Here is a 72,089-nt window from a genome sequence, read left to right on the forward strand (position 1 = left end):
GCCGCAGGAACTAGAAGTAAAGGTACAGGAGGAGAGGGAAGGCTGGAGCCCTAGCAATTCTTTAGAAGCTTGGCTCAGAAGCCGAGAGTAAGGTGATAAAAAGAAGGGGATGGAAAAGGATGGAAAACATTTGGACACTTCTATAGGAATGAACAGTGAGAAAAAGAGGGGGCATTAGTGACAGGCAAGGGGGTGACAGATGGATGGAAGTCCTGAAGGAAGGAGGAAGGACTAACACCAAAGGCCGCCAAACGGCTATTCCCCAGCACATGGTGCAGGGATGATCGATAAATAGAATGAATGAATGAATGAATAATGAACAAACGAACAAATGGACAGAAAGGTGAAGAGGCTGGCTTTGAGAAAGGCTGACTTTCCTAGTCAGTCAGAGAAGGACAGATATCATATGTTTTCACTCCTATGTCGATCTTGAGAAACTTAGCAGAAGACCATGGGGGAAGGAAAAGGGGGAAAAAAATAGTTACAAACAGAGAGGGAAGGAGGCAAACCATAAGAGACTCTTAAATATAGAGAACAAACTGAGGGTTGGTGGGGGGTGGGGGAGAGGGGAAAGTGGGTGATGGGCATTGAGAAGGGCACTTGTTGGGATGAGCACTGGGTGTTGTATGTAAGCAATGAACCACGGGAATCTATCCCAAAAACCAAGAGCACACTTTACACACTGTATGTTGGCCAATTTGACAATAAATTATATTTTAAAAAGAAAAAAAAAAGAGAAAGGCTGACTTTCCTAGCTGGAAAGAAAGCAGAATGAGTGCAGATATAAATAAATCGCTACAGATTGTGACTAGTATTACAGCAAATGCTTTCATTTTGAATGAACACTTACCTCAGAAGCTATTTGGGGGCACCTCGGTGGCTCAGTCAGTTAAGCGACCGACTCTTGATTTCGGCTCAGGTCATGATCTCATGGTTTGTGGGTTCGAGCCCCGTGTTAGGCTCTGCACTGACAATGCACAGCCTGCTTGGAATTCTCCCCCTCTCTCTCTCTCTCTCTCTACTCCTCCCCCACCTCTCTCTCTCTCTCTCTCTCTCTCTCTCAAAATAAATAAATAAACATTAAAAAAAGAAGCTACTTGGAGATGAAGAATGTGGAGAGATTGAGGCACTTGTTACAGAGGGACCCCAAAATGAGACTCCCCAGGTTTTCCAGGCAGCCGTCCCTTAGCTGTCATGGATGCCACTGAGTAAACAGAAGGTGCAGTGGTGTGGGCAACCTGGCCTTTGAGTCAGGAAGACGGTTTTTAATCCTGTTTAAACTTAATACTTATTGATTTGGGGAAATCAACTAACCTCTCTGTACCTGAGTTTGTTCTTTGGGGAATGGTGCTAACAGTTATCCCTTACTCATGAGATCTTGTAAGAATGAGTATAACGTGTTTAGCACAATTCCTGTCACAGAAATGCTCAAAATTTGAAGGTATTGTCATTATCATCGCTTGTGTTGTTGATGATGCTGTTTTGCAGCAAAGAAGCAAGCCCTCTGTGTCTAAATATTTCATTTAGCAGAAACCTGAGAATCCTTTGTAAAATGATTGCCCTGAGTATGCATGCACAGTGTACCATCAGCAAATTGCCAAGCCAGCCAGTGACTTCTGGAAACCACTAACTACACATAAAGTAGTCCAAGACTTGACCCACAGTAAGGAGAGGCAAAAGGCCCCAAAGCCGGGCTCCACACCCATGGCAGCTGATCTGGTGAGCCAGACACATATGCAAATGACAAAACCAGACGAGGTCATCAATCAGTGTGGGTATGGGGCGACAGACGGTGCAGGATATTCCATTCTCCCAGACAGCACCTGCCCATACGGGGGACTGAGATGGAGCAGCCAGGAACAGAGTGCTGGAGGGGTCCTGAGCCAGAGTCCTGGGAGAGTAGGGGAGAACAAGGTTTGGTGCACAAGCCAGACGGCAGGAGCAGGACTGCAGGGGAATCTGAGTCGAGAGTCAGGGCGGAAGCTGAAGGGGAACTGATTGCAAGCAAAGCAGGGGAAGCCAGATGACTACAGAAAGCCACGTTCAAGGTCTTGAGCTTGCCCCTGCAGGTGTTCATGCATGTGAGATAAAGGTCAGGACAGATTCCAGGGGCCACTCGCTGCACACAGAAACCCCACACTTAGCATCTCGACTCTATTCAATTTTCTTCTGCTAACTCATTTTTGTTCTTTCTCATTATTAGTAACTTCCTGATATTTGTTTAAGTTTATAAGTTGAAGTCCTCTGGAGAAGCAGTCAGGGCACGAATGCATATACTGCAGTCATTTTAATTCTGTTGTGACGTATCTTTGTAAACTTTAAAACTTTAAAACTTTAAAACTACTTTAAAACCCTCCACTAACAAGTGGGAGCACACATAATTAAGTACCATATTTTTTTTAAGTTTGTAACTATGCAGGGTTTTCCATTTATTTTACACTTGCCACCTTTTCTTCATCTAATTCATTCTTATCTTCTCGTGTCTCGCATCTCTCTTTCGATCTGTTCTGATCAAAGTCGGTAGCTGGGGTCAGAGCGTGTTCTCTGTACGCTTCCCCAGTATTTTGGTGGGGGGATGAGGTGGGGTGTTATTAAATAAGTAAACAAACAAATAAGTGAATGTGGCCTGTTTCTATACTAACAATAGGTACCATTTACAGAGCACCTGCTGTTCACTAGGTACCTCGCCAAGTACTTGTCATTTCACGTAACTCTCCTGATGACTAAATTGGGTGGACTTCATCATCCCCACATGACTGATGGGGAAACTGAAGGTGGAAGTAGTTACATGGGTCCCTCAGCTAGTAAGTGATCAGAATCCAGGATTACCAGAGTAATCCCCACCAAGTTTTGGCTTTTTCCTCTAACATGCAAAATACGTACCTGTGTGCACACAGACACCCTATAGAATACCAAATCGTAGAAAGCACCAGAATGTGACAGCAATTGTAACCGGTTGCTCTGACGTCTCCAGGGAAGTCCCCATGTTCAAAGTCTCCCTCCTGGAACTCAGGCATGGGGAAAATGGCTTTCTGCTGCTCTGTGGTCCATATCAAGGCCATTTCCCAGCTAAGAGCCACCAATTCACTGAATTGCATATCTCTTGAGAATTCACGGATGGAAACGATGACTGCCCACAGAGTCCTCAAACATGCTGCGTGCCTCAGAAAGGGGTGGCACACACCTCAGTCCTTCGAGGTTTCAGACTCATGAAAACTAAGCCACCCTGGGAAAATAAACTTGTTTATAGCCTTTCCTGGTAATGCTTGTTTTTCTCAAAACTGGCTCTAGGTTTGCATATATGGATCATTTTCCTTCATCGTGACCTTGAAAGCTGGCTGAAACTATCAGCGAGCAGAACCTACTTTCATTCCTATGGACAGAACAGAGAGGGATGGAGCTCTGTTGTGAAGATACTATGTTCTTCTCTGGCCTACTGCTTAGAATCCCACCACCCATGATTCTTTCAGGGAAGGAGGTCTCAGCCTTTGGGATCTTTATGAGGCCTCTCTGAAAATCAAGATGCCCTTGGAAGGACAGAAGGTTAGGCTAAATGGGATTCATCCCCCCCACCCGCCGCCAATTCTTTCTATCCTAATTTTTACCTTTGACTAATCCCCTATGAGAAAGGGGTAAATCAGAGGGTTGGGAAATGTGCCAAGTGATAAGGTAAGGAGGAGCTGGAGAAGACAGTCTGTATCCAGAGCCAGCCCTGCCTACTGCCTTCCTCTTCAAGCCCACATGCGGTAGTGACAACGAGGCCATGATCTGCTGAGCATCCACCATGAGGGTCTTGACTTAGAGATCCAAAGATTCCTTTGTTCATAGAATCAACTGTTTTCCTTCACTCATTGGACAAATATCACTGAGGACCTATTACCCACTCTTTAAAAACCTACAGTCTAATGGAGAAAGAGACACTTACATAAACACTTTATAATACAATGGAAGTAAATACAGTAAGATATAGATAAATGATAGATGGTGGATGGGAGGGAGGAAGAAATCTATTTAGGAGCATTAAGTTTAGTTGTCTTATTTTTAAGGAGGAGGTAATTCTTGAGCTGATTCATAAAGGATAAACAGGAGTGAACTAGTAAGATGATGAGAGAGAAAGCTTTCCAGAGAGAGAGAGAGAGAGAGAGAGAGAGAGAGAAGTGTAAGTAAAGACATGGAAAATCAGTACTGTGTGTGTGTGTGTGTGTGTGTGTGTGTGTGTGTGTGTAAACATCACTTTTAGTGGGAAGGTGAAGCAGAAATGGCAGACCTGAGCCAGCTCTCAGAGGTCATGTGAGTAGAGTTATGGAGTCAGAACTTCATCCTTGGACAATGGGTACAAGTGATGGATTGATAGCGATAGCAACACTAACAAAGAGAGGAAAGTCAATGTGGGCTATGAGAAGGGAGATGAGATGCCTGAGTCTTAGTGGTAAAGATAGGAGATGTCAACAATTACTCAAAGAATCTGGATAAATTGTGGCCAGACCACAAACTTTCTTCAATACAAAGAAAATCCAACTCATTTTCTCAACTCCCCATTAAATGTGTAGGTAAGCAAAAGTCTCTCCATTTTTTACTATGATATTGACCGAAATTCTGATCCCTATATCTGCAGGTAATAAGTATTCACACCCTATAGAAAAGGAAAGTAAAAGTCAATAAACAATAGCCAGATGGTTCAGAGGGATTGCCTGCGGCACATGACTAATGAACAACTGAGTCATGACTAGAACCCAAATCTTCCAGCAAGTCCAGTGTCCTGTATGGTGGAGTACCTAGCCTCAGCTGTGACACAGCATAAAATGTTCTCCTTTATTTCACTCTCCAATGTATTCTGACTTAGAGAAATCTCTCCTGATCCAAAAAGACTTCTACACCCACCCACCCTAGCTCCCCATGACTTTGCCTTCCAAGAGGCCCTTTATATTTGCCGTCCAGACTATGTGATACCTGTATATTAGTCTGATATTATTTTATGACTGTTGTTCATAACCACACATGGAAATTCTAGATTCTTGGAAGTACAGAGACCTATTGGGAGACAATTCATGTTCACAAGATGAGACGAAACACAAGAGACCCATGAAACGCCTTCATTCTGGTCTACTTTTTCAAGGATATTTGTAGAGCAAACAGCCTTGAAAGATAGAGTGTTTCCAGATATTGCTGTCCATAACAAAAGGGCAGATGGTTTACTGTTCAATATAATAAAGGTAAAATCAGCTTCCAGAGTGAAGGACAGACATGCTTACTTCCCGTTATGAAAGATTAGCGTTCCCTCAGCTCAGGTGTCCACTTCAGGCCCACTTTGCATCACCCTATGGAGACAGGCTCAGGGAGCAGATATAAATGCTGATATGCTAGTTATTTCCATTGCTGTGACTGATGAACTGCTCTTTGTCTCTGGCCCAGGAATCATGTGTCCTCTAACTTGTTACTATGCAAGCAGGGTAAATTTCAGACCCTTCGCAGTTCTCAACATGATCATGTGGAACAATTCTCCAGTCTTCTCCTGGATACCCAAGAGAATCTTCATCACAGAGCAGGGCCTCAACAATAACAGCAACACCAAGAAATCAGAAGCAAACAATTCTCAGTGCTCAAATTTGGAAGTCATACTATTGTATGTGTTTAAACCCAGCCACTTGAGATCGTCGAAATCTTGTCAATTGAATTTCTAAATAACCATTAGTCATGGGACTTAAATTAGTATTGAGTCAGTGTATTATAGTCACTGACAGCATGAATTCTGAGGTCAAACCAGGTGCCTGGATTCAAATCCTAGCTCCCTAATTACTAGCTGTGTGACTTTGGACAAGAAATAACCCCTCTGTTTTTTACTTTTCTCAATGGTAAAGTGAGGATGAGAGCAGCACCCTACCTCATGGGGTTGTTGTAAAGATTAAGTGGGTGAATTCATATAAAGCATCAATGCCAAGCACATGTGTAATATTATTATTGTACAGCTGCCATTCCAAATACAGCAGCATATTTCAATGGCATCTAAATTACTTTTAAAACTCCGGCTTTATTAGATCCACTGATTGCACACAATTTCCTGAGATAGGCTGAAACATTTAACCATCAGAAATGAAGGACACACTGGTACAGCTCTATTGTAGAAGTCGGATGCTCAGTGAGGGATAGAAACCTTTGCCAAACCTTTTATCGACCATGGTGATGACTGTCAGCACTCAAATACCGCATTCATGAAAGTTATTTTGGGTCCATGTTGTTTTTAGAATCCCCCATTGTTTGAAGGCAATATTGGATCACGAATGTCAAGTCTGTAGCTGTCTAAAGACACTCCCAAGGCTCAGGTGTCTCCTGCCTCATGATGCACATGATCATCAGAGAAAGATGAAAAGGTCTGTACCAGCAATCAGTGAGGGATGGAAGAGGCTGCTCTTGACCTCAGAGCAGCACTGGCATTTAATACCACACTGATGAACCACTATGAGTTTATTCAGGCAAAGCATGAGGTGGAGAACAAGGAGATTGTACCTCTGAATCATCTGGTTTACTGTTCACACTATTCAGATTCACTAAATAAATACCAAGGCTTCAGTTCATCTTATATAATGAAACCTTAGCCAAGAGTGCCATATTAGGGAACAGAAAGAGGAAAAAACTAATGTTTATTGAGCACCTACTATGTGTCCTTAATGTGCATTATCTCAACCCTTTTGGGCTGTAATAGCCCCCTTTGAATAGTTGAGAAAATAGGGGTTTCAGAGAGGTTAAGTAACCTGACCATGATCAAAGAGAAGTAGATGGTGAAGACAACCCCTGAACCAAGCTCTATACCCCAAGACCTATGCTCTTTTCCTGCCCTGTCTTGGGCACCATAGCCCCAGATGCCCATTCTACCACACCATGAGTTTCTTGTGAAAAAGAGAGTTGTGTCCTTATCACCCACATACATATATCTCAAAGTGAAATCTTTAATAATTTTTTTGTTGAACAAATGAAATTGGACATCCAGCAAAATCATAATAAATAATTTGGATTCTAGAGGGAAATTACCAAGGATAAGTGCTCAGAGATCCTTTTCTATCATGCTGGGAAGCTGCCATAAATATAAGGGGCTTCATGGACTTGTGTAGAGTCCACAAAGTCCCTTACAGACAAGCATCAAGAGCCATAGGGCCTTCTGATCAGGAGGGAGGGCAATCATACTGGAGGAACCAAAAATACACAAAAGAAGGTTCTATTTGAAGTCCCATTATGTATACACCATGCAATACCTTCGGTTTGACATGGACTCCCAGTGCTAGTTGATAACTCTTGCTATGAAGCCTGGAATGAAGTCTGATCAGGCCTACACTGATCACCTGAGCTCATGGACTTCAACAGCCTGAAATGTCCAGGTGTCTCCCTGCAGGGCTTGGAGCAGGTGGGGCTGAACCAGCTGGCTGGTGTTTGGGGTTGCCCTAAGAGGCTGGCTGGGATAGACATTAAACATGGTCTGAAATGAGGAGACACATCAACTGAGGGTATGAGGGCAAACTGGAGTAAACAACAGAGAAATCGTTTGCCGAGTCCCAAGGGCAGATGGTGAACAAAAGTGAAAGCTGAGAATCGGGAGCCAGATCATACCCAGATCAACTGGAAGTTGGAGGGAGCAGGGAAGACGGCCTGGGTCCCTGGCTTCTAGCACCATGGAGGGCTGGCCACTCACTTCTGTGGCCCGGCGAGGCGGTCGGTCTCACCCAGAGGTAAAGGATATAGCAAACATGAACCTTTCTTGCCTCCATCTCCAACAAAGCCAACCTATCCCCTTGAGAGCCTAGAAAGGATTCAAAAGTGCTGACCTCTACAGACCCGCCAGCAGCTGGGACAAGACTTGTCTGAGATGGCTCTGAACACTCTCTATGGCTAGGCAGCAGGAGAGATCAAAGCGGGACCTGACAGTGCTAACCTCCTACAGCTCACCTTCCATGCGACACGATGCACCGGACACCATGACTCTTCCTTGGCTTCTGGAATCTGCTAGGATTGGCCCAGGGATGAATGAGCCAAGTGTCTGACCCAAAGCCTTACACTCTGTTCAGTGCAGGATTAGAAGTGCACGTGCTAGAGTCTTCACCATTTATGGAGAGAATCCCTCACGGCAACAGATTTGCTGACAGAATTTATGAATCCATCATTAGCTGTTCAGAACCGATGCGGTTATTTCTTGCCAGCAGTCAGGAATGAATGCATGTGCTGTGCATACTGACAAACATCGTTTACAGTTTATAAATACCATAGCACGTGCTCCCTACTCCAATGGGAACAGATCCGGTTTGCCTGCTGCAGACAAGGCACAATTTCATCGGGTAATTGCTACTGGAAAAGGGGCCCTGTGTGTGCTTCATACATCTGGCCTTACAGCACCATGGAGCTTTTCCATAAAATGTATATTCACGTTGGTACTTGGCAGGATTCATTTAGGAAGAAAGCTGTGTTCAAATAAAGCTACACAGCGCTTCAGGAACCAAATGTTCTGTTCATTGATTTTCTTTTAATGATGCAGTAAAACTCATCATAGACACAAGAGTGGTTGCTTCTTCTCTTTGTCTTTCCTATCAGGGAAAGAGGGCCTCACGATAGCTTCTTCCTATGAAGTGTTACTAGAACACGTGTGAAGCATTTTTACATCCTCACAGCCATGATCTTGCTGTTCTCTTTTCACACATTGAGACCCCGAGGCTTAGAAAAGTCAGGTGGCTTCCCCAAGCCCATCAACAGATCTGGAATGCAAACAAAGGTATTCCGACTCCGGGACCAGTGCTGTTTCCTATCTTCAAACCTATTGCATCTCAGTGATGTTTTCTGTTTTCAGGAGACGTTTACAATCCACTTAAAAGTTGCTCCAACATGAAGTGCGATTCTTCTATTTTAGATGTATATTTCTTACTTTTGAATTAGCTTCATGTCTTTTCACACAATAATACTTCATAAATTACCTTTCTCCTGACACTCGTAAATGTCTTCACATCAAATTCTATCTAATCTCATTAGTGTACTACAATCAGACAGAAACCTACTTGCTCCTACACGAGTGCCACCTGAGATAAGCCTAAAGGAGTCTTGCATCACGATTACATACGGAAGACCATTTGTGGGGTGCGTGCTGTATGCCAGGCACTGCACCAGACACTTTATAGAGAGACAGCCAATTTAATCCTTGCACTATCTGCGTAAGAAGGTCGGTATCAACCCCAAATACAGATGAGAAAACTGAGGGTCAGAGAGAATAAAGAGCTTGTCTGTGATCACAGACAAAGCTAGGATTAGAACTCAAGTTTGTTTGATGCCAAAACCCATGTTCTTAGGCACTCTTCCTTTTTCCCAACCAACGTGATGCATTTGTATTAGCACGCCATTACAATCAAGGCTTCTTAGTAGCTGTGTGACCTTGGTGAAGAAAGATGAATATTGACCCCTGCAGATATCCAGGTCCTAAACCCTGGAACCTGTGAATGTCACCTTATATGGCAAAAGGAACTTTGTAGATTTGATAAAATTGGGGATCTTGACCTGGGGACATTACCCTGGATCTTAAATGTAATCACAAGTGTCTTTAGAGGGAGGCAGAGAGAAGTGTGACACAGAAGAGAAGGAGGCAATGTGACCACGGGTGCAGGGACAGGAATGATGTGTCTACAAGCCGAGAAATGTAGGCAGAGGCTGGACGAAGCATGGGACGTACTCTACCCCCCCGGAGCCTCCAGAAGTGCAGAGCCCTCACAGCACCTTATTTCAGCCCCTGAAACTCAGTTCAATCTCCTGGCCTCCAGAACTACGAGGCAATAAATCTCTGTTGTTCTAAGCCACTAGGAGTTTGTGATACTAGCTCAGTAGCCATAGGAAACTAATACTCAAGAACGTCATTTAAACCCTCTACTAAAACACCAACCTCACTTGGATGTTGGTCAACTTGGGTAACACCTAATAAATATCTTCCTTGTTTTTCTGGGGAAAACAAAAAGCAAATACATTTCTCAAAATTGGGATTCTTTACAGCAGGAGAAGAGAGTACAGAATGGAAATTGATAGGTTTGAGGAACACAGACATTCCTTGTTCCGGGGCAGTTAGCAACCGCTTCTACCTTCGGCGAGTGTGAAGCAAAGACAAATGAATTTTTAAGCACTTTTGGTAACTGTTCGCTTAAATGTAAACTGTAAGGTGTGTTCTCTCAGCCTCCAGAGATCTTTAAAAACTGAGGAAACAGTAATCTGTCTCACTAATTTGAGGGTCTCAGCAGAAATCATTTCCATTACTCCTTGAGGCTCCCTGCTTCCCTGTGATGCTTTAACACATCATTTGTGGAATTCTTTTACCTGAACCAGGTGTTCCGAAATGCCAAGTAACTGGAGCCTAGCAATTATGCAACGCCTTCTGATACCGGATATTAGATACTATTAAGAAATTGTTGGGGCGTCTGGGTGGCTCAGTCAGTTAAGCGTCTGACTTCAGCTCAGGTCATGATCTCGTGGGTTCTCGAGCCCCACATCGGGTTCTGTGCTGACAGCTCAGAGCCTGGAGCCTGCTTCGGGTTCTGTCTCCTGCTCTCTCTGTCCCTCCCCCACTCACACTCTCTCTCTCTCAAAAATAAACATTAGAAAAAAATATTATAGAAGAAATTGTTAATTTGGGGCCACATGGCTGACTGTTGGTAGAGCATGTGACTCTTGATCTCAGGGTTGTAATTTCAAAACCCATGTTGGGCATAGAGTTTACTGTAAAAAAAAAAAAAAAACAAACAAACTTGGGGCTCAGTCGTTTAAGCTTCCCACTTTGGCTCAGGTCATGATCTCACAGCTCGTGTCAGCTGTGCTGACAGCTCAGAGCCTGGAGCCTGCTTCAGATTCTGTGTCTCCCTCGCTCTCTGCCCCTCCCCCACTCATGCTCCGTCTCTCTCAAAAATAAACATTAAAAAAAAAACTCAAGAAAAAGAAATTGTTAATCTTTAGTTTAATTAATGGCATTGCATTTGTGTTTAGAAGGAGTATTTTTTTTAAAGATACTTACTGGAACACTTCTAGATTAAATGATATGCCTGACATTTGCTTGCAAAATACACTGGAGAGGAAATGAGTTGAGCAAGAGAGGAAATGAGCGTCTAATGAGATGATAATGTTCACATATGGTAGGTACATGTAGTTCCATGATGCTATGCTCGTAACTTTTGTACATGTTTGAAATTTTTCTAATAAAATGTAGGTAGGGAAGGAGGCAGGGAGGGAGCAATGCATTGTGGTTGTGGTCCTGTCTGGATCTAGTCTCTCTCTATGCCTCGAGCTGCACGGCCTCCGGTGAGTCACTCCTCTTTCTCATCTGTTAAGTGGTGAGGGGGGCCAGATGACCTCCCAGGTGCCTCTGAGCTATCACACTCCTGGCTTTAAGCAGGGCTTAGCCCTCCTGTGTGCCTTCTTTCTCAGCTCACCCCTCCATTCCCCTGTGCTCCTAAATGCTTTGGCATTCTTCCCGAGAAGGGCAAACTGTCAGATGCCAAAACGACCAAAGGTTAAGCCACTAGGTGATTTTCAAGCAAATCAAGTTCATGGATCTACCGATGTTCAAGAGAACTTTTACCCACATCACCCTCCAGCAATTTCAGGGGACTTTACTCCTCATCACCAGATAAAGTGAAAGAAATGGTTCTGCAAATGTCTTTAATAACCTAAATTACAAAAAATTTATGTTTATTTCTTTCTGACACAGAGAGAGACAGAGCATGAATGGGGGAGGGGCAGAGAGAGAGGGAGACACAGAATCAGAAGCAGGCTCCAGGCTCCAAGCTGTCAGCACAGAGCCCAACGCAGGGCTCGAACTCACAAACCGTGAGATCATGACCTGAGCTGAAGTCAGTCGCTCAACCGACTGAGCCACCCAGGTGCCCCTGTAACCTAAATTTTAGAGCAAGCCAATTCCCTGTGTCCTCAACAAGAAGATCTCATTGGTTAGGACTCCACTGACAAAGAATAAGACCAATTCATTGGCAGGTTAAAATCTGATTTTGCTATGTAAATTTCGAATGTAAACAAAGTTAGAGGGGAACTAGCCAGTTTGCAGAAACAAAGTAGATTACATAAATGTCAGCGACAGAAAGGATTCTGGTGATTATTACACTTAAATCCAACCGAAGAAAAGAAGCTCAGAGAAGGGCTGGCTGCTGAGCCTCCTGATCACACAGCTCGTTAGCCCTGGTGCTGACACCCAATCCCCAAGCTTCCTGATGCCCACTTCTTCCTTAAAGCAGACATGCAGAGACAACCAGTCACAAATTTGCCTAAGAACATGAGAAATACCTTTTTGCTGACATAAGGCAAACCCCCAATATCGCATTGAATCACATGGAAGCTGCTGTTATTCTAGACTTTTAAAAATTGATAGAATAATGACAATGTCATATGGTGCAAATCATCCTTTTCTGAATGCTAGAAAATGTTTTTCCAATATTAACCAGGGCACATAAACCCCAAGACAATGCACAGCATTGTGCCCTGCTCTAGATGGGGATGATACCAATTGGCCCCCAAATTCTAAGTTAAATATAAAACCAACACAAGGGGATGAGCTCAGGCATATACAAAAGCAACTGTGACTAACATAGGCATGGTTAAACTTCCACAGGAAAAAAAAGGGGTGGGGAGACCGTCACATCTAAAGGTGGAAGATCCTTTAACTAAAGAAGGGTGGTGGTTGCCAGAGTGGGGAAAGAGAGGCCCCAAAGGCAGAGATTAGCACCGTCTGCAGCTGGGACCCATCCAGTGGCAGTGAAGGTTCTATCTTTAAAACTGAACCAAACTCACCAGGATCTCAGACTACAGTTCCCAAACAGCTCAGGTATGACCTCCTCCAGGAAGCCCTCTCTCTCTCACACACATACACACACGTACACATACATGTCAGCTGTAGCCCAAAGTCTCCCTGAGGGCAAGGACCATATCTCTGTCTTTTATTCCCAGTGCCCGCCCTGAGGACCTGTCCCAGGAAGCACTCAGGGAATGCCAAGTGTTAGCCTGGGCAAGCTGAGACAGTAAAACAAATCTGAGGACATGGAAGAAGAGGTCACAGGGTAGGGACAAGGATTTTGAAAGAACTAAAAGACCAAACTCTCTCAAAGTGGCCTGGTCCCACTCAAAGGGACCCCAATGCCCAGGACTGATCACACCACAACAGGCAGTGCCAGAGGTAGGTCGATCGGGTTGACTGGCTTCCTCCTCCACCCCTCAGTCCCCACTCACAGGCCAGCAAACCTGTGCAGTGGGCGTTTAGCGGCTGGCTCAACCCTTAGGCAAGAAGGAACCCGCCATGTCACCACGTGGGATGAACAACAGGTGACCTGCACAGACTGTGGGAAAGCTAAGAGAGGCATACACCCAAAAAGGCACTGCAGCTTTGTGTCACTAGAGGCCCAGTGACCCGGCAGGGATCCGGTTGACTGAAGAGCGGGGCGGGGACTGAGGTGAGAAGGTTCCAGGGCAGAGGCTTCCAGCCAGTGAGCCCAGAGGGAGGCCTGCTACCACCACTCGCAGGCACACGCTGCTGAGCGCCCTGGCAAGCCACCATCAGGGAATTAATTCGAGTTATAGGCAGAAACAACTCCTGTTCTGCTCCAACCAGAAAAGCTCAGGTAGAAGGTACAGGATTCTAGCTCTCCTTCAATACCCACCCGCTGAGAGACATTCCTGAACTCTTGTGCCTGCCACTCGTGCCCAGGAAGCACCCTCACAGTCTGCCTTTGCTTCAAGGGAATTCTAGAAAACTCTTCTCTGTAAACAAATGTGCCTGCTTTGTGGGTCAGGAGAGGACAGGTACATAGCCAGCATTTTCCCCTTTCGACTCACATCCTGGAAAGATCAGAGTCCGACAGTTGGTTGCTCTTTGTCTGTTCAGATGAACTCTGCCCTGATGTGTCCTTAAATCTACTCCCCAACACAGTGGAGCCGGAGGCAGTGTGATGTAGTGTTCAAAGCACAGCCTCTGGAATCTGGATCCTGGGGTCCTCGGCACGACTCCATCATTCGCTGTGTGCACTGGCACTTTTCTTGCAAGCCTCAGTTTCCTCATCTTAAAATGCAGACGGGAACAAACCCTTGCCGATAGTGATGTTGTAAGCAATCAGTGAGATGATTATGTAAGGTGGGGCACTTACATAGCAGCCAATTATCATTATTGCTGGTACTATTATTACTATTACTATTGTTGCTCGTATTACTATTATTACTAGTACTATGATTACTAGTAGTATTGTTGTTACTATTACTATTACTATTACTATTACTATTACTATTACTATTACTATTACTATTACTATACAAGCAGTCTTCAGCTACTTCACTACTAATTGGGAAATCTTTAATCAAACTGGATCCCAAATTCTATTGCTATGCTTCAAAACTATATTTATGCCAACATCAAAAAGGCGTTTGGGGGAAAAGAAAGATTTTCAAATGGGCAGGGGATGACACACATGAATGAATAAACCTCCAGATTTAAAAGTGACTGTAAACTCTGTTCAGTTATATCCGTCTCAGAAGTCACGGAAACGTTAAGAGGAGAGATGAGTCAGAGTTATCTTCATCAGATAACCCACAGGCAATGTCCTTCTTTCAATGAAATGCGTCTACAGACATAGGAAGTAGGGTAATAAATCCAGGCGGCTTTTCCATTCAGAAAGATCTCAGGGAAAGGACTCGGTCTGACGGCATGAGTTAGAGTCACATACACCTCCAAAATTAAGATTTTTCACTACATTCTCTCCACATGGGATGGAATTGTTCTGGAAATGAGTATGTATGTCTTCTTTCATCATGAGGGGCTTTTACATAAGATGCAGACATTACTGTCTCGAAGGCTATTTTTAAGTGGTGGCTTATTTTATAGCTCCTGGCGTAGCTTTTCCCAGTGATTACAGTTTCACTCCTCTGGCCATAGTGAATCATATCTGTGTGTTTGAACACCATTTCTCCTTCCTTCCACTCATGGAGTCTATCTCTGCCTGTGAATGTGGAGATTTACTCTGCTCTGCATACTTTTCAGGTGATGAGGTTTTATCTGGACAGGAGAAATTATAAAACACAAAATACACACTAGAAACATATCTGTAAGGGCACATGCTTCATTCACATATGGCAACTTGAGTATGACCCAAACCTGTACACGTGTAATCAACATACCCTGGACGGCATGGTTTCATCACGGACATGATCCTTCTGCCTACCGCCCACCACCACCAGTCTACTGAACAGAAGAACTAGCCCATGGTAGATGTGCATCCAAAATTCAGAAACTAACAGAAAGGACTCTTGATGCTCCAAAAAGAGCAGTTCCCTTCCAGACCAAGTTTGAACATCCTGAAATATACTTACTTGACGTAAAAACGTACAACCAAGACATTCTCCACACTGAATTAGGCAAGTTTATTAGGCTCCTAATTTCCATGTCTAGAACGTGAACATGGATTTACATGCATTGTCTCATTTTGTGGATCTTACATGCATGGAGTCTTCAGTCAGCCGGGCCTCTGGTTCTATTTGTCAGTAATGTACAGTTAGCTCAATGTGAGTAGATGACAAACACAGAATGATACATAAGCCGTAGCAATAAATCCCACCCAGTCCCATTTACCTTTTTTTTTTCCAAAATCATATCACAACTCTCTCTTGTAAAAAATAAATTTCAGAACAAGGCATTTAATTCACTTTACTGAGAAAAATAAAGAAGATTCTATCATTTTGGAGCAATGAATGTCCAACTATGGCTGAAAGGTACACCCTGAGAATTAAATTATTTTAACGAACCCATTGAGGTTTATAAAGCTGTGTTAACCTAACGTCAGGAAGGGACACAAGATACAGGCACAAATGTCCCTGCTCATTTTGCTGTGCAATTCTCCAAGGACGCTGTGTTATAAACATCCTCATTGTCTTCAATGCTTGAAGCATCTGTAGAATCGGGATCGCTCACCACAATTCCCACAGAAGACAGACTGGTAATGAAGGCGTGCATCCGCTGGGCATAAATGTCCCTAATGTTAAAGTAAGGTAGCTCGTGACACTTCTCTGGTGGGTCCTCACTGCACTGGTCCACATCAATGTCCTTCTGCTTCTGGTAGTACTTGGAAAACTTGTTGAAGATAATGGTGATAGGGAGGGCCACCACCAAGATGCCACAGATGATGCACGTGCTGGCGATAAGCTTCCCAGCCAAGGTGACTGGGTGCGTGTCTCCATAGCCCACAGTGGTCATGCTGATGGTGGCCCACCACCAGCAGATGGGGATGCTGGTGAGGCTGGATGTCTGCTCGTCTTTCTCCACAGAGTAGATAAGCACAGAAAAGATGGAAATGCCCACAGAGAGAAAGAGAAGCAGGAGCCCAACTTCATGATAGCTGTGTCTCAGGGTGGCACCTAGAGACCGAAGTCCTACTGAGTGCCGGGCAAGCTTGAGGATTCGGAAAATCCTCATAAGCCTGAGGATCTGGACCACCTTGCCCATGTTTTCAATGTCCTCACTCTCTTCCTCCTTGGTGTCTACAGCCAAGGTGGCATAGAAGGGGATAATGGAGACGAAGTCAATTATGTTCAGAGGGTTTTTCCAGAATTTCTTTTGACAGGGAGCAGCAACCAGCCGGATGGCAAGCTCGCCAGTGAACCAAGCAATGCACGCGATCTCCACACCTTCCAGCACAGGGTCATCCACCTCTCCGTCCTCGTTCTGGAACTCTGACATGCTGTGCACACACATGGCCACAATGGAGGCCAGCACCACGCTCAAGGACGAGATGGCAATGAGCTTGGCAGACAGGCAGTAGGCTGGGTTTTCCATTCGAATCCAGATCTTCTTCCGGAGCTGACCAAATCGCAGCTTGTCAAACTTCTCCAGCTCCTTCTCAAACAGGGACGACTCTTCAAAGGAGGTGTCGGTACTCACGTCATTGCTCTTCTGGTCCCAGTCCTTCTCGTGGTTATCCTCCTTGCGTTCCTGGTAGCGATTACTGCAGCAGGAATCGATGAAGAGCTCGTTGATGCCCCAGTACTCGATCTCCTGGCAGAATGAGAATACGCACAGCTCCTCCATGACATGCAGCTTCCCCGTGTAATAAAAATTCAAAACGTATCTGAACAAGGAGGGGTTCCGATCAAAGTAGTACTCCTTATCGGCCACACTGTAGTCATCGCACAGCTCCAGGATGGCCTCTTCCGAGTGGCAGGTGAGCAGTTTTCCGAGTCTGGTGTGAGGAAACCGCAGGAGGGTGCTTTGGTCGACGGACTGCTTAAAGCCCCCCACGTTCAAGTTGACAAGTTCCTCGTCTTGTCCAGGGCGATGGAAAAACTCACCAAACACCATGGTGGATACAGGAGGCAGGGAGCTGGATGGGAAGGGAGATGAGGAAGTTCACGCTGCACCTGGAAGGAGCACAAGACGGCATTAGCGCTGCCCCGTTGTGCCTTGCCAAGCTTATTTTTAATCTGCCCTTTCCAGGATGATGGGCTACGTGAAGAGCAAAGCAGGAAATGGAATAAGAAGGAAAAAGCATTATGCATTTTAACCGGAAGAAAATGAACACAAAACAGATTGTTCTCCAAAAACTGGGGTTGATGGATCCATTTTTTAGGAAAAAGAAGACTGCCATCTAAGTTTGATGAACCTTTGTTCCTAGTTCTTTATTTTTTTTAAGCATACAAAATTTACCTCCAGGCCCCCAAAAAGCAACGCCTTGTGGATCACTTACACAATACAAGCATCCCCAGTCTCAACCACGAGGCTCCCGCATTTGGCAATGCTCAGTTCAAACGTGACAGGCTGGTTGCTGCCTGACTTGTAGCTCACCTCTCCCTGTGGCCAGGTCTCAGTCATGCACCCTCACAAACAGTTCTCTTCTCTGCTCTGACCCTCGCCCCCAACCCACACGTGACTGGGGGCTCAGCTCAGCTCTTATAAAAGATGTAGCTTTCCCCTTCTGCTCCCATGTTTCACTCCTTTAAGAGAAAGCCCCATTCCTACATTTGGATGTGGACAATCAAGAGCATATAATTATCTCCCTGTCCTTAAGTACCCTACATCTTAAAGATATAGTTACACTTCATGGGATAGTGTTTCAGGTACATCCACAGAGAAGACAGTGACTTGGGGAAACCTCTATAAGTTAATTGCACTATCAGTTTCCTCATACAAACACTCTCCTCTCTCTCCTGCTCCCTCCCCTCACAGACAGTTCCCCACACACTCCCAATTGCCCCATAGACACCCAGTCTATACTGGCCCAGCACATCTAGTTCTGACACTAATTAGGATGTACCAGATCCATTTCTCAGGGAGAAAGTAATAGCTTTGACTATCACCCAATACAATGATACTTCCTCAGAGCAAATGGTGCAGAAAAAAGAAAGGTAGGAGACTATCATATACTAAATTCCTACAGGGTACTATTAGATGCTTCGATAGACACAATGCCATTTAATCCTGCCAACACTTTACAGAATGTGTACAGAAAAATGGATGCTCAGAGAGGTTGAGTCAAAGATCACAGTATAGGTAAATGGTAGAGCCAGAATTTAAACCCAGGTTGGATTAATGCAAATCCATGCTACTCCCACTATATATACCCTCTCTTCCATCCACTTTCTTCCTTATTATAATCCAATAATGCAATGTGGGAAATGCTATAACAGAAATGAGTCAAGCATCTTTGGGCTTATTGAGAAAAGAGCAATGACCCTTGTCATTGGTTACATTTGGCTCAAACATTAACAGTTCAAGCAGAGTTGACCAAACAAGGGGAATGGGCATTCCCAACAGTGGGCACCAAGGGTTGGGCATAAGCAAGATTGGGAAGAATCTTGTATATCAGTCTACAGAGTCTGGACTTTACCTGTAAGCAAGACCACTAAACAATCTTTGTTTATTATTTATTTTTTATTTTTTTAATGTTTATCTATTTTGAGGCAGAGAAAGTCAGAGAGAGACAGAGAAAGACAGAGAATATCCCAAGCAGGTTCTGCACTGTCAGCACAGAGCCCAGTGCAGGGCTCGAACCCACAAACCATGATTTCATGACCTGACCTGAAATCAAGAGTCAGACACTTAACCGACTGAGCCATCCAGGTGCCCCTAAACAATCTTAATCAATGACTGGACACAGCTGTCTTTGCCAACGGTGACTTAGAAAGACCCCACTGACAGTGGAGCAGGGGTCTGCTTGGGGTGAAAGTTCAGGGCCAAAGAGACAGGGCTACAACAGAACAGGTGAGAGGAAGGGAGAAGACCCCAACTCACATAGTGGTGGTGTGTGTAAAGAGGAAGTGACAAAAATCAAGGAAAGTTTATAATGTCAAATCAGCAGTAATTGGTGATTAATTTGAAAGAAAAAAAAAGGACAGGAAATTAGAAAAGCAAAAAGAGAATGTGTTTTCTACTCTGCAGTAAGTGGGTGATACGGGGACACTACTAGAGGAGGCAAAAAGATCAGGAAGGAATTTCTTGCCCCTTGTGTTTACGAAAAGCCAAGGCTGTGGGTGAGACAAGAGACTCCTCCTTTGAAAAGGATGCACCAGAGAACACAGCCTTAAAGTCCAGCCTTCTGCCATCCAGCCCAGGAGGAAGCCTACAGTCATAAAGTAGGCATGGGCATCCGCTCTCGAGACACTAACCGAATGTGCTCCCATGAGTGTGTTCCCATGAAACCAGAGACCGCAGCATAGCTTGACATGCCATTTAATAGATTTGCTGACCTCTTCAAAATACTTGGGTTTTTTCTGCCTCTGCTTTCTATTTTTAGTTAGATATCTTCTTTGAAGGGCCTAAATCAGAGCTCCTGGCTTGGTCCAAATATTTATGGAACTTCAGATGTCTAACAGCAGGCTTGTGCTCATGGCAAGTATAGTAGTAAAACGTTCCAAGGACCTAGTTTTAGCTAAGCTGGCACTAAGACTTTAATGGACATTTTCTTCGGGTGGCTTATTTTTCATCTCTTTGGCTATTCTGGAAAGCCCCAGCAATAGAATGCCAGGGTCTGCCTTCATGACACACGTGCATAAGCCGGTCTCAGGGGTGTGTCATCCACTTCCCGATCATTCCGCGGGCACTTTTCTACAGGACCCTGTTATCACCCTTGATGCCAGTCTTCCCATCCTGTTCTCCTCGCTTTGCATTCGCTCTGTGCTGGTGAAAGAGAGCCCTTCGTGAGGCCCACTCATGCCTCAAAGTCTGATCATTAAACCAACACACATCATAAAAGAAGGGGCTCCTGTTGGGGGCTTTCGAGACAGAGGAAAAGGGAAGCATCTCCAGATCAGGTCCAATGCTTGAGCTCAGAGGGCAACCTAAGATGTCCCAGGACACAGAGGCCAGAGGACAGGGTTGTTTTCCTTGGCTGTGTCCATCCCACAGCAGCCAACAGGGGGCAGGGAAGAAAGAGTTCTCACCTTACCTTCTGTAGCTAGGCTCCCTGGCATGCAGACAGTCCCTTGCCAATCACAAACATCCCTTCTGTCATTTGTCCCTCACTACTACTCTGGGATTTTGCCAATGAGGAGGCAGGATCAGAAGAGATAAGTAGGCATAATGCAGCTATTAAGGGTTAGAACAGAGGCACAAGCTGGGGTTCCTTACACCAATTCCAGGGCTTTCTACAGCACTCTGCCTCACACATCTAAAGCAACATAAAGAAAGGCAGATACTGAACATCATTATTTCCAAGTTTCCTATTTCAGATCAGCATCTATTTAACAGCCATTCATTTACTCCTACCCAGAACACATTCACCAGATCAAAGGTATATTTACACATATCTATGTACATTTATGATTAATATAAATTATACATTTCTAATTTATTTATAGATGTAAATGTATACATTTATTTATAGATGTAAACATATATACATTTATCTGTATTTATAAATACATAAACTTTAAATACATTAAAGCATTTTCTTTATGCATGTCCATGTGATCTATAATCCAAAAATTGGCCTGCATCCTCTATTAATGAGTCTGTGGGGAAGTGGGTGAGGAGGGGTGGGCGATGCAAAATGAAGGGGAACCCTTTTGGAGGAGAATTTGACAAGATGTAGCAAAACTGTACAGGCATTTACCCTTTGCCCCAGCAATCTCTCTTCTAGAAATCTCTCCCAAAGAGAAACAGACAAAAATTAAAAACACGTGCATAACTGGAAACAATCCAAACAGCCATCAATAGAAGATTGGCCAAATAAACTACGGTCTCTCTCCCTCTCCTCTCTCTCTCTGTCTCTCTCTCTCTGTCTCTCTCTCTCTTTGTCTCTCTCTCTCTCTCTCTCTCTCTCTCTCTCTCTCTCTCTCTATATATATATATATATATATATATATATATGCAATGGAGTGATTTCTAGGATATATTATTTAAGTAAAGGGAAAATATGTGTGTGTACGTACATATACATGCATATACACATACATACGAACACACACACACGCATGTACACACATGCTTATGTAAAGAAAAAGAAATAGCAAAAGGATAAACCAAAAATGAAAAAAGTGCCTCCCTATATGGGGAGAGAGGGAACAGGATATAGGGCACAGTGTTGGAAGCTGGACTTGGAACTGTGTAAATATTTTACATAATTATGAAACAAAATTAAATTTAAAAAAGACAATCCTTAAAAATTTAACTTTACTGTATATCAAGTTGGTCAGTAACTTCAGAGAGATAAATTATTCCAAGTTTTTTTTTCATTTGTTTATTTACTTTTGAGAAAACGCAAGCAGGGGAGAGGCAGAAAGAGGGGGGCAGAGGATCCAAAGCAGGCTCTGCGCTGAGAGGCGGACAGCAGAGAGCCTAATGTGGGGCTCAAAATCATGAACTGCGAGATCACGACCTGAGCCAGGTCAGACCTTCAACCAACTGAGCCACCCAGGTGCCCCTCGAGGTTTTCTAAATTTAATTTAATTTCAATAATCTGACTGTACATCCATAGTAGTATACACCATAGGACAAATATAGTATAGAAATCTTAAAATATTTTTAGTATTCATGTTGGTATAATTATTCTGAAATTTTATGTATATACACATAGGTTAAAGCAAGTAAATTATTATGTTAATATCATTATCCCCCAAGATTTTGAGGGCAAAATAAAAGAAATATAAATATAAAATCAAAGAAATGAAATAAAAACCCAATGATCCTAAATCTGAACTAGAAATATCATTATGGACTGATAATTTAATTTTTCTTAAAAGAAAATCTTATTTGCACTGAAAAAACCTACAACAGAATGACTATCTCCAGTGGATGCTCTGAAGCATCACTTATATTTCCCCTTTAGAATTAAAACACTCATTCTCACACTTGCTCGAAGTGTTAATAGCTAAAGGGCTCTCAGTTAAGTCCCTCTTTGGGAATCACCCTCAGCCAAAGAGAGCTGCCTTGCCCAAGGTCACACTCTTTCCCCAGGCAAGTTCACATCCAGTGGCTTATGTATGGGGAAGCTACAACGACCCAGCACCTTTTTCTCAAGGTGGGCACCCGAGTTCCAGAGTTCCCATAGGATCAGCTAAGATTTCTGTCACAACTTCATCCCAGTTCAACGCCTCTCCTTGCCCAACCCTACTTCCTTCAATTCCCACTAGTATTTGTCCCAAGGGAACGTCCCAACAAACTTTCTGCACATAAATTTCTGTCTTAGTCTATTTCCCTGGGAACCCAACTGAAGACACCAAGTCAAGAGCAATGAACATCTCGAGTTTGTGCAGATTGAGGCATCAAAATACAATTTCTCACTAAAATAACAAGGGCTTCTTGGAGAAATAGCCAATCCCAGGTCTGGGGTAAGAAATACACAAAATAAGCCTGGACTATCTTGTTACATTAGAAAGCAAGGAACAGAAGGACAAGGGAAGGGAAGGACAAGGGAATATTCAAAGGGACTCAGGACCAACTGGAGACTCACACTGGCCAAAGATTTGTGCATCAAAAAGAAAAAAATCTCCAATAGACTGAAACACATCAAGTACGTTAAAATCCCCGAGTTCATAATAATATTTTTTAAGAAAGAAAGAAAGAATACATTGGTCACCTTTGAAGGGTACTAAAGTACCAACTCGTTACTCTGGAATGTGAGACAAAAAAGAAAATCAAACATTTATCTTGTTTTCCTGCATGAATTATACCTTAGGAGAACGATATAGTAGTTAAAGAGGGAATTTTTCCTTATAAAAATATTCCAACAATTCAAAAACAATTGTAACAGAAACAATTAAAATAGTACACTAGAAAATGTTTATTTAGATTGAAAAACACAGTTTGAAAGTAAAAGCATGAAAACAGTAACCAAAAGAAAGCAGGAGTGGCTATACTGATAACCACACAAAATTTAAGACAAAAATTGTTACCAAAGACAAAGAGCATTATATAAAAATAAAACAGTCAATTGATCAAGAAAACATAAAAATGACAAATATGGATGTACCCGGCAATAGAGCCCAAAAATACTATCTCTATTTGTAGATGACATGATTATGTCATATAGAAAATCTTACAGAATACACACAAAAAATGTATTAGAACTAATAAATAAATTCAGCAATGTTGCAGAATATGAAGTCAATATACAAAAATCCATTGTATTTCTGTACACTAGCAATAAGTAAACAGAAATATGAAATTTAAAAAACAGTTCCATTTATAGTAGCATCACAAAGTTATTATTTAGCAATAAATTTAACAAAAGTGGTACAAATTTGTGCCCAAACTACAAAATATTGTTGAAAGAAATTAAACAAAAATAAATGTACAGACATCCCCATATAGCAGTACTCCCCAAATTAATCTATAGATTGAACACAATTGCCATCAAAATATTAGCTGCCTTTTCTTTTCAGAAATTGACAGACAAGCTGATTCTAAAATTCATATGGAAGTGCAAGAAACCCAGAATAGTCAAACAATCTTGAAAAAGAAGAACAAAGTCAGGAAACTCATACTTCATGATTTCAAAAATTGCTACAAAGCTACAGTAATCAAGACAGGGTAGAATTGGCATAGGATAGAGAGGGAGATCAACAGAGCAGAATTAAGAATCCAGAAATACATCCATATCTACTGTCAACTGATTTTCAACAAGGATGTCAAGAGAATTCAATGGGGAAAGAACAGACTTTTCAATAATTGGCACTGGGACAATTGGACAGCCACATGCAAAAGAATAAAATTGGATGCCTACCTCACACCATATACAAAAGTTAATGAATCAGTGGATCAGAAACCTAAATATAGGTGCCAAAACTATAAAACGCTCATAAGAAAATACAAGCATAAATCTTTGTGAGCTTGGATTAAAGTGACTTCTTAGCTATGACACCAAAAGCATAATAAGAGGAAAAATAGGTAAAGTGACTTCAAAAGTAAAAATTTTGTGTTTCAAAGGACACTATCAAGTCAAAGGACAAGAATCAAGAAAATGAAAAGACAACCCACATGATGTGAAAAAATATTCACAAATAAATTATCAATAACGATCTAGTATCCAGAATAAAGAGCTCTTACAACTCAATAATAAAAAGCCATATAACTTACTTTCAAATGGGCAAAGGATTTCTTCAATAGACATTTCTCTGAAGATATACAAATAGCCAAAATGTCCATGAAGAGACGGAAAATCATTCGTCATTAGTGAAATGCCAATTAAAAACACGAGATAACACTTGACACTACTAGGATGGCTAAAATAAAAAAGTAATAATAATACAAGCATTTTAGCATAATGCAAGTGTTAATGAGGATGTGGAGAAACTGGAACCCTCATGCATTACCAGGGGTAATGTAAAATGTGCAGCCATTTTGGAAAAGAGTTTAGCCCATTTCTGAAAAAGTTAAACATAGAATTACCATATGATCCAACAATTCCACTCCTAAGTATATTTATAAAGGAACTGAAAACATATGTACAAACAAAACATATACACTAATGCTCATAGCAGCATTATTGATAATAGCCAAAGAGGGAAAACTACCCAAAAGTCCATATCCATTAATTGATGAATGGATAAACAAAATGGTCTATCCATTCAATGGAATATTATTTGGCCATAAAAAGGAATGAATTACTGATACTACAACATATTTTGCTGTAGATAATAATGTTTTGAAAACATTATTCTAATGAAAGAAGCCAGACCAAAACAGGCTACATATTGTACGATTCCATTTATATGAAATATCCAGAGTAAGCAAACCCATAGAGACAGAAAGCAAATTAGTGGTTGCCAGGGGCTGGGAGGAAGAGAGATACGGTGTGAGTGCTAATAGGTATGTGTTTCTTTTGGGGGTGATAAAAATGTTCTGGAATTAGATGACTGTACAACCTTATGAATATACTAAGAACACCCCAATTATGTATTTTAAAAAGGTAAGTTGTATCGTAAATGAAGTATATCTCAATAAAACTGTTCTTTAAAATAGGGTTCCATCTAATGGAGAAGGAATGATAGAATTAAAATCTCCCTATTTCACAAGGTCATCATGAAATGACAGTTCTGGGTTGCTAACACCCAAATAAAAAGCTGGTGGGGAACTTTACCACAGCTACATCAGAATGGCAATACCTGAGCTCACTGATCAAGCCCGAAGTAACAGAAAGAAACAAGACACAATGTGCCTCATGATGGAAGTACATACACAATTCTGCAGTATTTCAACAACAGCAACAACAACAAATCAGGCCTGAATTTTATTGAGAGTCTAGATCTGCCACTTGAAATCACATGGAGATTTCAGGGGAACATGTGCGGTGAGTGACACAGCGAAATCTAGACTGTGGGAAACTGTACAGACAAATGGCACAGACCAGATAAGCGACATATCAAACAGATCCAATGTGTGGGCTTTGTATGACTCCCGATTTTAACAGGCCAAATGCTTAAAAAAATATGAAAAACAGGGACGTTTGAGTACCAACTAGATACGTGATCATATAAAAGAATGATTGTTAATTTCTCAATGTGCTGATGGTATTGTAAGTATGCTTTTCAAAAGAACCCTTATCTTTTGAAAGTATGTATTACAATTTTATGGATAAAATTATACATTTGAGATTCATTTCAAAATAATCCATGGGGAGTGACAGAGTCGAGAGGGGTGGGGGGTGGGGGAGGTGTATTTTACTCATACAAGATATGGCCATGGATTGATCATTGCTGCAGTTGTGTGAAGGGTACAGGAGTTCAATGTAGTATTCTCCCTATTTTGGTACATGTTAAAATTCTCCATCAAAAATGTTTCAAGAAAAATTTACCACGCACCTTTTTGGGCCATGTACTGTGTAGTAAGTGCTTTCATACACACTATTGGTTACCCTTGAATTCCCAGCAACTCATGCAGTACCCGGGCACTAGGAGGGAATGAGGAAGTGTCATGGAATGAATGAAGAACCTCCTTGAATTCTCTAACAGTCCTTAGTGGTAGATCTTATATCCCACGTTGCAAATAGGGACACCTGAGATGCAGAGTTTGGTCAACATTATCCAGCTTTTGTGTGGCAGACTCTTTCCACTATGCCTCAGACATGAGTATTTAAATTTAAGTGGGAGGCAGGAGGGACTGGCTGACTTTTAAATTCACAGAGTTTTTTATCATCCTCCTTAAAGAATGCTATACTCCTTACTGGGGGATTTGGTATAAGCATACCGAGGACACATGGAGTCTCCAATCAGGCACATCTGGGAGCACAAAAGGCATTTGGCAGCAAAGTTGAAAAATCAACTGCTATTTTTGTCCTCTTTCTCAAGAAGATCATTGGCTTCTGTATCGCTCCCCCTGCCTACTACTAACCCAAGCTACTCATGGTGAGAACATTATCTACTGTATTTGGCTACCTTGTGCCTCTCGGTGTTTACAGGATGGAAAAGAAAGAAAAAGATGTCAAAAATCCAAGATATCCACTGAAGCTTACAAGAAAACCTGCATTGATCTTCTCTCCAAGTGGCACCCTGTAAAAGGCTTTTCAAAGCCATTAACCTCTTACTCACCTCTTCTTAGTCCACTTCCCTCTTTTTTTGCTTTATGCTCTCAAACTCACTTAAAAAATACTCTCAGAACAGAGTCTTTTCAAGGCTGACAAATACACATGCACACAAGTGCATGAGTGGCTTTGATAATGCTCTTGCTTTGCTCGGAAAAATAACAAAAGCATAACAAACACAAGTCGGTATTTTTATGGGGCAGAACAACTTTTTTCAATCAATCCCACAAAAGTAAAGAAAAACCTAGATTCCTTCTGCCCTCCCACTTGTCCAAAATCTATGTTAAATCCTCCTATCAAATTAAAGCAAATAGGGCATTTTTCAGAATTAATACTGCCATCTTTTTGGAACATTCTTTTAAGAGCTGCATTTTATCCCATTAAATATAAAAGAAAAATCACTAATTTTAAAAAAAAATTTTTTTTTTTATCTTGAGAGAGAGAGAGAGCAGGGGAGGGGCAGAGAGCGAGGAAAAGAATCCCAAGCAGGCTCCGAACTTTCAGCGCAGAGCCCAATGTGGGGCTTGAACTCACGTACCACGAGATCATGACCTGAGCCAAAATCAAGAGTCGGATGCTTGAAAGACTGAGCCACCCAGAAGCCCTAAAAATCACTAATGTTTTTTAAAAGGTTAGGTCCTGCTAACTCATATTTCTGCCCATGGCATGTGAGAATATTCCAAATAAAACCAAGCAGATGTAAACAGAATTAGAAACCTAAAGTCAATCCACACCCATGAATGGAGGTATCCTCCCCAGGCACCTTCGCTGACCTTCGCTGATCTTCTCTTCCAGCAAGCTCCCTGTGTACTGGTGTGGGTAACATGTAAGGAAAAGAACATCGGTAATAGATAATGGGCCAGAGAAGATAAGAGGGCATGGTCAAATGTCAGTGGCATTGCATAGCCCACCCTATGTGGATTTGGGAATGGAAATGCTAGGGTTCCTTGCTTTAGGCCCTCGTGACTCAGTGTTGTTAGAACCAGTAAAATAGTGCAATTCTGAAAAACAAATAGCTACTTCTGAGACATCTAGAAGGTCATGCCCAGAGCCAGTGTATAGAATACATGAAATTTCAAAGAGCTTTCTGGAAGCGAGGCAGCTCCCTCCACCTGGAACAGTCCTCTTAGAACTGTATTCATTCCATCTGGACCTCTAGTTAGTGTGGCTGCTCCTCTCCAGGGATCCTGTAACTCATACAGCTCATCTCCAAGCAGAGGCTGCTCAGAAGACTGAGTGATTTAGTGAGACAAGTGGCCAGAAATCTGTCCTATTTGTAAAAAGCGAAGAATCACAGATGAAAGATTTTCAACGTGGACTAGGAAAAATGTGGACGGACAACAAGACAGGAGCCTATCAACAGTCACGTTATGTGGAGGAACCCACACACTAGTGGTTATACTGGTGAAGTTCTGGAGTCCAGGGGGGTAGTTCTGGAGAATCTGAACACACCTGAGCCAAATTAATAGGTCCCCTCCACCCACTTCCTCATCCCCTCACCTTACAACAGCCCGCAGGGCACTATTATTTTAGCATCCACCACAAGACAGTATAATGTTTTCACAGCTCTCCTCACCACCACAGACCTGACCATGGCTGTCACTAGACCCTAAGCTCTTCCATGGAAGGAATCATGTATTGCCACCTCTACAGTCTCAGCCGTTTATGCTAATTTCTGCCCATGGTCTAGTGAAAGATACTCTTTTATCTGGAAGAATTAAAAGGCTATCACTGTTTTCGTCAAAGAGCTAGCAGAATGACCTACACCAGACAAGGTGAAATGAAATGCTTCCAGCAGCCAAACAAGTAAGTTCAACAAATAAAGTGGGCTGGTTGGGACTGTGGTGAACTCTCCAGGACATTGCTGTCCATTGTCCTTTGTGGAAGCAGAGGGCTGGTGCTCCAGGAGAACCCAGAAATCCCGATTTTTATGAGGGATAGCTCAAGTTTTATTAGACTTGATCCAACATGTTCCCAACGTTATGTGGCTCACACAAAATGTGTCTCCATGCCAGCTACTTCCGATAAGCCCCCAATCTGCAGCCTGACCCAGACTTACCAACCCAACTCCACAGTCCAGTTTAAACCAGACTGACTTAAATGGACACAAATGGAATTTTATCTCAATAATACTAGTGCTACTTCCTCATGTCTGAACTATCAATGTCAAAAGGGCAGATGGGCAATGTGGGCTACGGATTCTTCCAGAGCTGCCTTCGTGCATCCCCCAAAAGAATCCAACCTATTTCCTCCCAGGCTGGCTCTCTCCTTTCCTCCTTCGGTCACGTGCCCCAATTGCCGGTGAATTTGAGTCAGAATAGTCTCCCTGGTGTCTAACCTTCATTTCTGTCACTATATTGTAAGGCTCATTCTGCCCTCCCTTTGATAAGTAAGGGGGCCAGAGAAGAATATCAGTGGAAGCTCTTACCTTTGTGGTGTTGATGTCACACTCTCTGCCCTCATCCTGTCCAGTGGAATGTCCATCATCATCCAAGAAGCTCCGCCCTTCTTCCCTCACAGGAATGTGTGGTGTGCGCAGGCATTTAGTGGCCAAAAAGAAGGGAAGAATCTTGTTCTCTGGTTGTAAGGGCCAAAGCAATCACTGGGAAATCACTCTCACCTGCCAAAGAAACCATAGGTCAAGTTTTGGCTCCAAGGAAGAAACACACCCAACATGTTCTATCTCAAACTCAGCAATCTGGGCGTTTTACTGATTAAACCTATATCTTACAAGCCCGTCTCATCTTAGGAAGTGGGTGGTCTTCTCCCCACCACGGAACCATCATCACTCCCACTGGACACATGGATAGAGAGGCATCATCCTCCCAGGACCAGACTCACAATTGCTCTCAGGCTCACAGACTCTCAGATCTTGACTGTAGTGGACACTTGGGACTCTCCACAGACCCCAAAGCCAATAAAACCTCCAAAGATAACACGAGGCACTAGAGACAGGGCTGCGGTCATTCACCTCCCACACATAATTTCTTCTGGGAGCATTATTTCCCTAGCTAATTCATCAAGGATATACTTATAAGCCTCTAAATGAATACATTTTAATCCATTTCAGAGACCCAGTTCTGAGTGTGACTGCCCTAATAGAATTAACAGTGCTGCTCTAATTTGAAATCAATTTCAAAGACTGGCCAAATTCGATTTTGCTTTATTTGTCCATTGTTGTATTTCACAGATCAGAAAGGACTACACAAGCTAGATCAGAGTCCTCCAGTTAAAACGTGTGTGTGCGTGTGTGTGTGTGTGCATGTGCGTGTGTATGTGTGTGCGTGTGCGTGGGGGGGGGGCGGGTAAATTTGTATCAAAACAAAAGGACAAATTTACATTTCTCTCTCTGAATAAATTAAAGAAACCACAAAAATGTCCAGTTCCCAACAAGGTAAGCTGTGCCTCATGTTGATACATTCCCATAGATTTATACTAGGATCTAAGCATCCATCCATTGATTTTCATGTTTTCAGATCAATGATATGTCCTACACGGGGCAGGGGGGGGGGGGGGGCAGGAGGCCAGGGGGGACAGGGGCGAGGTGGGGAGGAAGAAGAAAAGATTGATTCCCAGCTTCAGAAAGAAAATGAACTAAGTGCCTCCAGCTACATCAGTCATCAAACAAGCATTCATTATAGTTTAAGATCTGCCTGGAATTATCCTAGGCACTGGGATTACAAACAAGATGCAGTGGCTGCCCCTCCTCCCCACCCCCCAGGAGCTCCCAGGCCCAGAACCAAATGTAATAAACAAGTAATGGTGTCCCACCAACATCAAGGGGGCAATGGTGAGGGAGCAAAGCAGGAACACACCAGTCCCAACAATGGCCAGAGCAACGCTTCGGTGTGTTTTCACCTCTAATAAAGATAACAAGGAAAGACCCAGAAAAAAAAATGCAGCTCTACCCAAAGGGAATTTCTGAGATGGGACTCTTAGCAGAAGAGGTAGGGAAATCTCAACAGGGATAAATAATATCAATTCAGGAGCTAAAATCTGTCCTTCTCCTCCTCCTCCTCCCCCTCCTCCTCCTCCTCCTCCCCCTCCTCCTCCTTCTCCTCTTCTTCCATGGCCCCCCAGCAACACATCACTGGGTCAACCTCAGATATTTGTGTTCCACTAAAATGCTGCTCTCCCTTTTTTAAAGGGTACAGCACACACATACAGTCTTTCCTTTGCCTACCAGATGCCTTTCCAAATGTAGCACATTTTAAGGGAAGGTAAGATTAATCTGGCTGGGAGATAATTAATTAACTGCAAACCGCTTTGATGTGACTATATTAATTACTGAAGAGAAAAAATTAACAGCACTTCTAAGAAACCCCAAGCATTGCTGAGCATTGGCTCATCACAGAAGGGCTGGCCCAGGGACAGACTGTGAGGTGAGCCAAGTGTATCTTTTTTACAGAAACTGGTACCTAGTGGGGCCCTCCATCAATGTCTGATAAATTACTAACGTCCCGGGCTGCCTTTTCTCTTTCCCTACCCAAACTCAGAATTCTAGTGTTCTGCTTCATTTCCCATCACTATGACTCCTGTCAAAAAAACAAGAACAAAAACAAAAAACAAAACTGGAGTTTTGGAAAAGATATACCAGTCAATACCTCTCAGTGTGAATTTATGCCAATTCACTCTCCTCCTAGGGCATTCACATTCTAAGGGTGACCTTTCCCTTCTAAAATGATAACCAGCACTTTCTGAGTCCAGTGCAACATGCCAGGAACCTCCCAGGAGTTTCACACACGTATCACCTTAACCACCGTAAGTGTTAATTGTTGTGACTCCCCTTTTATAGGTAGGACACCGAGGCTCAGGGAAGCTATTTGTCCAAATGCCAGAGCCAGGATTCAAACTCAGGTAAGTCTGCCTGATGTCAATCAGCATAGAAAATCAAGATCCACATCCAGTGGTCAGGGAAAGTGAAGGACTGGGAGAAGTGGGTAAAACATGGCCCAAACCAGCAGGATTTGGGAAAGAAAAATGTGTGCGCCCAACACATTCTCCCCTTCCTGCTTAACAGCCCCACCAAATGGTTCTATCCTCCATGTTCCTACCACCTCTGTCAGAGCCTAACTGTTCAAAAGAAGAGAGTATTGTTTGTGACTTAGCACTGAAGCAGGTTTCTGACTTTGGTGAGTGATTCAGCAGGATTGGGGCAAAACACATCAAGCTCGCTCAGGCATTGCTCGCCTCTGTAGAACTCTCTTCGCAGTAAAAAGGGAGATCCTCTCCAGCATCCTTGTGATAGACCCTCCAGCTCACCTAGATTTCCTGGTGGGTTGACCACAGCACTCAGAAATATACAAAATGACTTTCTCCATTATGTAGAGGGAAAAAGTGAAGATCAACTCTTCCATCATCCAGAGAGCTGACATCCAGTCTTGGAACAAAACGAGGAAAATCACATGGACAAGCAGACAGTGCACAGGGGTAATAATAGCTCCCTATGCCCTTCTCTTAAGACTCAAATTAATCTATAAAATCAGTGCCTGAGAGATAAAAGCAGACATTCCAAGTGTCACTGCTGGATAGGTCTGTGTCTTACGGACTTGCACAGAATCCTGAGCGTACCTGTTACTGCCCTGCTCCCATTCTTCTGAAATATTGTCGCCTCCGTGCTACCCACTAGCTGAGAAGCCTCCAGTTAAGGACAGTGTTAAAATATCAGTCTTCATATTAATTATCCCTGTTACACAACGGTGGTTGACACATTTTTATTGAACCAATTCCTCTCCCCCACGGCAATGAGACTAAAGAGTAAATTAATTAAAAGAATCAATATGGATAAGGAAAGGCAGTTGGTCAGCAAGGGAAGCAGAGGAGGAAAGTGTGAAAGATCAAAGTTGGTTGCCGAGAGCCATCCCAGCACTTTCTAAAGGAGGTGTAATCCTGAAGATGTGGCACATTCCAGCCCCGATGGGCACATCTCGCATGGATTTTTAAGTGTCTAGACCTAGAGTTTCAGCTATCATTAGATACCCCAAACCCTCTCCTTTTCAGATTCTAGGCTCCCTGAGGCACCTCCTGGCCATTTCAGTTCCCAGGCACCTTGCCAACGGAGAGCATATGAGCTATGCTGCCAACAACCGTGTCCACTCTATCCGCCGGTTTTATCTATTAGTGGAACGTAATAAGGTGGGAAGAGGTTTATTCACTCAGTTTTCTGTGAGTTCCTATGAGAGTCAATCTGCTAGAGTCTGGTACTCTGAAAGCGAGTTTCTGAAGTTGCCGGGCTGAGAGAGAGCTTGACCTTGACCTGTGATAAGGTCACCAGGTAAAGAGCACCATCAAGCACCATCCTGACAGCCAGCCAGCTTCCCTGGAGACATCCTGACCTTGCAAACTTCTACAGAGTTTATTCACCCTCAACGCTACTGACATTTTGAGGCCAGGTAACCCTCCTGTGGGGGGCTGTGTCATGTACTTTATGATATTTAGCAGAATCCTTGGCCTCTACCCACTAGACACCAGGAGCACATCTCACTTTCCCCTAAGGTCGTGACAACCAAAATTGTCAAATGTCCCCCGGAGAGCAAAACCATCCCCAGTTGTGAACCCCTGCTCTAAGGAGACCTCAGACACCTGTCTGGAAGCTGGGAGTTCAGAAAGCTCAGAATGGCAGATGGTACTAATACTTTGCTGACAGGGGCCAGGGATATTCCCCAGACACTTGTTCTTTTAGAATTCAGTCATGGCATTTCTGGTGTCAGACAAGCGAAACTTTGCAAGTGAGCAAAGATAAAAGGAGGGTTAACCTTTTGTTGAAACTCGAAGCATGCTTCGGGCAATTGGAGTCTGGAGTAAAGGTTAGTGATTTTCTCTGAGAATCTATATGATATTTGCTAACATTTTGGGGGGTAGAACTGACACACAGCACAATGCATTAATATAGTTGGAAAGATGGCTTACTACAGCTCTTCGCAGGTACGGGTCCTCCCGCTGACCAGACCCACTCCTTTGTTTTTTTAAATGTTTATTTATTTTTGAGAGAGAGAGAAAGACAGAGATCAAGCACAGGAGAGGCAGAGACAGAAGGGTGCAGGCAGTTCAAAGCAGGCTCTATGCTGACAACAGAGAGCCCAACGCAGGGCGCAAACTCACGAACAGTGAGATCATGACCTGAGCCAAAGTCAGAAGCTGAACCAATGGAACCACCCAGGTGCCCCTGACCAAACCCACTCCTGACCAAAGCTCCAATCTTGGAAACTCATCAATGTCCCAGGAAAAGTGCAAATACATGTTAGTTTTATAGTCTCACCACTATTTATCAATCACAGACTAATTTTCAATAAGATCTAAGAGTAATGAAATAATAGGAATAATAACAAAAGGTGAAATTCGATGCTACTCCTATCTTGATTAGCTAATGAGAGTTGTGGTCTGGGGTTTTGCTTAAATAAAATTAAGATATCACAATCAGTCTGAAATCAGATTTAGTGTCCCAGAAAAATTGTAGTTATATTTAAATCCTATAATCCAAAGAAATCAGAATAATACAACACTTTCCAGTTCATTCAGACAGCAGATTACTAACAATATCCCTGACTTACTTAGTTTTTCCAAATTATCAAATTTCAAGATATACATTAATATGAGAAATCCTTGAATTAACGAACACTTTTTAAAAATTTTGCTGTGTCCCAAGAAGAAAGTGAAAACTTCTCAGGGTCTAATACATTCAGGGATTAAAAATAAATTTATAAAAAATAAGAATGAAAATAAATTTATACAAGTTCTGGTCTTCAGGGAGGAAACCAGTAAGTGCCTTCCAAAGCAAAGGCTCTAAATTGTACTTGAAAAGTTAATATAAATGATATTTTCTTGGCCATCCAGAATGAGCAAATGCAATACCATCTCCAGAAATCCCTAAGGCTTGAAGCACGGGTAACTAAATACCACTTTCCTCTTCTCGGGTTTTATGTTCCTAGACAACCCTCCCTGGGGAACAGAGGGAGCCAGCAGGCTGCTGCTGAGTCACTGAGTCACCTCCAAAGGCAATCTTCAGAACGGAGAGTAAGGAAAAGCCCTGTGGAAGGGTGTGCACTTCAAAAGGGGGAGAGAAATCTCATGGTCACTGATCCCAGCAAGGTCATCCCCATGTGTTAACAGGGCTCTGGGACCACCCTGAGTGGCCCATATGGCTGCCACTATTCCACCAGACACCCCCACTTGCAGATACCCCCTAAAGTACAACTGGCTGAAATCTGGGGCTCAGGCTGCAGCCAGGTAACAGGCAGGCAAATCAGCCCACCCAGGGGCTTTAGGCCCTGTGCTCTGTCTCATTCGTCCCCATGTTTTCAATGGCTGATGCATCAAGTGTCTGCACTAACACAGTGACAAAAAGAGCAACTCAAAGCAAGCAGTTCTGTAGCGTAGAGAGGGAGAAACATAGCATACCAGGATAATTGTGATTGGAAACAGGTAAACGGAAACCTTCTGGAGGACACTGTAGCAATTGTGTATTACAAAACTGTGGTTCCACCTCTGAGAATGTATCCTGAGGGAATGAATTAGACAAGTGTGCAAGGATGGGTATCCAAGGATGTTCACTGCATCAGTGGTTACTCATAAGCGTAAAAATTCGAAGGCAAGCTAAACGTCCATCAACAGGGAAATAGATTAGGAGGTAGCCATGTAATGCTAGTCTGTGGCCATTAAAAACACCAAAATCATAATAATGGAAGGAGGTCCCGTATACTGAATCAGGTGTCTCAACACCTCTGAGTGTTTGCACGTCTGAACCCATTTAATCCTCATGACACTTGAACAGGTAGTATTTTTATTGGATTCATTTTACAGATGGAGAAACTGGTAGATAGAGAAATTAACTAACTCTCCAGGGTCAACAGCTAAGTGATAGCCTCATGGTTTGAATCTGAGCAATAACACTCTAAAGCCATCCTGTTAACTGCAATCAATGCTCTACTACCTCTAGATTCATGAGAAAATCATCAAAATATGCCAAGTAAAAAAGAGAAAAATAATTATAATACAATATATGGCATGATCTGATCCTTATAAAATATGTCTAACTTTACAAAGTGAAAAAAAATAATCTATAAGAATATACACTAAAATGTTAAATGCATTCTCTCTGGGTGATAGAATTCAGGGTGATTTTTGCTTTCTACTCCGTACCTCTCAACATTGTGTGACTTTCTTTGCAAGCATTAAGAAACACTTGTGTAAACAGTCATTTCTATTTGGAAAATAAACAATTGAAAGTAGGCTTAGGCAGGACTTGGGGAAAGGAAGGGGGGTGGACATCAAGTGAACGTACAGGCTTGGCGGAGGTGGGACCCTCGGCCGATGGACTCCTTGTGAGAATCATAAGCTTCTGCCATAGATCCACATCTGCTTTGTGGCCGGCACTGTCCCAGGGACTACAGAAATCAAAGGACAACATGACTCTTGCCCTCAGAGCTTAGAGTTGCTTAGAAGCGGTTACAGGAGGGTACGTAGGTAAATAAATAAGTGTAGTACAGGCGGGAGATGTCAGGTACCCTGAAGAGAGGTACCAAGAAGATTCCATGGAAATTCAGAGAAGGTAATGGGTCCCTCTGGGATCGGGAGGTAGGGAGAATGACAGGAATGGGTGGCATTTGAGCTGAGCCTTGAGAGTGGGGTCAGACATAAACAAGTAAAGGAGACAAGTAAGTGTAAAAAGGCCGTTCTCCAAGGAGAGGAAGGAACATACGCAAAGCCGCGGGACTGGAAAGCTTGTGTTACACACAGAGAGCAGAAAATAGTCGAGTCTGGCTAATGGAGCCCTATGACCTAGAGCTATTCATATAGAATATAAAGAACTCTACCTGCACTACCCACACCTTTGTGAGCCAGGAATCACCAAGGTGAGTGATATCCTTTAGGAAAGGAGAAAGGATTACAGGTGACCTTACAGAAAATCTGCTGAAACAGGGACCATAACTCAGGTCTCCTGAACTATTTAGCCACAAGGAACCAGTCAGGGAGACATAAAAAAACAAAAACAAAAACAAAAACAAAAAAACCTCTTGGAGTTATCGTTGTTCCCAGAACATCTCAAAAATTAGAGGCTGGTGTTGGGTACAGCAATCCACCGGCAACTGCAGCGATCAAAGGTGGCAAAGAGTGAACCCCAGTAGTGTCTATGGAAGCACAGACTGATCAGGCCAGAAACGTGGGCAACATTCCATGAATTCACCCACTTCTCTTTTGCACCTCCACTTAACAGAGCAGGAAAGCAGGGGTCGGTAGGGAGAATTCAAGAGGTCCTTGGATTTAGACAGGGGGTGGCAAAAAATCTTGATTTTTCACTGAAGTTAGTAATCCCCCCCTTAAAAATGCAGGCAGTGGCCCAGGGCAATAAGAGCAGTACCAGTGACTTCACCCCACTAGAAATTCCAGATAATTCTGTATCACAGCAGAATTGTTGCAGGCCTCAGAAAATAATCACATAAGTTCATTGTTTCTTTGAAATCACAGTAGTAACAGACCAACTGCTAGGTCATCCTTAAGGAGCTGATAAAGAAGCACACATATCACTAAATCATAAGGTGGTTTAACTGTTTTGGTAACTGTATGCATTTCCATACAATTGGGTTCCTTTATAGTCTGTGGCTCTTATTTTTTGTATCTGAAAGCACTGTTCTGAAAAGTGGTCCCTAGGCTCCCAGACTGCCAAAGGGGTCCCTGGCACAAAAAGGATTAAGACTCCATTAGCTAGAGATCCTGTTAAAATGTACATCACACCATGTACTCCTGTGTTCAACTCTTCAGTGACTCCCATCTTGCTCAGAGCAAAAGCTCCCTTCCTCCATTTTATTTATCTGATTTCACCTCCTTCTCCTTTCTCTCTTTCATTCCCCTTGGCGTACTGGTGTCCATGCTATTCTTTAATCATTCCTGCCTCAGGGCCTTTGCACTGGTTGATCTCTGTCCCTGGAATGCTCTATCCACAGGGGATTGTATGGCTTCCCCACTCTCTTCAGGCCTGGACTCAAATACCTTCCAAATGAGCCCTTCCTCAGTTACCCTACCTAAAATACCCCTCAACGAAACTCCTATCCCCCCACTCCTTGCTATATTTTTTCTCCTTAGCATTTATCACTCCCTAAAATAGACTTAAAGACATATACTCTGTTTTTTTTTATCATATTTATTATTTATTCCCCCACTCAGATATGAGCTCAGTGCAAGCAGGACTTTTTATGTCTTAAATACCACCATAACCCAAGTGCCTATAACCTCGTCTGACACACAGTAGGTTCTTAAAAATGATTTGTTGAATTCATTAGTTAGCATTTGTCACATAGCTTGGCTACTGGCTGCTTCTATCCTATGTCGAATTTTAATGTCTGTCTGTCTACTGTGCTATTGGGAGAAAAGAAAAATCACAGCAAATGTGTTTCTGAAGTTGTGGTCACCACAGAAGAAAGGCAGCTGATTTATCAGCCACTGCAGAAGGAGATGCATTTTCTTCCTTAATAAAAAGGGTTTTCATCAAAGGCGAGATAGACAAGTTCACACACACACACACACACACACACACACACACAATAGGTTATCAGATCAAGTTATATCATAAAACAAATACAAAAAAGTAAATGGGAAAATTGGCACATGGCATACAACCAATAAAAGGCCCGTGAACCCAAGCTGCCAGAGAAGTGATGCTAGTTGATAAGACCATCACACAGATTCCACCTGGCAAACGGCAGGAGGAAATGGACAGCATACAAACACATGAGTAAATGCAGGCAGTAAGTCACCACATGGACACTGCTCAACTTAGCCAGCTCTGCTGAAACGCACAGGGGCCCCTTTTAAGGCACTATTACTCAGACTAGCAAAAATGCAGGTAGCCCTGGGAAGATCTGCGGCTGGCAGGGCAGCCTTCACAGACGTACAAAGCACCTCATTCCGTTCCACCCCCTGGAGCACTCTGTTTCGGTAAGAACAACCAAAGCAAAGCCTGGATTCCTTGTAGTTCCAAAATGTGAGTCGAGGACAGAGAAAGTACTATTTTATATCACAAACATCCTTATATGCTCAGCTCACTCACATACTGAAAAATAAAACTCTCCCAACCCCAACTGCCCTTCACAACACAGCTTCTTAAAATCATCGTTTACACTCACCCTTCCTTCCTCTTGTGCAATTCTTGCCCTGACACTCCACGAAGTGTTGTTTTTTTTAATTTTTTTTTTTAACGTTTATTTATTTTTGAGACAGAGAGAGACAGAGCATGAACGGGGGAGGGTCAGAGAGAGGGAGACACAGAATCTGAAACAGGCTCCAGGCTCTAAGCTGTCAGCACAGAGCCCGACGCGGGGCTCGAACTCACGGACTGTGAGATCATGACCTGAGCCGAAGCTGGCCACTCAACCGACTGAGCCACCCAGGCGCCCCTCCACGAAGTGTTTTTGCTGAGGGCACCTCTGGTTGACTTCTGCACCAGACCTCCATGTCCAAGGCATGTGTCACTGTCCACTTCCCACCTCCCAGCCACCTCCCGGCCCCAGTTCACTGGTGCCACTTGTCTGACTACTCATTCTTGGCTTCCTGTGGCACACCGGCTTCACCTTCCCAAACCTTAAATCTGGGGTCACAGAATAAAATACCTGCAGGGGCCAGGTGCCTGAAATGAAAAAAAAGAGGACATCCGGCCACGGTGACAAGCTGCAGAGCACCGGCCCTGCTGAAAGGGGACTGCTGTCCCTTGTTTGTGCACATCAGGTAGTCGGATTGCCCAGTTTGCCAAGAACACCCACAAATCTTGTTTTTATGTGAACTTTCCCAATTTTCTAAATGTTGGCAACTATTGGTTTTAATGTTTTACTGCTGTGAGCCAAATCAAACAAATCTGTAGCCGGATACAATCTGCAGGCCTCAGATTTGGGTCACTGCAGCCCCAGGGGCTCCTCGTATCCCTCTACTCTCCCTGGGAATTGCATTATCTCCAACCCGGATCTCCCCACTACATTTCAAACTCTTGTAACTGCCTACTGGACGTGTCCATTAGAATGTCCCATTGGGACCTTAAAATAAACATGTCCACACTTCCCTTCATCCTCTATTCCCCAACATTTCTCAAATTCCTTTCCTTTCCTTGTCCCTCCCGCCTCTGCTTTAATTCAGACACTCAGTATTTTTCCATGGTTTATTACAATACATTTCTTAGTATCTTCCCTGCCTTAGACCTCCCCCCATCCCCTACCTTTTTGTCCATCTCAAGTTCACACTACCTTCTAAAATGTGCAGGCTTAAAGTCCTCTGATAGCTCCCTTGCCCTTCAGAATAAACTCTGGTTCCAGATTGCTTGAGTCTGAATCCCAGCTTCAACAGCACTAGCTGCGCAACCTTGAGCAAATCACTGAAGTTCTCTGAGCCTCTGTTTTTTCATTTGTGAAACATGGATACTAAGTATCACACACCACATAGAGCCATCATGAAGTTTTAAAATGAGAATAAGGGCACCTGGGTTGCTCGGTTGGTTGAGGATCCGACTTCAGCTCAGGTCATGATCTCACGGTTCATGGGCTCGAGCCCCACATCGGGCTTTGTGCTGACAGCATGGAGCCTGCTTTGGATTCTCTGTCTCCCTCTCTCTCTCCCCTTCCCCGCTCACGCATGTGTACATGCTCTCTCTTTCTCTCTCTCTCTCTCAAAAATAAACATTTAAAAAAGAAAGAAAATCTTTAAAAATGAGATAATAAAAATAAAGCTGTCTGTGCTTAGTACATAGTAAGTGCTCAATCAAATGTTAGCTGTCATTATGTTTCCTCATCCATCATCCTCACATTCCACAACCCAACTCAACTCTAGGACTATAAAGAATTACCTGAAATTCTCCAAAAGTACCCCCGACTTCTCACTTATCTATCTGCTCAGAATGCCCTTCAAGACTCATATTCTCTTTCATATTCTCCAGAACCGAGCCTTGACCCCAGATCTCTCTCTACCCTAAAACCAGCCACTGGCCCCCTCCGCCATTGCCCCCTCCGTTGAGTATTTAACTTGCTAACCTGGAGTAGAACAATTTCCCAGAAGCCTCCACCACAGCACTGGGAGCCCCACAAAGTCTGAATGAGTAGTCAGACAAGTGGCACCAGTGAACTGGGAGGGGCCGGGAGGTGGCTGGGAGGTGGGAAGTGGACAGATTTGCATCCTTAATGCCTAGCAGGAAACAATGAATGAGTGGACGAACTTCTTTAATCCCCAAACCAACCCAGAAAGGCTGGCATTATTATGATCCGCCATTCTGGATGAGGTTCAGAAGTGTTAAGCACACAGGAGAGACAGCGAGCCCAGTGCCCGAGCCCAGCTTTCCTGGGGAGGCCCGTGTTGGGAAGCTGCTCACACTTTGCTCCTCTTGGCGGTGCTCTGCTGGCTGTCTTTCCACACGAGGCTCATGTCCTTAAAACTAACTGTACTTCTGTCTTATCTCCCTAAATAAGTGTGGGACGACAAAGACGAGTTTTCATCGACTCATGCTCTTTCCACCAAGAGCTTCAAAATGTCTACAAAGTCGTTGTAGATACACGCAATCAGTAAAAGAGTCAAATTTTTTCCTGTGCTTACCTCTATGAAGTGTGTACACTCAGTCTTCTTTACAGTCTCCATTACAAAAATAATCTCTAGTAAGCCCTTATATGGAGCTTACTTTGTACCAGGCGCTGCTTTAAGTATTTTATCTACCTTAAGGTAGATGCTATTATTATCCCCACTCGGCAGATGAGCAACTGAGGCCAGAGAGGTTAAATAACTTTCCCACCATAAGGGGCAGAGCTGAGATTCAAATTTGTAGATAAGAGCAGAGGCTGTACCTGGCCTGCCAGGATTTGAAACTCTGTTGTGCCAACTTCTAGTTGCATCCTTGGGTAAATTATTAAAATCTCTTAGATGTTTCCTTGTCTGTTGATCGATAGATAAGTACATGATAGACAGATAAATAGATAGATAGATAGATAGATAGATAGATAGATAGAAATGGTATAGATAGAACAAGAAATATAATTTCACTTAATATAAAATGATAATGCCTACCTTAAATTGCTATGAGAATGAAGCGAGTTGATATGTATACACATTCAGAACAGTGCCCAGCACACAATGCAAGTGCTACACAGTGTTCATTATCATTATCATGTGAGTAAGAGCTGGAATTCTACACAGAAATTCTCCTATATCCGTCTGATGCTCTTTTCACTCCTCCAGGTGCACACACCTCAGCGGAACCACCTGCAACACAGGGAAGCCGGCAGGGCCGTCCGCAGGGCCTTGGTCTCCTGTGCCCCTCTCAGTACATCCCTGGCTCCATTTCAGCAAGCACCATCCTTGAGTTCACCCCCCACTCCCCTCTCAAAAGCAGCAGAAAAGGCTACAAGCTTAGCCTTTACACGCCGGTGTGAAATAAGGCCTTTGGATAGTTCCCACATCTATGAGGGTTCTGGGGATACCAGCAGGAGATACTGGTGTTGGCTCACTAAACAGACAGGACTTTTGTCCCAAGGCAATCTGTGGCTCTCAGGGTCAAAGAGAAGTCTGAAAAAAAAGCACACCTGGAAACAAGCAGGAACTGGGGACCTTCTGAAGGTCTGCAAGCAGAAACTACTCCTAAAGGAAAGGTCTGGTCGGGGAGCCACTCCAGAAAGGACACATCCAGCAGCCTCTTCCAACCGGGAGCGCCAGACACATTAGGGCTTTTCCAAAGGATTGTAGAAAAGCGCTTATTGCTGCTGGAAGTAACAGACTGCTTTTGGCAAATCATAACTCCTCAGCATATTCACAACAAACCCAGAGAGCCAAGTGTCTGTTGCTGTAGTAAGCTGCCACAGTGGCTATTTCATGGGGTGAAAAAACAAAAGTTGCATTTAACGTTTTAAAAGATACCGTCAAATAAATACGATAGTTCCTTTAGCATCCAATCCATTATCTGGAAGGTAGAAAGAAATGTTCTTCTTCACAAACATCCACATCCAGCTCCTAGAAGCTATCCTGGGAGGATTTTTTAAAGCTTTCCCCAGGACTGTCTGCTGTGACTAATTCCATACTTCATCAACATGAAAAAAAAATAGAAATAATGAGATTCCCCACACAATGCAAGCCAAAAAGCTTTCAGTTGGACTTGTTAAAATTAGATCTCTCACCTCTCTTTTTTCCAGTTTGTTTCCTAAACGCAATCTCCTCCTTGAGTTTCCAAATTCTCAAGACAAGGAAGAAAGAGGTGGGGCAGAGCTGGAGGGAGGAAAAGGAGATTCTCTGAAGAGCACGGTATCCATGTGAGAGCACAGCTCAGGACCATGCGCCAGGAGAGAGCTCTGGGCACCACCCTGGGACAGGTGCAGACTTTCCCCAGAGAAGCTGAAAGAATGTCTTCACTCCACAGAAAATAGGAACGAACACGTGAAAAAAAGCAAACTTTGTATCCCCTGAAGGAAACACTGGATTGCTTTAGCTGATTTTCACGCTCAAAATTTTCCATGTCTTGAGTTTCCTACTCAAGTTAGTTTAGCAAGGGGAATTCCAAACAGGTACACGCTAGATCAATTTTGTAGCTTCTGAAAAAGTTAACAACAGAATGGTGCAAACAGAGGTTTTTTTGTTGCTTGTTTGTTACATAAACAAGAGAAAAATCATGTGTCGTCCCCCCCCCCCCCAGCTAAGGAGCCACCTAGTTCTTTTATTTGAAATCACAGATAAGCAACACATTGAATTGCTAAAGTTCAAGTTCCTATAACATTTGATGAAAAGAAGCTAAAACAAAGAACATAACAAAAAATTAACTTGGCTGCAGATTTATTCTATAGCAGTAGTTCTCAAAGTGTGGTCAGGGGACCCCTGGGGTTCCTAAGACCCTTTAAAGGGTCCATGAGATAAAAAACTCATTTTCATAATAAACGAAGATGTTATTTTCCTGTTTACTCTCATTCTCTCATAAGTGGCCGAGGAGTTTTCCAGGGAGTATACGATGTGTGAGATCACAGACTACACAGAGAAGCAAGGCTAAGAATCCCCCTGCCTTCCATTAAACCAGACAATAAATACATTTGTAAAAGTATAAAATAATGCTACTCTTGTACTGTTTTTGTTTTGAAAAAAAAAAACAATTTTTCATAAAGATATGTCATTTATATTAACATGTAATGAGATTACTATTATTATTTTAAATGAATTAATAATTAATACTTTAAATTTTAACCTCTTTAATATTTTATTTTATTTTAAATTTTTATTTTATTTTTTGTGAAACAGAGAGAGACAGAGCACAAGCAGGGGAGGGGCAGAGAGAGAGGGAGACACAGAATCCAAAGCAGGCTCCAGGCTCTGAGATGTCAGCACAGAGCCCGACGCGGGGCTCGAACTCACAAACTGCGAGATCATGACCTGAGCCAAAGTTGGACACTCAACCGACTGAGCCACCCAGGCGCCCCAAGATTTTTGTTTTTTAAGTTTTTTTTATTGTCTATTTTTTTTTAATTTTTTTTTAACTTTTTATTTATTTTTGAGACAGAGAGAGACAGAGCATGAACGGGGGAGGGTCAGAGAGAGGGAAACACAAAATCCGAAACAGGCTCCAGGCTCTGAGCTGTCAGCACAGAGCCCGACGCGGGGCTCGAACTCACGGACCGCAAGATCATGACCCGAGCCGAAGTCGGCCGCTTACCCGACTGGGCCACCCAGGCGCCCCTTGTCTATTTATTTTTGAGAGAGACAGAGACAGAATGCGAGTGGGTTAGGAGCAGAGAGAGAGGGAGACACAGAATCTGAAGCAGGCTCCAGGCTCTGAACTGCCAGCACAGAGCCCGACGCGGGGCTCGAACTCACAAGCTGTGAGATCATGACCTGAGCCTAAGTCAGATGCTCAGCCGACTGAGCCACCCAGGTGCCCCAGCCAAGATTTTATTTTTTAAGTAATCTCTACACCCAACAGGGGATTCGAGCTCAAAACCTTGAGATCAAGGGTCGCATGCTCCACCGACCAAGCCAGCCAGGTGCTCCTAAAATATAACTATTTTAATTTCTAACATATATATTGATAAATGAGAGTACACACTGCAGCAGCCGGAGTGATGGCAGGGCAGGCATTTAGAAAAGTTTCTTTACTTCTTTGACCAAATTTTAGTTGAAAGGAGTGTGTATGAAACTGTAACCAAAGGAGGCATGATGCTTCCAGAAAAATCTCAAGGAAAAAGTATTGCAAGCAACAGCAGAAGCCGTTGGATGGGGCTCTAAAGGAAAGTCTGGAGAGGTTCACCCAGTTAGTGTGGAAGTTGGACATCAAGGTCTCGTCCCAGAATATGGAGGCACCAAACTAGTTCTAGAAGACAAGGACTTTTTATTTAGAGATGGTGACATTCTTGGAAAGTATGTAAACTAAAACACATTATTGAAACGGTATCGGAGCACCTGGGTGGCTCATTCGGTTAAACATCTGACTTCAGCTTAGGTCATGAGCTCACGGTTCATGAGTTGGAGCCCCGCATCGGGCTCTGCACTGACGGTACAAAGCCTGGCTTGGGATTCTCTCTCTCTGTCTCTCTCTGCCCCTCTCCCCACTTGTGCTCACTCTCTCTCTCTCTCTCTCTCTCTGTCTCTGTCTCTCTCCAAATAAATTAACTTAAAAAAAAATGGTACATGTAAAGCTGCCCATTCATAACTGAAGTTGTGAAATCTTTCATCATGTAGTATAATTTCTATGTCTCTCTTTTATAATAAACTAATGGTATCCAAAAAATACTGATAGTTATAATTCACACTAACAGGAGCTTTGGGGGGGGGGGGTTCAATAATTTTTAAGCATGTAAAGAATCTGAGACCAAAACATCTGAGAATGCTATTTTTCATAGGATTGGAATCTCAATTTCTTTTTTTTTCATCAAATTTTTTTTTATTGTGAAAAAATACACAGCACATATAATTTACCATAGTAACCATTTTTAAGGGTACAGTTCAGTGGTATTAAAAGTATTCCTGGGGCGCCTGGGTGGCTCAGTCGTTTAAGCATCCGACTTCGGCTCAGGTCATGATCTCGCGGTTTGTGAGTTCGAGCCCCGCGTCGGGCTCTGAGCTGACAGCTCAGAGCCTGAAACTGCTTCGGATCCTGGGTCTCCCTCTCTCTCTGCCCCTCCCCTCCTCACGCTCTGTCTCTCTCTCCTTCTCAAAAATAAATAAACATTAAAAAAAATCTTTTTTTCATTCCTAACATGCAACCATCAGTACCTTCTATCTCCCGAACTCTTTGCATCTTGTCAAACTGAAACTCTATACCCAGTTACTACTTGTCTATGGTTTGTCTACTTCTGTGCCATCAGCTGAGCTGCTCACACCAGTGAGCACACCTGTGGGGCACGTGTCTGAGTGCACGGTGTGTGGAGCAGGACCCTGCTGCCAGGGGAGAGAACGGCCACCTCTCTTCTACACCTCCCAATCCTGGAGTTCCAGTACGAACCTTCTAGCTTCCCACCCTTTACAACTTGCCTCTGCATCTATGGGCATTCTGAAACCTAACCCCGGTGTCTAATAAATGCTTACGTAGGATTTATCTCTGAGTGGCGAACCCTACCGTATGAGGGAAGGGCTGTAAAACAGGGCTGGCTTGTGCGATTTTAAATGATGTGTCTGGCTGACAGCAGCGACTGGCCAAAAGCAGCTAAAAGCAAACCCATTCGTTTAGGACCACATGGCACAACTTCATCCTGTACTCTCGGCTTCTAAGCCCCACGTAAAGGACACTGGACGAGAAGGCAAGATTCACTAGAGCGTCCACATTTTAAGTCTGGGGGGCACCGGGAGAAGAAAACTCAGTGCCCCTCACCACAAAGATGCACGACACTGACATGTGCTTTTTAATCAGATCAGGAAGTCTGGGGAAACTGCATAAAAGGTGAAGTTCTCAGGCATCATATGAACTTCCATGAGGTTCCTATTTTTGCATATCCAGAGAGCCTATCCTGTAGATTTGTGATCTAAGGAGATGGTGAGAAAAGATGGGCTTATGGAGACCCTTTCACTCTTTGACAGAGATGATTGGTAGATGATCGATAGATTAGATAGATAGATAGATAGATAGATAAATAAAGATTAGGTAGATAGGACACTGCCACACAAAGATACTTTGCATTTACACATTTAGCCTGGAGGAGGAGAAGAGTCAACCCTGAAATAGCCCCAGGGCTAAATCATGACCAGGCATTGTCTAATCACCAAGAGGAGGAGGGTAGGAAGAGGTTTGAAGTCAGCAGCCTCATGAGGGTACCACACTTAGAATACTGGGAATTTTAAAAACCCACAAGAAAAACACGGCACAGAAGGTATATTTATTGACCTCAAAGACAAGCATACTGATATAACCTTTTGCCAGAACCCAGGCGCCTCCTCTCAGTCCAGACCTTCCAACCACAGTCTGTAGGTACCAAGTTCTCCCATTCCTCTGGCCAATTAAATTGTTTACCTTAAGTAAATCCCAGGAAATGCTTTTAGGGTCACCTTGGCACATCAGTCAGGGCTTAAGAAAGCCAGACCCGTCCACAGCAGAATGAAAGTTACACAATGTGGGCATGTTTGGGGCGCCTGGGTGTCAATCGGTTGAGCATGTGACTTCGGCTCAGGTCGTGATCTCATGGTCAGCGAGTTCAAGCCCCGAGATGGGCTTGCTGCTGTCGACCTGTCAGCACAGAGCCCTCTTGGGATCCTCTGCCCCCCTCTCTCCCTGCCCCTCCCCCGCTCATGTTCTCTCTCTTAAAAAAACCAAAAAACAAAACAAAACAAAAAACAGGGTATGTTCAAACCCCAAATTTTAGTCTGCTGGCATTCTTTTATCTCACCACAATAATTACTTCCCAGGAGAGAAGTCAGCATTCCTGAAAGAAGTCATCAGGAAGCAGCAAATGTCTTAACTGATCTGGGGGTAACTTTCAGTTCTATGGTCCTATCTATATTCTCATTCCACACAGCTACAAATTGATCACTTTTTCAAGGCCCCATCAGGCTACCTGTGATGTTCATTCTTGATCTTTAGTCCAGCATATTCTGCTAAACCTGGGTCCCCAGGTATCTCTCCTGAATCTTTTCATAAGATACCCACGGGTAAGGAGGAAGAGTCTCACGTGATGAAGAGCAGGTGGTGAGGGATTCCACCGAGACACAGAAAGTTGGCTTAGCCATACCCGGGGCTCTCCACCAGGCCTCACTCCCACATATCTCGGTGGGGCTCGGCATCTCCACACCACCAGGCCTATCACTGGTGTCTCACCATTGAAGGCAGTTGGTAATCATCAAAGAGCAAATGCTTCGAATCTCACCACAAATGTTCCACATACCCACTCATAGTTCTCCTAATTCAATTTATGAAAACGATCCAAATTAACACATCCGAATGATATGACTGAAGAAACGTATCCATAGACAGATCGCCTATTTTTTTTTAAATCATAAAATCACCAGGCTGTGAGGAGAACAAGAACAAAAACAAACAGAGAAGGACAAGAGATAAGCTCAAATTTCCCCAGCAGTTAGTGACAAAGGAAGAATAGGATTCACATTTCTAATCTTCTAGAAGTGCAAGTGCCATATAAGTCCAAGCACAGAGACGTGGACGTGTTGGTTCACTGAGGACGTGGGTGCAGTTCCCTAACCTCGGCCAGGGTGGCTTCCACACAGACGGGCATAGCCTCACACCTCATCCGGCACCTGCTCAGTCTCTCCAGTCCCTTTCACAACCAACCTGCACAGATGTGGCCTCCACTTCCTCCCCTCGCACTCTTTTTCACTCGGTCCGAGATGGCTTTAGGTCCTAACTCTCTGACACTCCAGTCAAGGAGGCTCCCAACTGCCACGCCTGAGCCTCTCCGATCTGTTCTTCACAGGTGATCTTGCAGAAATATGAATTGGCTCCTGATACTCTCCTCCTACAAATCCGCGAGCTCCTTCCTACAGACCCTGGATAAACTCTCAGGTCCCCAATCTGGCATAAAGGGTGCGGCGTGATCTGCCCTTGTCCTCCTCTCCAGCCTCAACCCAGCCACCCAACCCAGCTCTCCAGAAGTTCCTCCAAGAATCAGTGTGCATCCTTGCCTTCAAAGCTTCACATCCCTCCACAGCCTGGAATTCTCATTTGATAAACTTCTCATTTGATCAACTCCTGTCCATCCCTCCGAATGAAAAGTCTCTTCCTCAGAAAGGTCTTCCCAGCTCCCACATCTTAACTAGTGCCTTCCCCATCCTTATTCCTCTCTCCTAGGAAGTTGTTTAGAGCACCTGCCAATCCTTAAATGTTTGTTTCCTTTTTTAAAATGTTTTCATCTTATTTTTTTTGAGAGAGAAAGAGAGTGAGAGCATGAGCAGGAGAGGCAAAGAGAGAGGGAGACACAGAATCCGAAGCAGACTCCAGGCTCTGAGCTGTCTGCACAGAGCCCGACACGGGGCTCGAACCCACAGACCGCGAGATCATGACCTGAGCTGAAGCCGGACGCTTAACCGACTGAGCCACCTAGGCGCCCCTAAATGTCTGTATTTCTTTGTTTAATATCTGTCTCCCCATCCACCTCCCACCCCTACATGTCTGTTTTTTTTTTTACCACAGCATACTAGCACCTAACAGTGCATAACACTGGGTAAGTACTCCAATCCTTGTGGAATGAATGCTTATACATATTTTTATATGTAAAGAGGATACATATGATTACATAAGTTCATTGTTAAGTCAACATTGATAAACATCTGCTAGAAGGTCAGCTGAGCCCAGATGATCTGCTCAGGATGATGAGCAAGAGGCTTTCATTCACCAGGGACCTCCTCAAGCACACTGAAGCCAGCTGCTATCAACATTAACTGCTAATCTGTAACATTATTAGCTAAAAGCAGATGTTAGCCCCTTATCATTCAACATGTGTGCAATTAAAGATAATTTTAAAGGGTACCTACTCCAAGCAAACCATGGTGCAAGGCTCTGCAGGATTGCAAGGAGAGCAAGACCCCCTTGCCCACAAAGAAATGATAAGACAAAGAAAAATGATAAAGGAAGGCAGGGACGGAAATTCTTCTAAGTCAGATTCTACATTTGATTGCACATTCTCAACATTGTTATTGAATTCGTAATTGGGATTTCTCTCCACGTTTCCCATACCAGGCTCCTGAATGCAAAAATAAAACAACAGCAATAAATATTTTCTCCTCCTTCCCTGTGCCTCCTGACTGCCAAGAGCAGTGCCCAAAAGCCAGTTTCAGGATGAAATTCACAATCAGCCACCTCCAAGGACCCTCCACATCCACGACCTTACTGGAGAGGCAGACGGATGATGTCTTTGGAGTCAGAAGACCCCTTGCTATGACCAATTCCAAGTGGCTCACTTTGCCTTGTTTTCTTCATCTGCAACGTGGGCTTCCAAACCACCACCTGTCCATTGCTTATCACACTCTGTTACTAGAACTTAAATGAGATAACCCTGCGAAAGTTTCTGCAAACTATAGTAGGCTATACAAATGTGACAGTTTGTGACTTTTATCAGGCAAATATTTAGCATCTTGTATTGACCTGTCTCGTGCTTGTTAATCTTGAGTCTCCAGGTCCACTGTGTGTTCAGGCTCAGAGAACACACATCTTTTATTCTGCCTGCCCTTGGTATCTGCAGTACTGGGCACACGGCACCCACACAATAGATTCTCATAGGTTGGTTACTTATTGGCTTTCTTGACGGATTTGACTCAGAGGACAAAGTGTTCTACGATTTTTCTGGATTTCTCATGGATAAGAAGCACTTTTTCTGGAAATAGCCATAATGTTTACCTAGCCCATGATCTTTATGATCTGTCTTCCTTTTTCCCAATTACATTGGAAAGAAGACTTTTTTGGCAAAAGCCAGAAGAACATTTCTCTAATGCAGTTTTCAAGGTTCCTTCTAAGGATGAGACAGAGGCCAAAAAGTCACTCGGTAACAGCGAGTCACATCTGGTTGGCGTAGGGCACAGTGTTGGGGCTGCAGGGATGAACGAGGAGTGCAGAATTTCACAGTCGCTCTGCACCCAGACTGCCAGGGATAAAATCTCGGCTTCACATAGTCCTACTTGTGTGATTTTACACAAGTCATTTCATTTCTCTCTTTTTTTTTCTCATCTAAAATGGGGTAATAATTGCTACACTTATCGTGGTGAGCATTGTGTGATGTATGGCATTGTGAAATCACTATGTTGTATATCTGAAATTAATATAATATTGTATATCAACTATACTGCAATAAAAATAAATAAATATTTAAAAACTAAAATAGGTAATAATAGACCCCCACCTCCAAAGGTCGCCATCTGGATGAAATGAGTCAATACATAGAGAGCTTTTAGCACAGTGCCTAGTAGAGGGTAATAACAAATATTAGACATCTAGATCCTTGTAGCTAAAAAGACTGAGAGTCAAGAGATGATAAGTGACTTAAGTCCAGGAGCCATAAAGAGATTGAAACCAGGGCTGGACCGCACATCCTTGTGGGTATTTCACCCAAGTGGCACTCTGGAGAATCCACCTTCCAGAAACCTGAGAAGCAAGGGCAGTAAAGACACCCACCTTCCCCTCTGCCTGGAACTACCCTGGATAGCTGCCCCTGCCTGCTAGTGGGACCCCCAAGCCCAGCCTCCTCTTTTGATCTTCCATGGGACTCAGAATATACCTAGAGGGCTCCCACCTAGTGCTGGCTCCCCAGAAACACTGTGATGAAGAAGGAAAGCCTCACTCCCTAATGGGGTTGTTCTGAAGATTAAATGAGATAATGCCTGGAAAAGTGCCGAGAAGAGTAGCTGGCATATGGTATGCAGTCAATAAATGTTCTCTATTAAAGAAAAAAAAAAAAAAAAGGAGGAGGAAACCCTGTGGTGCCTGCTCTCTCAAAGCTGCACACATTCCAACCCCAAATGCCAGACACAGGGCAGATTGAGATCTCGGGTAGAAGAGAGGGACGCAGAGTCCTGGAAGAATTACAGCAAAGGGCGAAATTCACTTAAGATAGAGGAGGTGTCTGGAGTCCCCATTCTTCCCCATCTTTCTTTAAAAAAACAATAAGGAAGAAGGAAAAATACTTAGCTGGTGCTTTGCTGGCAAACCCAAGCGTCAGAGTATTGGATTTTTAATATTTTAATATTCTAAACAGAGCGAAGACTGCCTCCACCCCCTACCCTAATTATTTTTATACACTTGACCAGCAAAAGCTTGGCTTTGCCGCACTGATGAATGGGCTTATTCAGGCTGGTTTTCCAGGTAAAAATGGCTCAGACACAAGCCGGAATTAAAACAGATCCCACAAATCTCCTTAGAATATTCACCACCTGCTTTGGATTCAGAGTTCTTAAGCACTTCAGGACCACCTTCTCCTCCCTACCCCAATATTGACAATCCCTGGTTGTGAAAAACACAAATTTAGTATCAGATCAAGAGAAGGAAGGAATCTGGTGGAAAAAAGAAAAGGAAGAACAGAACTAGACTGAGAGCAGAGATTCATGTCGTGCTGCGCATCCCCCAGAGCAGAGCCCAGGGCCTAGCCCAGGGGGAGCTGGTTGTAAAGGCAAAGTGATGAATCCATGCCCCCGCGGAATTTACCACCCAGGGAAGGAGGGAAACCGACATATTACACCAAATTCAACCACAAAATCAACTCCGCCCTCTTTCAGCCTGAACTATGTGGGGAAGAGAAGCACCAGGGCATCTCCCTTTAGCAAAGGGGCAGGTGCTCAGGAAAATGCTTGCTTCCTCTTCACCTGCGCAAGGTATTTGCAAGTAGTCTAAAAAGGGGGGAAACACACACGGTTCTATGCAAATAGTTATGCAAATCACTTAAGCAAATACATGAAAAGGGGAGGGGAAGGTTTCCGATCTGGTTTTCCTCACCTGCCCCACTCTTCAAAGGGTAAGATGAAATACAAAATCCAGGAGCGGGACGAACTTCAAGTCCGCTCTCTATGAAGACTAGGCACAACCCCGCTCCACCCGCTCACGCTCTGGCCTCAAACCAGAGCCCCCGGGTTATTCAGGTGGGTGGAGGCGGTTCTTCGCTGTCCTCCACCCCTGCCACGGGCTGCCGGAGTTAGACTACCGGCTCGGTCTCCCTTGTGGAAATGTGTGTGACAGCAAGGACGCAAAAGGTGCTCCTTTCCCAAAAGACATGGGGAGAGACAGAGCGGGGAAGGCAGGGGGAGGGGGGGACGGGCGGGGAGACCGAGCCCTGCAATGCGAAAGGCTCCCAGCCCGGCTTGCCGCGGCTCCTGCCGGAAGGTCTGGCTTGCTCACCAGCCCATTCACGTGTAGAGGTCCGGCAGCTACCCCGAGGAGCGCGGGAAAGGGAAGTTCCCGACCCCCCACCACCGTTGCAAAACCGAGGAGTCGGCGGGCGAGTCTACATGGGCCCTGCAAGCCCCAAGCGTCTCCCACCCCGAGCGCCCCGGCAGTCCGTGGGCGCAGCGCCGCACCAGGACAAGGGCCCTGGGTGCGCTCTTCCCTGCAACTGTCGCGGGGCGCCTTGCACCGCTGTAGGGCAAAGGGGAGGGGAGGACTGCCAGGAAAGAAGGCGGAGCAGGCGGCCGGGGAAGCACTTACATTCGCCAGGAAAGCGCCTCCTCTCGAGGAAGAGAAGGAAAGGCTTCCCGGCTAAGGAAACGCCCCAGGGATGCCCTACGCAAAGTGCCGCCTTCCCCCCCGCCCCCCTCCGCTCCCCGACTCTCCCGCCTCCGGTCCGTCCTCTACCCCGCAGCTACCCACCCCACGTCCCAAAGAGGATCCTAGATACCCTCCCGAGGCCTTCAGAGGGGCCCAGCCAGTCTCGCCACCCGCAGCTCGAGCAACAGGCGGATCTTTAGGACTACCAGCGACGGCGGGCTCCGAGGACCGGAGGATGAGGGGCGCCGCGAGACAGGCGCCCAGCAGAATGCAAAGTCCCTGCGGGCCTAGACCTGCGCGCTCTTGCCCCCGTGACTTGGCCCGCGGGGCTGCTGGGGCAGCAAAAGGTGGGGAAAGTTGCGGGGTCGCACGGGGAAGTCGCCGGAGTGCGCGCGGAGGAGGGGACAGGAGCAGGTACCTGCAGGAGTCCCGGCGCCTCGAGCTCGCTCCGCTTTGCGACGCCGCCTGCCCGCGCTGCAGGAATCAGGCCTCGCCGCGCGGCCCCGCGCCCGCCGCGGCGGCGGCGAGGAGAGCGGGGTGGCCCGCCTGAGTCCGTCGGTCCGTCCCGCCCGGCGGGAGCTAGGCGCCTGGGAGCCGCGAATAGGGCGGGGCGGGGCGGGACGGGGCGGGGCCGGCCGCTCGGCCGCCGCCCCATTGGTCGGGCTTCGGCAGCCGCCTGGCTTCGGGCCCTCCGCCCGCGCTCCCCAGGCGGAGGGCCCGGCGCTCAGACGCCGGCTATTGCAGGTTGCGGGACTCAGGCCGTGCGACCCGCGGATGCACGGAAAGACAGGCGGCCTTGCGGAGCGCGCGCCCCCGCCCAGGCCCGAGTGCAGAGTCACCCCCGGAGCCGCGTGCCCTGTCCGGGTGGGAGCAGGAGCGCGCCCAGTGCCTCCTACCTGCGCGCCCTCCGGGCTGGAGCCGCGACCCAGCGGGAGACCGACCACCTCATTCCGCGGCCCCGGCGCCTCCGGCAACTGCCTCTCCAGAAGTCGCGACCCAAGCGACACTCTGTACATTGGCCGGGATTCTCTTAGGAAGTGCCGAGGCCCCCACTTGTTTTAAAACAAAGTGCGAAGAAAAAAACGGCCCCGGTCCTGCCTGTTTACCAGCCGCCCCGCTGCCCGAAGACTCGTGCACGGTGCAGAACAAGACTGTTTCACACGCTCCGTTCCTCGACTTACCTACCAAGTCACATGCACTGAGCGAAAGGAGGACGAGTCGAGTCTCCTTCCCGAAGGATGGAAGAGGGGTCAGAGGGAGATGCCTTCGGCCGAGGTTGAGGAACAAACCCGGGCCTCAGCGAGGGCGGCGCGCGGTCCAGAAGGCGTCGCGGGCCCCTCTGCAGTGAGCAAGAACTCAGTGAACCGCCCGGAGGAGAAATGGGACGCTCGGGGACCCACCCCCGCGCTCCCCCGCCCGCCCCCAAACTGCAGATTTTTAAGTTGTGCAGACTTGCAATAATTCCTCAGAGCCAGCTGCTCCAAGCTGTAGGCTCCCAGTGTTCCTGGGTTCCCGCCCCACATCACGCAGTGGAGCAGCCGCCCCCAACCCAGCACCTGCTGACCACTGGCCTCTGACTAGCACCTAGCAAGACCACACAGAGTGAAGTTCCAGGCCCTGAACCAGGCACATGGGAGAGGACAGGGGCAAGGGGATGTACGGAAAAGGTGAAAGACACCTTCTTTGACCTCGTCCAAGTACCGGCTGATGTCTTTGGATTTTCACATTGTTTTTGTTTGATCAAAACCCACAATAGGAATCAAAAGGAGCAATGTTTACAGTATCTGGTAGGCTAAAAGGGGGTGAAATCTGCTCCTTACAGGGATAAGGATAGTAGCAAGAAGGAATGGCAGAGAAGAGAAAGCACAACACAGTCTTTCCTCAGACACCAGCATTTTCATTTGGCTCATGGAAGGCAAGGTGGGGATGCAAGTGACTGGAGAACAGGTATTGGGGGCCCTCTGTCCCTAATCCCATTGTTCTTTGGCTCCCCCAAGCCTGTCCCCGGTTGTGGAAGAGGATCCAAAGCATTTGTCTACACTGCTGTTTGCAAGCCTCTGAAGAAGGTAATTTGCATATGCAATCATGATGTTTAGGGTAAGATCTAAGATTATTCTAAAAATACATTTATATTTTATCAGCACCTAAGAAGAATGCTTCCGAATCTCTCCCAGCAGTTAGCTATTTAGTCATTTTAAATCACTAAGTTATCCAAAAAGTCCAACATTGTTTACTTGAGAATGAAATATGTTCAGAATCTTCCAAGCACTGCAGAAGGCATCTGCAGTGCAGAAGAGTCAGGGAGCAAGGTCTTTCTCATGGGTCTGGATGGCACCTGTGAACTGGAGGGAAGGCACCCATGGTGGAGGTCAGAAAGCACCCCCACATGGCATCTGTGAAATCTGGAGACAGAAAGGACAGGCCTCCACTATGGCCATATGGGGGTGGGGTGTAGAAGGGGCACAGATTTAAGAGACAGACTGGGGTTCTCATCATGCAGTACCCTAGGGGGAGCCCCATAAGCAAGTCACTTAGTGAACATGGTGTTTCTTCTTCTATAAGAAAACTTCCTCCCTTACAGATGATCATGTGAAGCAAATAGAATAATAAACAGGAAAGCATTGTATGGACCATAAATTACATGTCTATTCCCAAAATGTTCACCCCTGACAGTTTACCAAGGTTGGGCCAGGCAAAGTGACAAATGCATTCATACACACACACACACACACACACAAAACCATGCTCTCCATCACCGCCCCCTCCTACTAGGGCTTCTTCCTCTGACCTCAGTCTCTGTTGCCACAGTGCCTGCTCTGATCCACTTGACTGCCTCTTTCCTCCCACACACCCATCTCCTTCCTACACCATCTAAATGTCTTTATGCCACATGATATGACCCCATCCCCTTTTCATTAGCCATGGACATAGAAAAGCATCTGGACAAGCCATGCATTAACCTATAAGGGGTTCATCATCAGCTGACAATAGTACTCACTCCTCCATAGTTTCCAAAGAGACTCCCAGAGTCAGTGAAGACGTCTCAAGCAAATGTGGGCCCAATGCAGTTTGTCTTCTAGGTTTCCATATTCTTTCCTGCTCTGGACACTCCTTTTTAAGGTCTTTCTCTCTTATCCACTTACCCACTGTCCATGTTCTCCCTCTCCTCTTCCCTCCCAAACCTTTTCCTGACCCTTCGTTGTCTCTAAAATCCAAATGACAGAAACCCAGCTGAATGTCACCGCTGGAAGTAAGGGAAGTACTGATTTGCTTTTTAAATTGAAAAAGGTCTACGTGTGAAAATGAAGGTGTTCTCACCTCTGGCAAGAGGCTGGTGAATGAGGAAGCATTTGTAATAGTGGCTAACATTGATTCCATTGGTTCCGCTTATTGGCTTCCCTTTAGACAGCAGCCTGAGTGTCACTCCAGCCCATCTCAGGATGTGAAACACAATTCCCCCAAAGCGCCAGTGTTTTTCATGTCGCCCTGCACTCACAGTGGTCTCCCTCTGCTTGGAATATCCTTCCCAACCTGCAGCCTTCTTTGCTCAAGCAACTCACTTTCTCTTAGGAGACCATTCAGTTTCTAATCACTACCCTCTGGAAAGCACCCACCTCCCCCCACCCCCACCCACCCTGGGTTGTGTACCTCCTCTCCATGCTCCCTCAGTGCCTTTAGCTTCTTGCTTAGGTAGCACCCACCATATTGAATTTTCATTGTTTATCTTCAACCAGGCAATGAGCTCCTTGAAGGCTGAATTTCTAGGACCTTTCATAGGGTCTGCATATTTGTGCAGTGAATTACTGAAGGCTCCGTCATAGGACTGCTCAGCTCCATGTACTTCTGATGGGAAGTGATATGCTTTATTTCTTCCATCAGGTAAAGAGAAAACATATAAACCATCACATCAACCTCTGCTTGGATGCCAGGCAGGTCAAGACTAAATGTAGTTGGGGCACCTGGGTGGCTCAGTAGGTTGATCATCCAACTCTTGGTTTTGGCTCAAGTCATGATCATGGTTTTGTGAGTTGGAGCCCTGCATCGGGCTCTGTGCTGGCAGTGCAGAGCCTGCTTGAGATTCTTCTGTCCCTCTCTCTGCCCACCCCCCACTTGCACTGTCTCTGTCTCTCTCAAAAGAAATAAACTTAAAAAAGATAAGAAAAAAAAAAAGACTGGATCTAGTTAATTAGCTAGAATGCTTTTATTTCAGATAATTGCTACGATGATTTCTCTTCTTTCACAAATTATTTGTAAGCTTACTTTAAATGTCCTGCTATATTATTTTTAGATTGAAAGTACCTTAAATATTTGTGGTGTTCAAGACCAAAGCTTGAATTCTAATCTTTCTCTGCCTCTGATCAGCTCAGCGATATCTCCTCTCAGGTTCTCTGTTTGGGTTTGAACAAGATGACCCCCAAGGTGTTTGCCAGTTCTAAAAGCCTTGCAATTCTATAGATAAAAGGACAAAATTTATAAATTATTAAAGAAAAAATCTCTGTAACAGAATATGGCTTAAGTCTTCAGGCGCAAAGGAATGCTCTTCTCAGGGAATTGGAGGTTTCCTCTGAGGACCCTTGAGCATTTCCCAAGATGAGTTCCATAGAACACCTGTGTCATGCTCAAAAGACTTTGGGCAAACACATACTGTGTTCCACTTGTCCATATTCATAATACACTTTAGCATAGTAAAGGCTCTGTCTATAAAAACACTCCAAGGGATGTGCTCATAATCTGGCTGCAACCTACCTTTTCAGTCACATTTCAAGCTCTTCACACTTTTCTTCCTGTCTCACTCATACCCACGGTCCTCCCCTGCCCTGATGCACGCATGGTCCATTCTTACATTCCATCCTGACACATTAGATCCATCTTTCCACTGTGCTCCTTGTGTGCTCTCTGAGCCTTGTTCCTGCCTGAATCCTATTTCTAGAATGCCCCCTCCTCTGCCTGGCAAATGCCAACTTAACCTGCAGTATCATTATCACTAGTTCTTTGAAGCTTTCCTTGACCCACAAATCATATTTAGTTGTTCCTTCTACTGGGTCCCATTATACTTTGTACAAACCTCTAGTTACAGTCATATTCTTATAATATTGTCACCTTTTTAGATTGAGTCTTCTCAATTAAACTGTGGGCTCCTTGAGGGCAGGCACTATGTGGTATTATTTACCTCAGTATCTTGAGAGCTGGGTGCATTACAGATGCTCAGTGCCTACTTTAAGAATGAAAAGGTAGGGGTGCCTGGGTGGCTCAGTCAAACATCCAACTCTTGGTTTCAGCTCAGGTCATGATCTCACAGTTTCATGGGTTCCAGTCCCGTGTCGAGCTCTGCACTGGCAACATGGAAGCTGCTTGGGATTCTCTCTCTTCCTCTCTCTCTGCCCCTCCCCCACTCACACTGTCTCTGTCTCTCTCAAAATAAATAAACTTAATTTTTTTTAATTTAAAAAAGAATAAAAAGGTGGATGAATGGTGGATGGGTGGATGGATGGATGGATGGATGGATGGATGATGGATAGATAGGTGGATAGGTGGATGGATAGATGGATGAACTAAGGCCTTCAGACTTCAAGGAGAGTACAAGAAAGCAAACCCAGAGGTACCAAAGACCAAATGAGTCAACCTCATGGTTTTTCCTTCTTTTGGGGTGTTATACACCTATTTTAATAATCCTTCATTCCTGCAATGGAACTTAGGGTCTAGCCTTTATTTCCAACTAGAAAAGTGAACAGTTGCTGCATGGTAGAGACTGCTAGGCACAACCCCATGATCTTTTCTGTTTCTTCAGTAATAATATCCCCAGTGGTCACCTGGATCATAAGGTGACGAACTCTTCCTGGTTTCCCTAGGACTGTCCCACTTTTAAAAACCTTAAAATCCAGGGTTTCAGGAACCTAACTAGTCCAGACAAACCAGGGTCTGGTCATCCCATTTGATGGATGCCCAGGATAAAGTCTACATGTCCAAACCTGTGGGGGAGAACTTGCCACTAGGCGAGAGCACATGACTGAGTTCTTTCCAAGGGGGTGGTGGTGGAAATGGTCTATTCAGTCTCTGGGACGGAAGGAATTTTGTATTAAAATTTCTTTTGAAAAAATATCACAACTTTTTACTGCAATGGTAGGGTGACAAGAAGGAACCAAAAGATCTTTCTGGAGGAGCAAGGTGGAAAATCAGTGCCCTGCTGTCTGCTGGGAGAGCACTCTCTCAAATGCATCCTCCTCTTCCTCTTTAATTGCAGCTGCAACTACCCATGGATGTTGGGCAGCTGCAATGACTTCATGTTTCTTGCCTTTTCCTTTTTTTTCTCTTGGTCACAGAGGATTAAATCCCTCACCGTCCTCAAGTATGGCGTATTGTCAGCAGCAGCACACACAAAGCCTCTCTCCTGTTTTTATTATTTATTTATTCCTTTATTCCCCATTCCACACATGCATTGCCAGCCCACTCTCCACAGGCAGCCATTCTAGTGTGCTTATTGATAACCTTCTGTTTCCATGTGTCCTTGTACAAGGTTGCTTTGAATGCATGCATTTTTAATTTATGCAAATGGAATTTGTCCTTTATCTTAATCTTCTCGAGTGTTTCACTCCACACTGTGGTGGTTTTGACCTCCATCCTTATTGCTCTGTGTGCCTCTGGTCTGCTTCTCTTTTCCACTGTGCACATCGTCCCCTCCCCCATGACAGGTGCCCAGAATGCGCCACATTCTCCACCACCACATTCTCCACCACCACCACAGCACTGGACTGGACAACCTCACAGGCGCCCCCTTATGGACCTGGGAAGAATGGGAGAGGTGGATACATACCCAACAGCAGGATTGCTGGTCATAGGGTATGGACAGGGTTGATAGAAATATTGAAATATTTATGTACTAGTTGGTAAACAGTCATGCCCTGAAGCTCCCTCAGTATCCTTCCTGTTGTCTCAGCTCCTTCTCCAGGATCCCCCAGAACTTCCCACCATCCTACAACTAAAGGGTCAATGCCTGGCCCAGCCAGAACTGACAGTCTTTCTAGCAGTTGTTAAATATTTTGACTCTTGCCCCTGAATATGCACATACCTGATTCAATGGTCCCATTCCTTATTTCTTTTTTTTAATGTTTATTTATTTTTGAGAGAGAGATAGAGCGTGAGCAGGGGAGGGGCAAAGAGAAAGGGAGACACAGAATCTGAAGCAGCCTCCAAGCTATTAGTACAGAGCCCAATGTGGGACTCGAACTCCCAAACCGTGAGGTCACGACCTGAGCTGAAGTCAGACACTTAACTGACTGAGCCACCCAAGCGCCCCATTCCATTCCTTATTTCTTCATAAGGAATGAACAACAAAAAGAAACCCGAGGGTTCAGTCCAGTCTCTTGTCCTATCCTTAAGGAATTCTCAGAGCTGCAGAAATCCTGCTGATGTTTCTATCTGGATTACCAGGCTTGTATCCTTCCCAATCCTGTGCAGAAATGTGGGAGCCAGCAGGCTGAGACCACTCTCCCGCTATCAGGGCCAACCCCTGAGGCAGCGTGCCAGCAAGTGAAGCACCCTTCACTCCACACCCTGAGTCTGACCCTAGCTCTGTTCCTCTCTTGCTGTGTGACCTGGAGTATCTCACCTCTCTCTCTGACCTTCAGTCTCCTCATTGTCTATATGCTCCCTGACAGGGTGGGAGTAGAGTTCAACTAAGATAATGATATGATATAGAGCAATATAGAGGAAAGAAAAAAAAGCCTCTTGGTATCCAACTCAGAGTAAAATTAGCTGTGTCACCTTGGCCCTCCCCGTGTCTCTCTTTCTCCTGTAGAAAATGGGGATAATTATACTGTATTGTATCCCCCAATTATTATGAGATTCCATGTGCTGCCTTGACATCTTTGAGTGTCACAGGGCCCCCAAGGCTTAGTCAAGATTCCCCTGCTCTGGCCAGATATGTCCCCCACACAGTGGGGAAAGCCTCCCCTTTTGGTTCCCTGCTTTGGTTCTCCCCTTTGGTTCCCCTATTGACTGGACCAGTTGCACCCTATCTGGTCCTCAACCTAATGGGTTTTGCCTCCCTGCCAGCCTGTGGAATTGTTCAAAAAAGCCAATCGCATCCTCCTGCAGGAACCAAGAGTAGCCTCATGCTCTTGTCACTACAAAGTCTGCCTCCTTGGAGCCCCTGCTGGTTCCTCTGTGCTCCCAAGTGCTCCCAAGTGGCCCTGTGGGTTGTGGCGTCCTTCTCCTCAGTGCCCACCCCCAGGAGTACACATGACTAATAACCAGTTGTCAGTCTCATCTGTCCTGTGTCGTGTGTCATGTGTTCAAGGCTCATCCTGTTTATAGCAAGAACCCTCCTTCACCAACCAAGTGACTAGGAGGTGATCAGAATAGATATCTGTCTCAAAGAGTCATAAATCTGGGGCCTCCACTATGTCATGGAACTATTATATAACGCCATATATGGCCAATCATGACCATTCTTTTTTTTTTAAGTTTATTTATTTATTTATTTTTGAGAGAGAGAGAGAGAGAGAGAGAGAGAGAGAGAGAGAGCACGCACAAGCAGGTGAGTGGCAGGGAGACAGGGAGAGACAGAATCCCAAGCAGACTCCACGCTATCAGTGCAGAGCCTGACTCAGGGCTCGAACTCACAAACTATGAGATCATGGCCTGAGCTGAGATTAAGATTCGGAGGCTTAATTGACTGAGCCAGCCAGGTGCCCCCTGCAATTCCTTTATCTAAGAGAAAAATAAATAGTTTATTTGTGTGTCAGTGTGTGTATTAAGGCAAGTGATCCTTATCTCAACTGTTACAACAAATACTTCGTATTAATAAATATTACGCATACTATTTTATTTAGCTCTTAGGTTTTTTAAAAATTGAGATGCTTCATGATTTTTTTTTTTTTTTTTTAGCTCCTGAAATGTCAAGCTTTGTGGTGGTACAGCATTGCATCGCAGACATTTTCACAACTTCCTTTAGGAGATCCAAATCAATGTTTGGGCTCAGGTCATTTTGTGACTGCAAAGTATGGAAAATTCTACCTTCTTCTGAACTAGCAGATAAATTTCAGGCCAGTAAATCTGCTGTACAAGACTTGGGCCCATGTGCACCCTCATTCACATAAAAACACACTAAAATGCCCACAACTGCATGGGTGTGCACCTACTCTCAGGAAGTTACACATATGCTTCAAATACACACACAGCCACACACAGGTACACCCTCATATCCACTCTCCAGTGGCTCCCTGAGATTGCAGAGTCCCCACGTCTCTCCTTCATCAAAGCACTAAGCTCTTATGAGTTATTAATTTCAATAACCTTATATACTAGGCTGACGGTAGGATGCTGAGTCATAAACAGAAAGAGCAAGAAAGCCTGATAGTCGATCATTAGTCATGGAGGTGCACTCGGGGAGAGGCAGGAAGAGGGGGATCTCCTCCCAGACACAGTGTCAAGGTCAGAAGAAGAATCCTGATGAGCTGGGGGGTAAGTTGGTCATTATGAGGGCTCACCTTCATGGAGGACACTTCCATGAGAGTGTGAATTAAGCTTCTATCCAAGCCTTAGTTCTCTCTCCAAGGGTGCTCTTCTCGACAAGCTTATCAGTTGACTCAGTCCCTGCTTGTATATTTTGATGTCGCTTAGACCTCAACTTCTGGCTCTGATCCCAGTCCTTTGAGAGGCTGCTCAGAGCTGCACATAGTGTTAAGGACTTTGGGAAACACAAAGAAGGAGAAACATAATCAATGCTCTCAAAAAGTGAGCATTCTATCAGATAATCAACTGAGAAATAAATGTCGAGAGCCAGCTCTAAAAATGTATGGCTAATTTAGGAGATCTAAAATAATGCTTACTACCTGTAGAACTTTGGGAATAATAATTTCTGCCCTCAGAAACTTGTGAGCTATTTATTCGGGGATATCTTCTGATGCTCAGCAAGTCTTTATTATTTTTTCAACACTTCCCATAGAACCCCATCCAAATCTCCCTTCTAAGCCTTGGAGTGTCTCCATCTCAACTCAATCCCCAGGTCTCATCCTTAGCACATGACCTGGCCACCTGCTGACTGAGAAGATAGAGGCTGTGGGAGGTGTGGTCCCTCACCTTCCATCTTGTCCACCTCAAAGTCTCTCTGAGGCTTCCACACTTTCTCTCCTGCTTTGAAGAAAGGTGCTTATACCGAAGTACTTAGGAGAGTCAATATAATGGTGACCAAGACATGAAAGACTATAGAGAAAGAGAATTTTAATAAATGACCACCAAGGAACAAATTATAATCCTAGAATGTCAAAGTGTAATGGAAATATGGAGTTTGGAAATATGTAGGTTTCAGAGGTATTTCCAGGGTCTACCACTTACCACCTATTTAGCCTTGAGCATGTGACTCAACTTTCATTTATTAATTCCTTCAGCCAACATTTGAAGGTCTATTGAGTGTCAAGTGTACTAACCATAGCTACAATTGAGGCATTATAAAATGAGGGGTAATAATAATACCAATTTAAAAGTTTATCTTGAGGCTTGGTGCCCCACCAAGCACAAGAAGGAATAGTAAGTGTGAATTACCTTCCACTTTCCTTCCTGGCTTATAGCACTCATGTTCCTATTCTGTATATAAAGAGGCATTTCTCATAAACAAAATAAATTTCCAGTTGGTTAATGAGAAGTATCGATATAAATCCCACATAAACTTCACACCCTTTTTTCCTCCTAACAATAAAGCACTAGGTTGTACGTAGCTAGTTGAACCACATTCTTATTCTACATAAACCATCCCAGGGACAAATCCTGCCAGATGATGACAGGAGGGACCCCTTAGGCTAGAGGCCTGGCAGCGTGGCTTCCAAATATGTTCTCCCTGACAATCAGAAGAGCTATGTTGTCATTCATTCATTCCCGCAGTCAACAAAGGTTTTCTGAACATTAACATTATACCAGGATCAGTGCAAAGAACTGGGATTCTTGAATGTGAATTTCAAGAACCCAGATTTAAAGGTGAAAATTTTTTTATTTTCTTTATTTCTCTATCCCTGATGGCTCTTGAGAACTCATTTCTGCATGGCAGCGGAAAACAATATTGGTAATTCCAGGTAAATCTTGTGATTTCTAGAGTTAAATTCCCCACCTCCACCCCCTTCCCTTATTTTCTGAAGTATCTCTATGACCCATGGAGGGCTGTGTGTGCATCACCCCAGCAGTGGGGGTAAGTGAAGTATAGCATCACCATGGGCCTCTGCTGGACTGAGCTGCCCACTGAGTGATACTCCTCCCACCCCATCACACATCTCTGGTATCCATGTTTTCGCTGGGCCCTCAGTTGCTTGTTGAACTCACCCTGTTCCCTTGTGGACCTGACCCCAGCACTTTGGGGCCATCACTCCATCTCAGCATGCCTGCACTATCTCTGCAGGGTCTAAATCTCCTGGTCCCATTTCCTACACTACATGGGGCATGTGGCCCCTGTAAGGTACACCGAGGGCCACATTTTCAGATAGCTTATTCCGCTGTCACTGCTCTCAAAGGCCATGCTGGGAGCAGGTATCTCTATATGGCTTCAAAAATGGGCAGTGGTACCCTTGCTCTGGGGTTCTTCCAAATTTACATGGACTTTCCATCTTCCTCCCCTTCTTAGGGCCTCCACCAGCTCTCTTAGATCTAAGTTCCAAGGTCTTCCTGCCATCTCTCAGCTTGCTCTATCAACTCTAGGAAAGCTGGTTCTTCATGTATTCCCTTTCCCCTCTACTGGCTATGCCATTTGTGGGGCCATGAAAAGAGCACAGATAGAGGTCCCCAGCGCCTTATCAGATACTCTTGCCTTCCTATTCTAGTTCCTTCTAACAGTATAAGGGAGCCTCACACACAGCCTAATGAACACAACTCATTCATCCAAGATGTCTGTAAGGCCTGGTTTCAAGCCTGTGTACCAAAGGGTTTTTATTTTCTCAGACATGTTATCGTCAGAGACCATGTTTAGGTTAATGTCATGGTGTGGTAGTTCTATGGACCATGAGATAGTGTAAATACAAGTCCCAAACCTAATTGTGAGAGTAGAAAAAAAAAAATTATTCTACCCAGAATCCAAATTGAAACAGACAAGCTTTCTTGTCAGCTCCATTTGTCGAAAAGTAGCTTTTTTTCCTTCTATTCTAGCCTTTTACTAAGTATGTAGTCGTCTGTGCTTTCAGGCTGTATGGAAGGGTAGTAGTTACTTTCTATGTTCATTGGATTTCCCAGGTTAGTCAGAGCAAAAGACAGGTTTGGGGGGCAGGTCTTGGAGACTGCCAGGGTGATCATCCTCCCTCAGGGAAAGAGAACAATTTAATCACATGGAATGGAGCCCTCTGTCTGGCCAGTCAGCCATTCTCTCCCAAGCTGTGTGTTGTAAGTGGGCCGTGCCAATGTGAGGCAGGCGGTGGAACCGGATTCAGATGGCGGTGGTGGCGGCCATGGCAGCAGTTCTGACATAGCTGCCATGCTTCTGCTTTTTGCTCCTTGACCTTCCAGAATGCCCTTGATTCTTGCTCATTCCCAAGTGCGATCTTTTGGGCTCTCATGAACTCTGTGAGCTCTCAGGAAATTACTCTGATTAAATTGGTCAGTCGCATCTCAGTTACTAGCAACCAGGAGCATAATCGCATTCGCCACCAGAAAGGCCTATTTCCTACCCCACCCCAACCCCCCACTATTCTGCATCTTGGAATCTTCTCAATGAGCAGTTTGCCAACCATTGTTCTTCCCTATCTTGGGTCGGTCTGAGTGACATAACTGTCACTGATGTGCACTCAGTCTCCCGCCTGGGTGATATTCCCATGGCTCCTTCTTTGATAGACCAGTCCCTTTGCCATTGCAGAAGCCTGTGGTCTCTGACTGGAAGTGATGGTCTGAGGGTAGGACTGGCAGGACAGGAGTCCTAAGCCTCTGCACCTATACCTGGCTGACGATAAATGCTAACATTAATGGTTACTAAAGTTGGAGCCCAGGGCTGCCCCCACAGCACCCAACTTAGCCTTGATATGGACATAACAACCTATGTCATTACTAAAAGCTTCACATGATGAAGAAAGTATTGGACTTTGCCTTTAGATGAGCTCCCAAAATTTCACAAATACCACAAAGGTTTTCTTCCATCTTCTCTAAGCCTTTGAAGTAGGTACCAGTGTATATTATGAAAGGCTCATGAAGGTCAGCGGACCTTAATGTGGAACCCTTGTCCAGCCATTCCAGTAGAGTCAGACTGCTTCTAACAGGTCTCTTTTCATCTGTCTCCTGAGCAAGTGCAAAGGTGTATGTTCCATGCATCCCTTACAGCCCTGCAGACCCCCGGGCAGACTGGCTACTGGTGAGAAACCGGGAATTCTAGCTTACTCTTTTCAAACCATCCAAACTCTCCTCTGAACACCATTCCTGATTTATTTAGTTCTCTTGGTTGGTGAGCCCAGTTCACCTGGTGTTGGAAGAATCCATTCCCAATCAGAGCTAACTCCCAGTTGGAAAACTCTCTGCCATTTATTTCTCAGACGTGCTGGAGAATTCACACTTGTCAGGAAGTGCCAGCCCTGTCTCCTGGGGCAGGCTACCACTCAGAGAACCATTTCAAAAGGGCCTCCAAGTTCTTCTTTATAAAACACCGTATGCAAGCACAACCACACACTTCATGCTCCCAAGCATTCTCTCAACTAGCTGCTAGAACAGGGCTAGCACTCTGGAGAAGACCAAAATGAAGGGAAAAAATCATCATCATCACCATCATTCTAAAAAAAATGAAGCCTATTCCTTTCTTTTCTTCCTCAACCATGAATTCATCTAGTAATACTCACATCTAAAACCTGACTCTGAGGGGCACATGGGTGGCTCCGTTGGTTAAGCATCCAACTCTTGATTTTGGCTTAGGTCATGATCTTCTGCTCATGAGATCAAGTCTTAACATCAGCATGGAGCCTGCTTAAGATTCTCTCTCTCTCAAGACAGACACCATATGTTTTCACTCTTATGTGGATCCTGAGAAACTTAACAGAAGTCCATGGGGGAGGGGAAGAAAAAAAAAAGAGGTTAGAGAGGGAGAGAGCCAAAGCATAAGAGACTCTTAAAAACTGAGAACAAACTGAGGGTAGATGGGGGGTGGGAGAGAGGGGAGGGTGGGTGATGGATATTGAGGAGGGCACCTTTTGGGATGAGCACTGGGTGTGGTATGGAAACCAATTTGACAATAAATTTCATATTTAAAAAAAAAGATTCTCTCTCTCTCTCTCCTTCTGCCCCTACCCTGCTTATGTACACACTCTAAATAAATACATACATACATACATACATAAATACATAAATACAAGAAAATCTAACCCTGAAACCACTGACCCACTGCCAAGCAGACTAGGGTATCCAAACCTGGGGACATTTTTAATGCATTTATTTTGTGTCCAATAATTCACACATATTTTAATTTTTCAGATATTTTGTGTTCTAGCATGAGTGGGGATGCATAGGAATTTTAAGACTCACATATTATGTTATTGTTTTTTTAATATGTGTCCTTAAATTATTGTTTTCTAATAGAATGATTCTCAGGAGATTTTTCAAACATTGCATGGGATGTATTTATACTAAAAAAATTTAACTGGGATATATGTATAGATATACATATTAGTCAGCTTAGCTGCTATAACAAAATATCATAGGCTGGGTGGCTTCAATAACAGACATTTATTTCTCACAGTTCTGGGGGCTGGAAAGTCCAAGGTCAAGGTGCCAGCAGATTCAGTTCCTGGTGAGAACCCTCTTCCTGGCCTATATAAAACCACCTTCTTGCTCTGTCTATACTCACATGGCCTTTCCTTGGTGTGTGCTCTAGAGAGAGAGAGAGAGAGCTCTCTGTCTCCTTCTTCCTACAAAGACACTAATCCCATCACAAGTGTTACACCCTCAAGACCTAACCTAAACCTAAATACTTCCCAAAGCCCCCATCTCCAAATACCATCACAGTGGAGGCTGATGAAGCTTGGGAGGTCACAAGTATCCAGCCCATGGTTATTAGGGTACTACATACACACATTAATGCATATATATATATATATATATATATATATATACACACACACATACATTTTGGGGTTTTTGCTAAATCTGGCAACATATCTCCTACCAATGCATCCCCTGCATGGCCCCTACCCACCCCCACCCCCAACTTATGCACACAAATCCACGGCCTTAGGGAACTGCTAGCATTCAATACCACCACCCTGGAACTTGTCCATGTTCCCTGTGTGACCATCAGTGATTCCAATGGCTGCTCACGTCTCTGCTATATTGCTTAAAAGCTCTCCTCTCTCCTGAAGGAATCCAACTTTCTCTAAAACACCCATGTTGGATACATGTATTTATAAGATTCTCTGCATAGGTCAGAAATGTATTGCGGTACCCGGGTGGCTCAGTTGGTTAAGCATCCCACTTGGGCTCAGGTCACGATCTCGTGGCTCATGAGCTTGAGCCCCACATCGGGCTCTGCGCCGACAGTACAGAGCCTGCTCCGGATTCTCTTTCTCTCTCTCTGCTCCTCCCCCACATGTGTGCATGCTGTCTCTGTCTCTCACAAAACTAAACTTAAAAAAAAATTATTTCTCACGATTCTGGAAGCTAGAAAGTCTAAGATCAAGGTACTGGCAGATTTGGTGTCTGTGAGAGCCTGCTTTCTGGGTCATAGATAGCCGTCTTCTCTCTGTGTCCTCACACGATAGAAGGAAGCCAGGTAGTTAGCGTTAAAATTGAATTGACTTGTAGGACATCTAGTTAGTGTCCAGAGAGTTGGGGACTGGCTTGGAATGGAAAACACACACATTTGGTGTCAGAAGTGGTATGAGAGTGAAAACTCATTCATAGAAAGTTCAAGGTGGGGAGACAGGGATGAAACCACCTGCACTCCTGTGATTTGTTGTCAGAGATGCATGGTATCTCCATGCATCAAGCAGACACTCGGAACATAGCTCGGCTTGGGCCATCTTACAGGTGCCCCACGCGGGAGGGCTGCCCATCCGGCTCAGGGCGAGCACCAGCGAGAGGCCCTGAACTGGGCTCTGGTGGCGGGAGCCGGAGAGGAGGGAAGAGTCAGGTCTTCCCTGTCAGGGGCTGAGCAGTGGGGCCCCCAGGAGCCAGCCCACAGAGGACATGGGAGCCCATCAATGGCAGCCAGAGCAACAGAGGCAGTCAGCAGAAAGAGGACCAGATCTGTGCCCTCTCAGGTAGATGAGCCCTTTATCCGTCATCCAGGGGTGTGCTCGCTGCAACTCAGCCCACCTCACGCTGGTTCACACCAGTTCACATCAGCTTGGGGGACTGCGCACACTTCTCCCCAACGCCACGTCCAGCAACATCGCATTGGCACCTTGGTGGGACATTTATCCCACAGAAACAGGCAGATGCTACAAATCAGGGAATCTTTTCTGGAGACCTGGTCATTATTTACCAGCACACCACCGCCCCCTTTTTGCCTCCCTGCCCCAACTTTCTGCTGGATTGAAGACCAGAAGAGGCAGGAGAAGCAAAAGGAGGAGGAGAAGAAGGGGAAGAGGAGGAAGAGGACGAGGAGGAAGAAAAGGAGAACATTCTCCCTCCTCCCTCTGAGGCTGTTGAGCATGGCAGTGGCCTCAAAGGGCCAAGGAGAATGGCTCTGAATCTCATACGAGTCTGGCATCATAAACTGGGTTGCACTAGCCTTAATAAAAGAAAAGAATCAGAGTCTATGAAATCCGCCCAGGACAAGGCTACCTGGAGGGACCTGGAGTCAGACACACTTTGGAATGGAGAGGTGTGATTGTTTCCCAGCCCCCCCCCACCTTCTTCTCTAGCACCAACACCTCCAGCATATTGGGGCAGACAGGAGAGAAAGAGGGGGAAAAAACCAAGCATTTTTGTGTGTGTGTGTGTGTGTGTGTGTGTGTGTGTGTATAGGGGTATGATTTGGGGTCTTTTCCTTGTTTTTAATGAACTGGCCACTGCTGTGGTCCTCTGTCAGTGGTCATGGCTCCTCTGACCCCCACCAACTGGCCAGCAATGCTCTTGTGTGACAAGTGTCCGATGTGGGTGGAGATGAGGGGTGTGCACCCCTCAGACAAGGTCCTTCCACACGTGCCACTCACCCAGGAGGTTCCAACCCAGATTGCCACCTCTCCCTTCCCCTTGCCAGCTACCTCCTTTTGCAGTTGAAGCCCCTCCCGTAGATGGCTGTCAAGGAGGGCAAACTTGCATGCCTCAGGGTCCTCCGCGGTATCCAGGAGGGCTGTGGGAAACTCATCCTTCAAGCTGCACCAAAGGGTGGCCATGCCTCTCTGCCATCTCTCCCCGGTGGCCTTCCTACTTGTTCAGGATGGCTCAGGACAGGACTGCAAGATCTCCACTCCGGCGGTCGCCCAATCTCACCTTTACCTAATGTCCTACTGAATGCTTGGAGCTTCCTGCGTCTGAGCTTGTGGTGGGCACTCGCCTCTGCTATGGGACTTGGTCCTTCCACTTTGGTTCCCAGAGATGCACAGGGGCCAAAGGAGAAGCCCAGTCAACCCAGGAAAGCAGAGGGGAGGCCTGGTCTCCCGACCCTGAGCCACACCACCTCAGACCTGAGATCGTCTTTCTCAACCCCAGCCTCATTCTAGCATGTCGCCTTCCCTAATGGAGCCAGCTGGTGTATATCGCAGGGCTTAGGGCACGTTTTATTTCAGTGGGGTCCTTCCAAAGACTAGGACTGTCCGAGGCCTACGCCACTGTCATCACCACCTGCGGTGATGCAGAGCCTCCTGAAACCCATTAGAGAGCCCCGGGCGCCCCCGTGTGGCTTGCCTCTGCCATTGCACCGACACAAGATTGCCGACTGAAAATTTTAAGGACTGAGAACCTTGCACACAGAAATCATCACATTACCATTCTGTTGTATTTACTTCCAGTAACCTTTCCATTTGCACAAAAAGAATGCAGATCTATAAGTCTCTTTTTTCTCATAACTTCCCAAGATAATTTAATTTTGCTACTCTTGGGCATTTTTTAATATAAAAAAAATTATTGTATAAAACTATGAAGTAATTGCTGAACTACTGGAAATAATGACCTATATTACACTCAGTAATTCTCTCAACTGTCTGTATGTCTGTCTCTCTCTCTTACACACACACACACACACACACACGGAATCTCTATTCTTCCAGGTAGGAGTTGGGGATGGAAAGAGAGAAGGGAATTTCTTACATGTTCTCCTGAATGTGTATCCATAATTTGCCAGGTGCTTTTTACAGGAGAACATTGTGGCACAGGAAAGCCCTACTTTACAGATAAAGAACTTTAGTTCAGAAGAGTTAAATAATGGGGCACCTGGGTGGCTTAGTAGATTAAGCATCTGACTTCGGCTCAGGTCATGATCTCGCGGTTTGTGAGTTCAAGTCCCATGTCGAACTCTGAGCCCAGAGCCTGCTTCCAATTCTGTGTCTCCCTCTCTCTGTGCCCCTCCCCCAATAATGCTT

At 44.7% G+C, this 72,089-nt stretch overlaps 1 protein-coding gene and 1 pseudogene across 1 annotated transcript; one reads left to right on the top strand and one right to left on the bottom strand.

The window, feature by feature from the left end:
* Positions 1-15,406: 15,406 nt before the first annotated feature.
* On the bottom strand, positions 15,407-54,178 carry KCNS3 (potassium voltage-gated channel modifier subfamily S member 3). Its single transcript, XM_042979804.1, has 3 exons — positions 54,038-54,178; positions 29,431-29,622; positions 15,407-17,406 (listed from the first exon to the last, which is right to left on the bottom strand). The coding sequence occupies exon 3, from the start codon at positions 17,345-17,347 to the stop codon at positions 15,872-15,874; it is 1,476 nt and encodes a 491-aa protein (XP_042835738.1). The 5' UTR covers positions 17,348-17,406; positions 29,431-29,622; positions 54,038-54,178; the 3' UTR covers positions 15,407-15,871.
* Positions 45,056-45,363, top strand: LOC102957666 (annotated as a pseudogene).
* Positions 54,179-72,089: the final 17,911 nt, after the last annotated feature.

Source organism: Panthera tigris, chromosome A3 (assembly GCF_018350195.1).
Source record: "Panthera tigris isolate Pti1 chromosome A3, P.tigris_Pti1_mat1.1, whole genome shotgun sequence".
Lineage (NCBI taxonomy): Eukaryota > Metazoa > Chordata > Mammalia > Carnivora > Felidae > Panthera > Panthera tigris.

What these genes read in the sequence shown, in the direction of transcription:
- KCNS3 (XM_042979804.1), bottom strand. Translation starts at nt 17,347, where the DNA reads ATGGTGTTTGGTGAGTTTTTCCATCGCCCTGGACAAGACGAGGAACTT.